General features: G+C 37.2%; 4 protein-coding genes across 5 annotated transcripts; 3 read left to right on the forward strand and 1 right to left on the reverse strand.

The window, feature by feature from the left end:
* Window positions 1–13,968: 13,968 nt before the first annotated feature.
* On the reverse strand, window positions 13,969–23,857 carry hscb (HscB mitochondrial iron-sulfur cluster cochaperone). Of its 2 annotated transcripts, XM_028456898.1 has the most exons (6): window positions 22,826–23,834; window positions 21,872–21,968; window positions 17,098–17,187; window positions 16,077–16,221; window positions 14,329–14,376; window positions 13,969–14,166 (listed from the first exon to the last, which is right to left on the reverse strand). In XM_028456898.1, the coding sequence occupies exons 1-6, from the start codon at window positions 23,173–23,175 to the stop codon at window positions 14,072–14,074; spliced, it is 825 nt and encodes a 274-aa protein (XP_028312699.1). In that variant the 5' UTR covers window positions 23,176–23,834; the 3' UTR covers window positions 13,969–14,071. The 2 variants fall into 2 exon arrangements, with proteins under 2 accessions (XP_028312699.1, XP_028312701.1); XM_028456900.1 differs by lacking the exon at window positions 17,098–17,187 and having other exon boundaries at window positions 22,826–23,857.
* On the forward strand, window positions 23,265–36,939 carry lrrc8ab (leucine rich repeat containing 8 VRAC subunit Ab). Its single transcript, XM_028456897.1, has 4 exons — window positions 23,265–23,400; window positions 26,961–27,075; window positions 29,618–31,736; window positions 33,426–36,939. Exons 3-4 carry the CDS (start codon window positions 29,625–29,627, stop codon window positions 33,699–33,701), a joined length of 2,388 nt encoding a protein of 795 aa, XP_028312698.1. The 5' UTR covers window positions 23,265–23,400; window positions 26,961–27,075; window positions 29,618–29,624; the 3' UTR covers window positions 33,702–36,939.
* A 3,562-nt stretch (window positions 36,940–40,501) lies between these two features.
* Window positions 40,502–45,908, forward strand: ppil3 (peptidylprolyl isomerase (cyclophilin)-like 3). Its single transcript, XM_028457945.1, has 6 exons — window positions 40,502–40,552; window positions 40,774–40,848; window positions 43,131–43,224; window positions 44,926–44,993; window positions 45,075–45,193; window positions 45,561–45,908. The coding sequence occupies exons 1-6, from the start codon at window positions 40,550–40,552 to the stop codon at window positions 45,685–45,687; spliced, it is 486 nt and encodes a 161-aa protein (XP_028313746.1). The 5' UTR covers window positions 40,502–40,549; the 3' UTR covers window positions 45,688–45,908.
* A 566-nt stretch (window positions 45,909–46,474) lies between these two features.
* On the forward strand, window positions 46,475–50,917 carry LOC114469962 (3-oxoacyl-[acyl-carrier-protein] reductase FabG). Its single transcript, XM_028457903.1, has 8 exons — window positions 46,475–46,570; window positions 46,660–46,830; window positions 47,875–48,053; window positions 48,775–48,868; window positions 48,971–49,040; window positions 50,447–50,483; window positions 50,564–50,627; window positions 50,707–50,917. The coding sequence occupies exons 1-8, from the start codon at window positions 46,547–46,549 to the stop codon at window positions 50,863–50,865; spliced, it is 798 nt and encodes a 265-aa protein (XP_028313704.1). The 5' UTR covers window positions 46,475–46,546; the 3' UTR covers window positions 50,866–50,917.
* The last annotated feature ends 10,031 nt before the right edge of the window (window positions 50,918–60,948 follow it).

Consider the following 60,948-nt stretch of genomic DNA (forward strand, 5'->3'; position numbering starts at 1 on the left):
TAATCATGGTTGTTGGTTTGTTTGCTAAAGGGAAATCCCCTCTGCTGCAACTCTTCCTCGTGTTTGCACTCATTAGTTGGTGCATTACCGCCACCCAGTGGTAGACATGAAAATGTGAAAAAATAAAAATATTAAAAAACAAAAGCAGAATCGATTCATTAAAATCGGCTTCCAAAAATCACAATAAATCGTAAAATATTTTTTCCCCCACCCATAATATTTACTGTCTCATAATTAGAGAGACTCTTGTATTTTCAGTTTATGTTCTAATCAAGATCATTTATATCATCATTTTTATTATGATTATCATTTTTAGCTAGAAATAAATTTCAGAAAACCCCATATTTTTAATGCTTTTTTTATTAATTTTCCACTTTCTCTCTCTCAAGTACCCCCTATAGTGCCATCGCGTACCCCCATTTAAGAAATACTGGGCTAGAGTTACGGGGCCGACTGAATTATGATACGCTATAAAACGTGAGACGCCCGCCTGCTTGGGGGAAAATAACTGTGATCTAATTATTGTTTCATCAATTGTATCCCTACTTTACTCGTTAATTGGGAAAAGTAATCAGATTACAGTAATGTGTTACTGCCCATCACTGGGCAACATGTCTTTTCCCTTTGATGATGAGGTGCTGAGGCCCAGAGGTCAATGGCAGGAATTTTCACAAAAGTCTAAACTGGAGCCAGAGACACAATTGAATTATGTGGTCACTATCCTGTCAAATGCAATAAAACCAAACCCAAGGTTTTGCTTTTTTTTTTTTTGGTCCATTCACCACGCATCCAATATCTGTTGCAGGCAATAATATGGTTATGTTTTCATAACATGGAGAGACAGGTGCACGTTTTCACCTCCACATCGTCTTCTTGAATATTCCTATATTTTTTTGCAAATCTGACCTAAAAAAAAAAACATGTAATTCACATTCAGCACAGCAGCAGCAAGAATTCCACTGATAATCCATATGCACAGCTGAGAAATATTCATCTGCAGCAAATTGGTAGGCAGAGCAAAAACATTATCACCTTTTGATCTTTGCCTGTTAGCCTAAATACCCCTATCAGTCTTCATATCAGTCCTGTGGTGAGAAGCGAGATCAATCAAATCCATTAACTGGCTTTTGTGTTTTATCGTGCTTTAAAGTTGCAGCAGGGGCTTGCGTTGTCATAGAAACAGCTGCGGGAGAAAAAGGTTAGATTGTTGTTGAACTTGCTAGGATGCAGGGAGTAAAGAAAGTCATTATAATGTGAGATATTTGCAGCACAGATATTGTATAGGGGTGCTTTTCACTGGTTGCTGTTCAGTTAAAAACCAGGGATTCAAGAATTAAAGTAAATTCCACTTCATAAATTATGCGCATGGACAATATTGTGGAAATAAATCATATTGGCACAGGTGTGGGGATTTGGCAAATTACTTCAGAGATTCTTTTTTTGTTTTCAATTACAGAGTTGGTTTGTACCAGCAGCACGAAGCAATTATCTTGGTTTTGTCCTCCTTTTAAAATAAAAAAAGAAACCTGTCCAGCCCATCTGTATAGCAAAAAACAACAAGCATGTGTGTGATGTCCTTACATTAACATTCACAGCAGCTGGGTAAGCTTACACTAAGCGGCTCCGATACTGCTTACGACCTCTAAAAATGTACGGCTGTTTGTTACAAGCATTTGCGCTTAAGTTCAATTTTGTAAAGATGTGACAGCAAGAAACATGTGATGCGTGGAGCCATTACACGCAGAGAAACCACAATATTCCCCAATGTGTTTATCCATCCAAGCAGGACACGGTCTACATGAATGTATAAGCTGTGTGTGTCTGTGTGTGTGTGCGTGGTTTAATCAGCTGGAGACTATCATATTTGTATCAGATAAAGACAGTGTACTGTAGGCCTCATGGGATCATTTACTCAAAAACAAGATGTAAAAGGTTGAAATTGCAGCTTGGAAATTGATTTTGATCTCCATCGGTTAAGGTTTCATGCAATGCATTGTGGGATGTGGAGTCCCGTAGACCAGTGTTTCTCAAATGGGGTACGCGATGGCAATGCAGGGGGTACTTGAGAGAGAGAGAAAAAAAAACAAATAAAGTGTCAGTCTTTATCCCACCCCAGATGTGAGATGTCCAAAAATGATAAAAACTATATAAATACATCTATTTAGGAGCCACTATATCTGTGTTTTTCAACCTTGGGGTCAGGACCTTATGTGGGTCTGAAAAATGTATTTTTGAATTTTTTAAATATCATTCTTTTCTTAAACAACTGTATTTCTATACTTTAACTTTGTGAAATATAAATCTATAGTCCAACAAAAATGCAGTAAAAAATAAATAAATAAATAAATAAATAAATACATAAAGAATCTGAGCTCAAACATGATCAAGAACTAATTTGAGGGGGAAAAAAAATGTTTTTAGGGTTGCCAGAAATTTCTTTGCAAATTGAGATTCTTTAAAATGTGAGTTATCACTCGTTCATTCCATCGATGTGCTCTAAAGTTGTTTTTAAATAGTTTTCTAAGCAAAATGTTGTAGTCAGACAAAGGGGGTACTTAGATCCAAAGAAAAGAGAAAGTGGGGTAAGTTTAAGAACCACTGCTGTAAACGGAATGCGTAAAAAGTGGTTTTAATTCATTCTTACTGTGATTTTTTTGTGTTTCTTTTCCAGTCAAAAAGGACAGTGATTCATTGACACCTTTCTTGTTGTAATTTCTTACCAGTATTCCCTGTGATATCAAGTAACTGCATAACATTCAATTTTGACCAGATTGAGATCTTTCCAAATCAGCACAAAAACAACGCCATTGTTTTGCCACAACTTTCAGTGCATGAAAACACCAGAAATGTGCTGGGAAGTCACTTTGGCAACGTTTTTATTGGGCAAACAAAATAAATCACTCTAAGAATGAAGATAAAAAAAGAAATGCTATTGAGTTCAATTCAAAAGAAGAAAATAACCATACAAAACACACTTTTATGTAATAAATGTATTTACTCACAAGTTAAAGATGTAAGTAGAAGGCATTATGCTGCAGAAAATAAATCCCCTTCAAAATAAAAGCACAAAAGTTGTCAGCCTGAAGCTGCTAAAGAATATTGAGATTTATGACTTCAAAACTGGTTTTTTTTTTTTTAAATAGATTTTATCGGCTTACATGCACATGAACCTGTATGCCAATGCAATTCCATCATGCACTTTTGATACTGTGATGTACTTCATCACTTAAATCCTTGCTCTTGACATTTGGTAGTTCACTTTTTTTTCTTGATTCAAAATGTATATCTTTTGTATTTTATGCATTTTCAAAATTCTTTCTGCTCATACTTACATATATATATATATATATATATGTGTGTGTGTGTGTGTGTGTCGGCCAAGGGACTGAAGAAAGAAATGAGAAATTAAAACAATCTGCACATTTAGATGCTTGTTATATGTATTGTCTCCATTGTAAATAACTAAAATCTGAAATCTCAGTACATTTTCCATCATACAGGCAGGAGCGTGCAGCCCTTTAAGACTTTTCTGAGCAACTTTTCTTAATCAAATGCATTACTTTATTTTCTCCTGGTATTCGGATTTCCTCCCACAGTTCCATAAAACATATTATCATTTAGTTTATGTTATACAAGCAATTTATTTGTGTACGAGAGGCTGTATTAACTTTATCACCAAGTGGATCCCAGATGTAAGTGGGAGGATTCTTGAGCACCTGCTTTCTTTCTAATGCCCCAAGTTTCTTTTTTATTTTGGTAAAAATGACACACCCTTCTAATGTATCTACTAAAAGTGAGACGATACATCACAATAATAAAACGCCACAACATTCAGTGCCCAAAGGTCTTCATTGCTGCATGCTAATATTCTTGAAAAACAACATGTCCATATCTTAAATCTGGGCTGTGTTCTAGTTTGATGTTTTTAAAGAACTTTACATGCAAAGTTCATGCACGGAGAGAAATGACAGACAGTCCCTCTTAACTTGCACATCTGCACATGTCACACTGGGACAAAGCTGTTTAACGTGAAATAGACACTCATATAAATATAAATATTGTTTTTGTTGGATTATTTTTAAACATCTTTATCCGACTCTCACTGTTTTGCACAACCACACACTGGCCGCCCTACGATACGATACAGTAATCCCGATAATTCCTGATACTAAACAATACAATGTACATTGCAATATCAATAATATTACTTTTAAAAATACTAAATGGTATGGAATACAATTTATTATTATTTTTTTTATTTTTTTTAACTTGCAGGAAGTAAATGGTAACTAACCGTAATTCAAGTACCAATATAAAAAACAAGTGGTATGTTTATCAAACTGTCAATTTAAATTTTTTTTAAAGGTCTGATGTGGTTCACTGACACCTAGTGACCGGGCGTTTACGTGCTATGCATATGTTAGCACAATTAAATGTTTTTTTAGTTAAAAAACATGATTTAAAAAAAATAAATTTGGATATTTTTTGGATCGATACGATAATCGCGTAGTGAAATATTGCGATATCGCCCAATCGATGTCTTCCTACACCCTTGATTGAAAGCGTTTCATTCATTAATGTGACTTAAAAACAGGTAAATATTTTTAAAAACTAAGTCAAAATTTGTTTTCGAAATAATTAACAATAGTTACTTTCTGGGACCAGGTTCGGTAACCCCTGGTCTAGGCTTTGTCTTAGAGTGGGTCAGAGATCCAGATTGGAGGTTGGAGTGAGGTGGTGTTTTTATATTTTCTTAGTAGTTGGGGTATGGTTACAATTGACTACAGTAATTTTTCCTTGAAATTGACGGCTACAATGTACCAATTTAAATAATTAGGAGTTAATGCGTATGCAAAGTGTTTCATTCTGCTCCACTGAACGCCGCAGGAAATCATTCCTGCCTTTGACGATCAAACTGTATAATGCATCACTGTAACTTGTAACGTGTTACTCGTCAGCTTCGATTATAAAAATCTGTAGTAATAACTTTATTATTATTACTATTGTCTATATCTGTGGTTTTAATAGTCTTTTATTGTTATTATCATTGTCTTATCTATCTTATTCTCATTTATCCTCTACCACGGTGATGTGTGCACTGGTATTTTGGTCCTTATTGGTTAAAGGTTAACAGTCTTTTACTTAATTATGTACATTTTTCTTTCTCCATTTCTTATGTCTTGTTTGGTGTTTGTTCCTTTGATTATTATTACTATTATCTTATCTTACCTTTTACTACGGTAATGTGTGCTCTGGTTTTTGGTCTTTATTTGATTAACGATTACTTAACCATGTACGTTTCCTTCTTTGGTTTTTGTTATTTTATTCTTTTATTTGAAGTATTTTTTGAGCAGCTGTAACAAGCAATTTCTCTCTGGGATAATAAAGTATTTCTGATTCTGATCTGATTCTGATTAACCGCTTAAACAATTGATTGGGGATTAAAGTTGACTTGGGTAGTAATAAGTTTTATATAGTCTTTAAATACACATCTGCAAACATCCAGTCTAGATGCTGTGAAGGCACAGGCCTCCTCCTCTTCCTCTTTCTGCTGAGAAGAGCATGGATTCTCCCTAGAAATCTCTCAGCAGGGCTGACATCAAAAAAGCTCAACGTCTGCCGCAGCAAGGCTCGCACCTCTGGGAATTCTCCCCGCAAACACGTAGCTGAGAACAAAGGCCTTTTTTGTCAAAGTGTGTTTCGATTTGACTCATAATTGCATCCGATAAGAAAAGAAAAGGCAATCTGGAGCGCTTCATATATAACAGCCGTAGTTTAAGTGGATTTGGATTTGTTTCATGTATCACATCCGTAGTTTTAAGGATTGGCCACTTATGTTGGAGATAAGCAGAAATGGAGACGCGCTCAAAGCAACGTATTTCTGAGTGTGTTACGATCGGATGCGTGAATGTATTCTATGAAAAGCCAAACAAAAATATCAGAAATGGAGAAAAAAGAGGAGCTATGGCTTAGGAATCTAAAATATTTTCATTGTACGGTACATTGCTTTTTAGGAGTCTCACGCAGAGCAGCTAAAGTAATCACCTGATCTGTAATAATTGTAATTTATTACATGAAAACCTACAGTTTAAAAAGATTTCCTTTAGGATTTGATAAAAATGAAACATGAAACATTTATTTTTTCTAAAGAAGACTTCCAAAACAAATGCGCAGACTGGCCATTAAAGACTATGATGATGTGTTGATTTTTTTTTTTTTTTATTTTGCATTGAAGAGGAAACTGATATGATTTGTAGGAAAACCGCATGGTGTTACACACATTTGTGAGGTAAACTTCCAAAGAGACTGGCATAGATTTTCATCTCACAGCAGGACTAATGAACCAATGAGTAAACATTAAAACCAACAGTTCAGTGGATTCAGGAGTACAGGTTAAATGTATCTTAAAGCCATACGCAACCAATCGCATCAATGCATTTTAGATGATCCATCTAAAGCTGAATAGTGCAACTGTGTCACTAATTTGTGTCGCACATGTCTTTGGAGTCGTTTTCTATCATCAGCTTTCACATATGTTGTCACATCATAATTACTCTAGTTTTTCTGGTCCGATGAGACTCTATGGTCTGATTTACTTGTTAGACTTCAAACTCAAAAATAAATGCAGATAACCCTTGTACTCAATGCCTTAGTCAGTCCCTCCAGGATTTCGCAATGTTGCGATCACAACTATTAACGCAAAATCAAGAAAACTCCGCGGAATCAGTGCGGCAATGCAATTTTTCCAAAAGCCAGCAACATTCCCGCAAACTTCGCTGAAAAAAACCCATAAATATGCGGCCGCTTATCGTTATTTTTGGCATTTTAGAGCTTGTAGTTGCTACGGAAGTAGCGGAGGATGTACTATGGGTTTTGCGCAATACGTAGACGCCGCATCGACTGCTGCCGCCCACTAGAGCGTACGTATATTATGTCTATGCTTTGCGCTGTTTACAAGGAACCTACGAAAAAGAAAATGCCTACATCGCATCCTGTTTTGAACTCGTGCTGGGAGAAAGCATTCAGTGGAGTCATGTGCGATAGAAATACCTCGCATTTGCTTACAAAAATATCGGCTAAGGGCCGTGCAAAACAGTGCCCAACGTTGCTTCATAAGAGTGGAGGTAAACTTATCGAGCAAAAGCAGAAGTTGTCTATGGACAAGCATTTTGCTTCTGCAAAGCATGTCAAGAGAATGCAAGCCAGTGCACAACCCCATGTGAGGAGAACAAACAGGAAGCACACAATATCATTACATACAGTATGTTCTTTAATGCTTTGTATTTTTTATTTATTTTGTTATGCCTAAAGAAATGTCTTCATGACAGGTTCATGTTATGCACTTTAAGATTCCTTAAGTTCAGTATTGTTTACTGACTTGCACTCATTTTGATTAAAAACTGTTGCACCTTTTGCATTCAGGGTCTGCTCGGTGTATAAAAAAGTGTTTGCACGTTTGGCAAAATTGTGCGAGTGTTTGCTTTCCAACAATAAAGCATATTTTTTCTAGAATATGTCTGGTCAATATGTATTTGTAATTGGTAGAAACAATGAACTTAATTGTGAGTAAAGTATGTTTTAGGGCTGAAAAAAATTGCAACTTTTTACCGCAACTTTTTAAAAAATGGCCCGTGAAATCAGGCATTTCAGCCGCAACAATCACAAAAAATGTCCGCGAAATCCTGGAGGGACTGAGTAGTAGAGTTAAATATAGCTGCAAATTTATTCTTTTTGTATCTAATTAACTAGGGGTGTCCCGATCCGATATTGATATTGGATATCGGTCCGATATCAGCCAGAAAACGAATATCGGATTTTATTGAACTGCATATAAAACCTTTGATATGATATATATAGTTTTTTTTAATTTATTTTTTCAATATATTCTATTTCATTTTTTTATGTATTTTATTCATTCATAGAATAATCTTATTCTAAAAAGTAATTATATGTAACTCATTGGTTTATAATAATTAAGCCTTTTCTAACGTTCCACACTACAAAATAAGTAATAAAAGTATGTATGATTTGTGCTGATATCGTATCGTATCGATATTGGCATCGACCAATACTCAAGGCTGTAATATCAGTATCGTATCGGAAGTGAAAAAGTTGTACCGGGACATCCCTAAAATTAACCGTCTTTAAATGTTTTCACTGTGACAAGTGTTTAAAAGTGTCACAGATTTGGTGTCGGAGCTAAAAATGCAAAGGATTTTCTTACAATACTACATTATAATGAGTATATTGTACAAATATGCTACATGTTTTAAGAGTATTGGTAGTTAAAAGATGTTAGGTAGTGGCTAGTAAAATAGGAACATGAGGTGTTTCTGTGAAATGTAATGAAAATGAAATAATTGCATAAATTAGGAGAAATAAAATGTTGCATGATGAAACTTAAAACCGTGAACATTTAGTATTTAATAAGTGCTTTTCAAATTGGTGACCCGGCCTTTGGACTATGTAGTCAGTACCTTTTAAAGTGCTCACAGAACGATTAGTGACAAGTGACAACTGCTTTAACCTCATAAAACAAATGGAGTTATGTGAATGGAGCACTTCTTTAATCACAAGGTTAGAGTTTGTCAAAAATGTCAACCTCCAAGTGTCTTTAAAGTGCTTTTTTTTATTGCATATGCAGCTTCAAAATCACCTCTTATTCCTACTAGTAAAGTTGACTTATAATAGGCTTTCAGTTGCGTGAGCTGTCTTTGTCATTTGGGTTGAGTGTACGAACTAAAACCACTTTTTTCAGCTGAGTATCATATGATTAGATATGAAGTATTGTAGTTTATTGATCCTAGTTACACTCTTCACATTTTAGTTGAAGTATTTAAGCATTTTTAGTAAAATACATACGAATCACAAACTAACGCACTATATACTACACACTCTGAGTATATACTGTCTACTATATACTATTAGTATGATTAGAATGGTGACCGTTCCCACTGAAATATACTTCCAACTTTTCCAACATGCATTTCCAACCTACAGTAAAACAACAAAAACCTGAATCACATTGAAACATTGAAAACATTGAAAGTGCTGAAAGCATTTTAAGTGAGAAAGTGACCCAGTAGAATATCAACATGTGGTCATTTGATCCATAAAAGAGTTTTTCGAAGACCCTCCATTGTGCTACTGACAAATCTTCCAGTTTACTTCAAAACAAGAGCCCTACTTAGAAAACCGTTAAAAAACAAATGAAAGACAAGAAGAGATGCTTTTATTTTGAAACTCATGTACTGAGTTTGCATCATACTGAGATTGTATACCGGAAAATGAATTTTTCCTAAAAAAATCATTCATTTTAGTTTATTTTTGTTTTCAAAGTGAACGGACACGTGTTTTATTTGTTTATTGGATTATGTTAGGGTTAGGTTTAGGTTAGGGTTATAATCTCAGTACAGAGGTAAACTCAGTACGAGACACCGGTACCAGGACAATTTTACCTTCCGCTTACAATGCATCATGGGACAGTTGAGTATGACTAGTGTGCCCACTGTGAATACTTGGGAAAAGTCCAGATATATAGTATACATCCAGGTATTCCTCTCATACTAAATATTTGCATACTGTCTAATGTGAACGCACTACATACTCATTTTGACGTCAGACTTAGTATGAGTAGTACGTTAGTTTGTGATTTCAAACACAGCCAATGCCTTCAGTGAGCATTGATTGACAGCTCCATGTAAAACTGCGCAGCACTGTGGGGGCAGGGCTGCTGTGACTGGGCGTGTCTTATACTCTAGGAGCAATGCCCATAATCAAGGGGCGTGTCCCAATAGTCGCTCCTATCTCCTTTGCTATCCACTTTTCCTTGACCGCAGGAAGTGTTTAAGTGGCGGCCTTGAAAAGGACCGTTCCAATTCTCTAAAAGCTAAGGAAAGGAGGCTCAATACTTCCTTTATATCCTCCTTTAGCCTCGGAAACACTGATGCATTCTTTACCCAAGGAGACCAGATAATGCTGCCCCACAATTCCTTGCAGTGACAACATTTAAAGGGGCCCGCTCATCTGAGAGTTCACAGAAACTCACGATTACTGAAAAGGGATGTAGATCATGTATGTAGGAGCCATAATGTAGGATATTTGTGTATGTGACACTGTGACGAGAGGCGGGGTCACGTGACAGGTAGTAGAGGGCGGCTATTTCAAAAGGCGTGTATTTACGGCTGTCAGGGGGAGAGAGGAGAGCTGGGTAGCCATATTTTTTTGTTGACCACTTTGCTTCGTTCACCTTGATTGGTCACGATCACAGGCTGTTACATGTCGGAAAGTGTACACGAACCCATTCAGTGTGTGAAAGCCGTTATTTTATTAAATCACCAAAACCCCATTTCAAGACACGGTGTGCTTCATCGCCACGGCGACAGCGCGTCTGACAGGTACAGAATCCATTCCTTTCCTCTCAAGTCACAAGGCTGCTTTGCAGTAGCAACAATGTACAGTATGTTACCAATGCAATAATATGCCTTGAATAATTTCAAAAAAAATCTAAAACCCATATCCGAACTATGAATGTTATGCGGATGTTGTAAAACGAACACAGTAATGTAAACTTTTTTTTGCAAAATTCTCAATGTGACGTTCTTTTAGTTTCACTTTTGTTCCTGGTAGCTTATTTTCTTTTAATTCTAATTAAAACTAGTGGTATTTGAGATTATATCAGGGGTTAAAGGCACAGGAGAGTTCTATAAATGCTCTTTTAGTAGTTCATTTTGGAAAATTTGTAGTTTTTTCACTGCAGCAGACATCACTATCCTCCACCTTCGTTGGATTATTAGTGGCAGTGCATCTGATTGTCAAAACAGTGTGATGGATCGCCTAACACCTTTCCTTAACCCTGAGACGTCATCCATGGGGTTAAGGAAAAGTGGATAGGAAAGGAAATGGGAGGGACGCATGCACCCAAGGCCTTTTTTTAATATCCCCATGTGGCAGATCAGCAAAAACCTGGTGGGTGTACTTACACTTTCACTTGTTCAGAAAACGACTGTTTTTTAATGAATGTGCTCGTGCTTCATTTATTGGTGATGACTAAAACACAACTGACTGGTAGAGCCTAAAACAGTGGATGAGGGATGGTAAAGCAAGCCCTACAGCAGTACATTATATTATTATTATTATAAGGATATCTGTGGGATGACAGGACTGACACCAGGCAGCTGAGTCACACAGCAACCAAGCAGAAGGGCGAGCCTCAATAAAGACTATCATGACTCATCCGTTCTTGATGTTAACTTACAGTATGTCAGTAAACCTTCCATTATATAGTTTTTCTATCCAATGCTATAAAAGCTTCCAGCATTTGTGCTCACTCATTATTAAGCCATAGATTCCATTATGGGATTTTCTCTTCCCTGTCGGTTCCCGGTTCCATCCAATGACCCACTGGCAAAATCTGTCCTAATTGGTTTATGAGATCATTATACGTATAACATGGGTTATAGAAACACATCAGTCTTGTTTATGTTCAGGCTGCTTGAGGAGGATTAATGTTGCAATTATGATGGCCACCATTGAAAGACTTCACTGGGGAAGTCACATGGTTAATCCGTGACTCCGTTGCCCCAGTTTCCATAACCGTCATTTATGTTTTTGAATCATTTTTGTCATTTTTTGGTCTGTTTTTGGAGTAAATTTTGCGTGTTTTGGGGTCATTTTTGTGTTTCTTTTTAGTCATTTTGTGTGTTTTTCCGTCTGTTTGTGTTTTTCTTGAGTCATTTGGGTTTTTATGGATACATTTATGTGCCATTATGGGTCATTTTTGTGTATCTTTTTAGTCATTTTGTGTGTTTTCTTTCAGTTTGTGTTTTTCACTATTGTTTTGTGTTTTTATTGAGTCATTTGTGTATTTTTGGAGTCAGTTTGTGTTTTTTGTCTCTTCTTTTATGCATTTATTTATTGAGCCATTTGTATGTTTTTACAGTGTGTTTGTGTGTCACGTTTGCCAAAGACGTTTGGAACGTGGTAGCCTGCCCTACATCTCATATCCTCTCAAATATATTCTCCCTGAATGTCACATGACCCAAACTGGAGAAAAAAAAAAGCCACTAATGGGTCACAGAGAACTCTGTATGACATTTCAATTAACCCCGCGCATCATGAGCAGAGAGCAGGAGTAAATACACAGTCAGGCATGCATGATGCCAAGTTAATTCATTTCCCAGGTTGCATCATGTTCACTTGAACTCACTTTTATTTTATTTTATTTTATTTTTGCCAGGCTTTCCCATCCAACTTCATTTCCCAGCTCAGCAGCAGCAATAGAGTGAGTTATTCTTTCCTTTCAAACCTTACGTTTCTTTCAAACTTCCAGTCCCAGAAGGCAGCTGTGGCCTGGTGGTCGATCACGTTTTCTCACCAAATTAAAAACACCATAAATGTAATCTGACAACGACATGAATAATAAATAGGCCTGTTAGTTTTCTTGTGCTAGAAGAAGGTTTAATTCGCTGTCTATCAAAGTGAATTAGGAAATCTGCTTCTCCAGAGGTAAAAGAAGCCCAGAGAACCTCCGACATGTGACACTGTTGTTCTGCACCTCATAAACAACCAGTCAGAATGTGTTACAGTGGAACGCTCCAGTGGGTTGCAGCAGTGCAGAGTGAAAAAACGAAAACACTGACACACACACATATAGGCGTAAGACGTGTGTGTGTGTGTGTAGCAAATACATTTAGAAGGATATATGATCTGATGGCAGGATAAGATTAAGTGACTCCTGTTATAATTCAGCAGAGTAATCAGATTCCAGGATCAGAAACCTTGATGTAAGTCGAGCTCCAATTTGCAAAGTAATTACAGATTTTTTTTTTCTTCTTCTATGGTAACATCAGAAAGGAAATGGAAAATGTTCCTTTTCTGTTATGTTTCTGCTTCCACCTCAGACATACACATGACGGTGATCGCAGATCTTTGGCTCATCAAGTCGTCATGTTTTAGTATTGACTTTTTCATTATTACAGCATTAACGCTACAAATGGAGCAAGGAGCATTGAATTATTAGGTTGCCAGGCTCAATTATGGTTCGTTTTGGTCTTGCATCCTGTTTGTACCAACATGCATTAGTCCTTCTACACAGAGGCTGCTAAGGTGTTTTGTCTCCATCTAAAGGAAACCAAAGGAACTGAGAATCCATATAAAAGACACAGTACAGTACAGCAGGGGTGTCAAACTCATTTTAGTTCAGGGGCCAAATACGAACCAGTTAGATCTGAAGTAGGCCAGAGATTTTAGGTAGAAAAACTAGAAATGTCATCATTAAGATATTTTAGTTTGACCTTCCACTTATACTGTATATGTAAAGGAGAGGCACCTACAATATCTAAGCAATAAGAGACAGACATCAGTTCCTATACCAGAGATGGGCCACTCTATCACAGCAGGGGCCACGAAAATGTGATTGTTTCTGATCCGAGGGCCACATGATCAACATTCATGTCAGCATATAGATAGAATAATGAACAATCTGAGCATTAATACAGGGGCTAAAACGTATTTTATCTTTATTTTGTCTTTGTCTGTGGTTTTGATGTGTTGTCAGTTTTTAGTCATTTGTGCGTTTTTGTTATTTTTTCTTTTCTTGATGGAATTTTGTGTATTTTTCTGTCAATTTGTGTGTATTTTTTCTGCGTCACTGTCTGTATTTTTGTTGTTGTTTTCTGTATTTTCCTGTCATTTTGTGTGATTTTGTTAACAGTTTGTGTGTCTTTGGATCTATTCTGTAATGTGTGTTGCTGTGTTTTTGTAGTCATTTTGTTTAAGTGGCTTTTTTGTGTACTTTGTGCATTTGTGTATTATTATTTTGAAGGTTAAAAGACCAATCATTCTTTTAGAGCTGATCGAGGATGTCAGCAGATATCAATAGGCCAGACGAAGATTAAGCAGGCATTTACAGCCTTGCATTCGCTGGATTTTTAAAAATAAAAAAACAGCAAAAAAATTACACGTGTGTGCATATGAGCCATCAGAGAACTCTTTAATTTAAACAACAACAATCAAAAGATAAATACAGATTTCTGTACATATTTTCATAAAGTGGCAGATGAGGATAGCGTTACATGAATTCCGACAGCTTTTCCTTCACTTTCTCCTCAATGTTTGTGTAGTATTTCATCTGAGCGAGCAGTGCTTTGGCAGCTTGAAGCTCTCCTGATCATAACAAGAAAACAAGAAAGAAGTGAAAACGAGTGAAGGCAGAATCCGGATGAGGTGAAACACACGGAGAAGAATAGATGAAACAGTTGTGTGTGTGTGTGTGTGTGTGTGGGGGGGGGGTTGCGGTGTGGGTTTCATGTGCAGCGTACAGCATACCTTTCTGCAGGGCGGTGTCGATCTGCTCCGTCAGCTCCACGAGCCTCGCTGCAGGTGAAGGAGAAGACATGTGACATGTTGCAGATTGCTCGTGTTAACAAGACGTGTCACATTGTGGCTTTTTTTTTTTTTTTCCTCGAAACTCCTCAGCACATTTGTGTCTCAGAGTAACTGCATGAATTGAAGTAAACAAACCTGAATCATAAAATTTTTTTAAAATTTAAAAAATCAAGGGACGTGCTGTGTTCGCCCAATTTGGAAAGGTGAAGTGTGTAGGAGGGAAGACAGGAAACCTTTTAGTAAACAGAGGCGAACTGTGGCGTAATGTAATCTGGTTAACCACTCAGTGTAATTAGGTTGTGTAATTACAGTCTCGTTGTATGAGGCGTCAGTGTGAGGGCCCAGTCTGCTGTCGCTGGCCCTCCACCCACCTACCAATGGTTCGTTTTGCAGCACTGAACCATAAATATGTTGTATGTCTCACTGAGCAGCTCTTCACATAGGGGTGCTTCTGGTGTTACACTGCGGCAATGTTACCATGGCAACAATAGGTGTCTCTAGATCAGCTGAGATCCTGAAGATCTTTCCCCCACACATGTTTTAGGATGTATACGTGCTGCTCTTGGTAGGACACCCACCTGGTAACACTGGGGTGGCATTATGAAGAATGATTTTTGGTTAAAGCATTTTAATCTGTTCCTTTAATAAAGTTATACTTTATTTAATTACTTTTTGACCTACGGGGAACAAGGCTGATGGGGATAATAGGTAAAAGGATGGTGACAATGAGGATCAATGGATATACTGGTACATTATTGATCCACGGAAGCTCAAGATACATAATAATCCAAATATGAGGGAAGGTGCACAACTATGATAAATATGAAATCACGACATGCAGTGTGCACATTATCTCGTTTAAAAATTGCTATAAAAATAAATATTGATAGACCATATTAATCACCTGGTTGCCAAGCTTTTTGTTGCCTCTTGCTGTGTATGTTGCTGCATTTGTTACCTTTCTTTATAATGTGCCTCTAAAACAAAGCAAGTTTTACACTACATTATTAGACTGCACAATATATTTAAATACTATGTGCTTAACCAGATATGGGCAACTTTTATCACAGTGGTGGCCGGAAAATGATGTTTTTTGCAATAATTTTTGTGTATTTTTATTGTCATTTTTGTGTGTTTGTGAAGTCATTTTAGTTTGTTTTTGCAGTTATTTTTGTGTGTTTTTTGGAGTCATTTTTGATTGTTTTTGCAGTTATATTTGTGGATTTTTTTGGGGTCATTTTTGTGTTTTTGATGTAATTTTTGAGCCATTTTTTTGTTTTTGCAGTTATTTTTGAGTGTTTTAAGGGGGCATTTTTGTGCTTTTTTTTATTTATTTGGTGGGTTTTTCTGTCAGTTTGTGTATTTATTGAGTCATTTGTGAGTTTTTTGGAGTCATTTCTGTGTATTTTGGGTTTATGTGTTTTTTGGAGTCGATTTGTGTTTGTTGTCTATCGCTTAGTGTATTTATTGAGACATTTATGGGTTTTGAAGACATTTTGTGCGTTTACTTTGAGGGCCACAAAAAATTAGATTAACAAATAAATTAATCAATAAAAAAATGATAACCCAAACTCAAGTTGTATAAAAGGTGAATACTTTGATGTAATATCACTGCATGTCTGATGTGTACGGGCACAGTCACGCAAAGACTTCATAGTCAACTCGGATCACTCTGCTAAAATTATTACCTTTCATGTCGTGTCCAATTTTACTGGCCTCGTCTGGAGTTTGTGCTTCATGAAGAGCCTCATTGATTTCCATCAGCTCCATTAAAAAGTCTGAGTCGGCTCCAGATTCTGTGCCTTCGTCTATGCCCATGCCTTCCAGCTCCAGCTGAAAATGTGGTGATGGTGATTCATTAATCTTGGCTGCATCTTTATATTTATTTAAAAAGAAGAAGATGCTAAGATCTAGGACAGTGTTTCTCAAACTTGTTAGGCTCAAGTATCCCCGTTTTCTTATTTCTGAATCCTATGCACAATGTTGGAATGAATGAGGATTAACACACATTTTAGACATTTTTTCATCTCCTGACATGTTTCGACTGTCAACTGCCAGTCTTCATCAGAGCGGTTCTGCTGATCGCCTTTGATGGTTCCTTTTAAGTTTCACTTGACTTCCATGTAATAGTTCCAGCAAAATTCATTTTGTCTTCTTCCTAAATAGTATATCAAGTTGAGGTTTTGTTTATTCAGACAAAGTTTTTCAGGTATTTTTTATCTCCTGACATGTTTCGACTGTCAACAGCCAGTCTTCGTTAGAGGAGTTTTGCGGATCGCCTTTGATGGTTCCTCTGAAGTTTCACTTAACTTCCATGTAATAGTTCCAGCGAGATTCCTTTTGTCTTCTTTTTGAATAGAAACTGTATAACAATATTTAGTATTTAATGAACAGATTTAATCCCCCACCTGGTGTGGGACCGGGGCTGACCTTTGTGTTTTCAGTTCATGTTCTAATCAAGATCATTTCATCATCATTATTATGACTATCATTTTAAACCAAAAATACACATTTTAAAATACCCATATTTTTCAAGCTCGTATTTGTTGATTTTACACTCTCTCTCTCTCTCTCTTAAGTATCCCCAGTAGTAACCACTACGTACCCAAAATTTGAGAAACACTGATCTAGGAGACAAACAGCAGGAGGAAAATAAGGAAGAAAAAAACAAAAACTGTTGACTTAATAATTAAAAGATGTCAAACTCACCATATAAAGCCCACGACTCAGCGGCTTGAGCAGAGTTGTGTACGCTTTGTTCACAAGAGCCGACTGGCTTTCTGAGTACTCCTGTTCCCTCTGTAAGACAGGGTGTAGTTAGCCTTAATAATGACAGTGAGGAAAATCTCCACTACAAAGAACTATTTGACAATCAATCCCCCACGATGACAGCATCCACCGTATCTATGGTTACACAACTGTGACTGTGACTCAGAGAAAATACATCCAAGATATTTCACACCTTGTGATGCCCATCTACAGAGGTTCTGATATAAACTCCTCAAGTAGAAGCAATGGCCACGTTTACATGGGAACCTTAATTCCTCTTTAAAGCGGAATAAAAGTTAATTCCTCTTCAACCTGACCTTGTAAACACATAATTCCTAATGCTCATTTAATTCCGAATTCAAGTTACTTCCGAATTAGGTGGCTGGTTTATTCCGTTTTTAATTCCAAATTAAATAATTCCTGTTGTAACTGATTGCAACCCTGTTGTAATCAGTTATTTTCACCACTGCCCATCTATGCACCGACATTACAACAAAGACATAACGTCCATTAAATCCTGGGTGAGGCTTTATGACAGAGCTATTCTTGGCCAGGCAATCCGTGTGGGATCTGATGCCACAGATGTGTAGAGACAAGATGGGGAGGAGAAAAAAAAACCTCTTGGAAAAGATCTGAGGACTTTGAGCAACCATCAGCTCTGTCAGCTTTTCCGTAGAAATCAATAGTCTCTCCAGCACCGGCTCATGGGCACATCGTGTGAAGCCGATTCTGTAACACCAAACATTAAGGTAGGTGCCTGCCTCGTACCCCTGTATAAGTAATGAGTTTTCTATATGTGATGGAGACCCCTGAGGCAGAAGGGATGTCTAATTAAGAAGAAATGGCCAGAGGTGGTAATAAATAAAACAGAATCAGTCTGGCATTGGACAGGTGTGCGAGGAAGAAACCATTTACTCTCACGGTTCCTCGCTCACCTTCTGCTCAATGTGAGTTTCTCTTTCATATCAAGTCATGACAACACTCTGCATTGTTCCGATCTTCCCACCCACCGCCACAGAATAAATTACACTCAAAGCAATGCACCTCTCCACTTTAACATCTCACTCCGGCAATTCCTTAATGATCTACAAGGTTGGAAAAGTGATCGGAAGGAAAGTCCACTGCTATTTAATATGTAGAAGCCTAACTGTCTCATTAGCTTAACCATGCTGTGGGCTGTGTATGGCGGTCTCCCACTAATCTACTCTCACAAAGTGAAAATGAATTTCCAGTGCAAACATCAGTGAGTGACTAACGTCTTAAAAGGCTTATCAAACATCAAAATACAACTTCTCTCCTGCCTTTTCTTCCCTTAATCCTCTAAATGTGCAGTGTGCCTTAAATGAGTGATTTTCAAAGGTTTATTTAAAGTGAAAATTGAAAGGTAAAAGTGAAGAATGTCTAAAAAAGAGAAAAAGAAAGCTACGACTAAACTTTGAGGTAATTCTACTAATCTTGGACTGTTTTTACTAAAGAAACACCCTAAAATAGTCAAATACAGACAAATCGGTAACAATTTACTTGGAGTTTTATACATAAAGACTGTCATTATCCGGTCAATATTATAACATGACACCTGTCATGAGCATGAATAAGATGTCATGAAGGCTGTCATTAAGTGTTGTTCGTTATCCTAACCCTAATCCCTAACCCCACTAGATCCCTCCACCTAACCAAAAAAATGCCAACATAGCTCCAAAGGTGTCATAATTTAGCGAACAACACTTAATGACAGCTTAAAGGGGAAGTATTATGAAAAATTAACTTTATATTTCTTTTGCTACAGTGATAGCAACACAACACTGGATTTCTTTCTCTTTTCTGATTAAGAAATGCGGCACGTGCAACTTTTTTTGTCTCTTCAGTGAGTTACGACTGCTACCACAGCATTTTATTTGTCTTGCCTAAATGAACACATTTATTGTACGGCTCTGTTTACTTAGTGCGTTGACGTTCTATTCGTCTGCCTGCCAACGGAGAATAGATGAAAATTTGTTTCGAGCACCCCCACACTCGCCTCCAAACTTCCACATAAATACTGCCTGGTTTTCTTATTTTGGAGCTTTCAACTGTGCCTTTGCTTTATTGATAAAGAAGCTAAAGTGTTTGATGCTCACTTATCCCACAGATGGTACCTAAAATTCATCACATGTTACTTGCCTTCACACAATAGCCTCAAACTTCTTTAAAAACTGTTGTAAAGTCAATTGTCATTGATTTGTGTCAGATAATTAACTGCTCATTCCAATCAGGCACCGTACCTAAATCCCTGAAAGTAGCTGCTGTGAAACCTCTGTTAAAAAGAGAACACTGGATGTGCCTACACTGGCTAACTATAGACCAACCAGCAACCTTCCATTCATAGCCAAGATCATTGAGAAGGTGGTCTTCAACCAACTGAGTCAATTATTAACATTCCCCAAAATGTTTGATAAATTTCAGTCAGGATTTGGTTCTCATCACAGCACAGAAACTGCGCTGATCAAAGTGATCAATGACATAAGGTTGAACACTGATTCAGGAAAAGTATCTGTTCTCATTCTATTGGATCTAAGTGCTGCATTTGACACTGTAGACCATACATTTTTGTTGCACAGATTGCAAACATGCGTTGGACTAAATGGAAAAGTAATGCAATAGTTTAAGTCATACTTGGAGGATCGAAGTATTTTGTAATCATTGGAAACTTTGAATCTGACAGATTACCAATGTCCTGTGGGGTTCCTCAGGGCTCTGTTCTTTGACCCCTTCTGTTTAGCCTTTATATGCTTCCTTTAGGACAGATTTTACAGAACTGTAAGGTTGATTATCAGAGCTACGCAGATGACACACAACTATATCTATCACTGAACCCAGATGACAATGGTCCCATTCAGATGTTGTGTGACTGCTTAGAAAAAGCAAGTACCGTATTTTTCGGACTATAAGGCGCACTTAAAATCCTTTAATTTTCTCAAAAATCGGCAGTGCGCCTTATATATGAAATTAACTACTGTGCTTCAACATACTGAACAGAAAAAGTGAGTGTATTGTTCTGTATTTTATGTGTTAAACCTGAACAATGTTGAGAATTATTTTTAATGAGTTGAATAAAGTTTGACTTATCTGACTATTTTATTTCGCTTAATGCGTCTTAATAATAATAATAATAATAATAATAATAATAATAATAATAATAATAATAATGACAAACTGGTGCGCCTTATAGTCCGGTGCGCCTTATGTATGAAAATAGACCCAGTCAGACCCATTCATTGATAGTGCGCCTTATAATCCGGTGCGCCTTATAGTCCGAAAAATACGGTAAGTAACTTCCTTTAACTTTGAGGAGGTGTGCATGTAGCAAAGCTATGATGGACAGGGTTGGGTCCATCTCATCTGACATAACACATGAAGATACCATGACTGGCTTCATTACCTGGATAAGTTTATTCATTATCCCATCCAGGGTCCGTTGGTCTGCTGCTGGGTGTCTTATCTTGCTCTAGCTTTATGTCCGGATGGTGACGGACAAGATGAGCAGTAATGTTCGTTGTGTTACACAATGCGCTAATTGTCCGGAGCAGAGTTTAATACAGCTTTGGTCATGTCGAAATCTGTTTGCCGTGGAATTGGAATTGGTTTGTTTGCCAAAGGGAAATCACAGCTGCTGCAACTATTCTTTGTGCTGCAAGTCTTCCTCGTGTTTGCACTCACTTGTTGGTGCATTACCGCCACCCAGTGGTCGCCCACGAAAATGTGAAAAATACGACAACAAAAAATCGATACTGGGAAGCAGAACCGTTTATTAAAATTGGCACCCAAAAAATTGCGATAAATCGTAAAATCGATTTCTTTTTTCCACCTTAAACATGCACTGACCTCTGTGTTTGCACACATCTTTAAAACTTCCCATTTCTGTCGGTTTGTTTCTGTGAGAAAAATGTTTCACTACCAAAACATTTCAGCCATAAATAGCCCAAAAGTGAATTTTCACCAAATTTTGGTGCATCACTAGAATCAGTTTTTACCATATAAAATACTTTGTGCTGCATTTGTTGGTTTAACAAGTATCACATATGTGATTAAGGGAATCCCGGTCGAATATTTATATAAGATATTGGTCCAATATAAGTAAAAAACAAGTATTGGATTATATACTGTAGGCCTACATCTAAAATCTATGACCAAAGCACTTCAATACATATTTAGTTTTTATTGGATTTTTTTAGGTTATTTTTTTGAGGGCCTTCTGATTTTATTTCATTTTTTATTATATTCAGTTGTAGAACATTGTTATGTTTAATATTAAAATGTATCTAACCCCTTGGTTAATAATAAATGGGCCAGTTTTTCTCATAACAACAATACAACATGAGCTATACAAGTATTTATGATCTGTACTGGTATTATTTTACTATCATTATCGGTATCAACCAGTTCTAAAGACAGCGACGTGGGCCACTCCTATAAATAATTTCCATTGGTAGCATGTATGATATGGGATGGACTATCTTACTCAAGCCTAAATTTGGTGGTTTCTTTTATCAAATCGATCGCTGTTTAATTCACCCACAGCTCCTCCCACAGAAGCACTCACTCCAATGGCTTAAGGGGAGAAAGGGCCAGGTCTAATTTTTCATGTTACAGTGCAGCTAATAGAGAAAAGTGTCCTCAGACTGACCTGACCATCATTTTCATCTGATTTCTATTCCCCGGACATCTGCTGACCTACCGCAGATTTCTGGCTGAAGTTGTCCGGATGAAGAGAACGCTGGAGCTGCAGATATCTCCTCTGAAGCTTCTGCACGTCCACAGTGAATGAGTGGTCACTACAGAGAAAAATCAAAACATGGCTGTACTTTTACACTTAAAAAAAAAAGTCCAGATATGAGTTAAAAAAAAAATGCAAGAATGCAGCATGTCCCTCCCCTGACTATTACATTAGTCAACCCTATTAACCAGAGAACACGACCGCTGGGGGATTTTTCACCAGAACAAATGTATTTACACATTATTTACATGAATGTTTTAGAAGGTGTGGATGTTTCCCTACCCCAAAGCCCACTTTTTCCTACAGGCAAATGTGCATTTTCACCCTTTTTCAAATTAGCTTTCAATTAATTATTTATTCATTTTAGGATTGGTATTTTTCATGTATTTATTGTTATCTTTTGTTGTTTTCATAGTTTTAGGATTGTTATTTTTATAGTATTAGATTGTTATTTTTTATTTAATTTTTATCATTTTAGGATTGTTATCTTTCAGTTTTTATGTAGTTTTTATAGTTTTAGGATTGCTATCTTTTATGTTGTTTTCAGAATTTCAGGATTGTTATCTTTTGTTATTTTTTTTTATAATTTTAACGTTACATTAATTTAGCAAACGACACTTAATGACACCTTATTCATGCTAATGACAGATAATTATAATGTAATGTCAGCCTTAGGTCTACAACTTCTAACAAAGTGTTACCAATGAAACAAACATACAAAAACATATTTTTTGCCTTATTATTTGCTCAGTCATGACCCACCCATCTGCAACACATTTGGGTCCTGTCCCGCAGGTTGAGAATCATAGGTCTACCGGTATAATAATCATTTATATTTAGGTGTCATATTGTGTTCATGTTTTCTGTGAGATAAATGCCTTTAAAAGTCCAGAATGAGAGAAACGAGGTGCTCACCAGTCCATGATCTTGAAGAAGGTCGTTCCATCGTCAGAAGGTTGGACTACTTTACAAGACCTGCAGAAGAATGTGAGCTCTTTGTCAAGTACCTGTTTACAGTTCCAACAGTTCACTTTAACCTGACATGTGGAGCAGTTTCTGAACACTTGGTTAAAGCAGAAACACAGTTCACTTTGCTTCCCCGGAGCTGTAAAGTCCACAGTGCTGTTCTGTAATGTGTTGGTGGTAAAGCAGTGAGATGAACTTAAAACGGGCTTACAAACAGAAAGCCGGCTCGCCTTTGGCCAGTGGGAATGTGGAGCAGCCCGAGACAGGCAAACTATCCGCAAATATTTCACTGAAAACATTTCTGAGTTATCCGTGTATTATCCACTTCTACTGGAAACACTTCTGCTTCCCCCACTGTCCGGTGGTTCCCACGCAGCGACACCCTTCGGCCTGGCGGTGGAACTGCAGCTACCTGGAAGTGGGACGTACAACAGCGCGCTAGCTCGGCTGCTGGCCACACAAACTGTTAGCAACTCATGTGGAAATATAAGTATGACTTACAACAACACTCCTCGCGAAGTCAGGTAAACCATATACCATTTAACACCTAACCTGAACGTTTTCTCTAATGAAAGCCGTCCATTAAAGAGAGTGATGGGTAGCAGCTAGCAGCCTAGCTCAGTATGCTAACGTGTAACGAGGGCTCTTCTTGTTTGCTCATAAGTGAAACAAAGCAGGTAATAGTCATATTCAGGTAGGTGTTCTGCGTTTAATTGATTGAAATGGAGTTAAAGGCACTTTATAATAACTTTACGTTGGTACGCTGCTGTTGACATCTCGTAGTTGGGTTGCAACATAAATGAAAATGTGCTACGTCAGCGGTTTAACTGGAGACAGTCTGGACCTCAGGATAATTTTAGCCGAGATGCCAAAAACACCGAGCTTTCTCAACATTGTCCACACCTGTTCCTCACTTTTCAAGTCCCTTTAACATGGCCACACAGCACTTCAGTTAGTCTGTGAAGGTGTGCTGTGGTATCATGAGAAAAAACTCAAACAGTCGCTTCTTAAGTCCAGGATGTTATGAGGTGAAGCATGAATCAGACTTGTTTTTATTAAAAGAAAAAATGTGACGACACACATTCAGAAAGTCTGACTGAACAGGCCAGGATCTGGTTTAGTGAGACTATTGTTGTCACGGAATACAATAAGTATGTTTTGTTTTGCATGTTTCACTTTTGCAAGTCAAGCACATTTATTTATTGAGCTTATTAAACACAACAGTTGTTGGACAAAGTGTTTTACAACAAAAACAACAAACAAGAATAACAGTAATACATATGATTCATGAAATAATACACAGATCTAATACAACCCAGTAAAACCTGCAATGACAGAGATATCATAACTTAACTCGAACTACATGTGCAATCGCAAACACTATCTATGTGCAGTAATTCACAACTAAGTAGTAACTAGGGCTGGGTGATCAAAATTCATATCTCAATATTTTTTTTTTTCTCTAAATGGCAATATACAATATAAATCCCGGTATTTTTAACTCAAAGTCAATAAATAAAGACAATTCTAGCTCCAATTTGTTGATGAAAAATGCCACACAGGCACGTTTATTAAACAGCTGCACAATATGTGCCACTTCAGTCTTTTTTCTCCTTTAAGGGACAGCACGTGTGAGTGAGTTCTGTAATGTGGCTTGTTTAGAGGAAATTCATCTGAGCTTTCCACGCTGTTCTGAAAAGTAGTAAAAACAGCACCTTCAAAAACTTGTATTTTAATACAAAATAATAATAAAAAAAAAAATATATATATATATATATATATATATATATATATATATATATAGGCTATATTGTAATTTTCAATATCACCAAAATAGAAAACTTGATATATCTTGCCCAGGTCTACCAAGTACAATCCACTTTATGTACTATATTTATCTTTTCAGTATTTGTTTATCTCACCAACAGGTCAGTTTGACATTTTTACTGTATAATGTATTATCATGTTAATATACGTATATAGTGTGCTGAGTATTGTAGTATTATATATTTATATTTGTTTTTCAATATTTTATTTAATTGTGTTTAATGTCATTCCTATCTATTTATCTATATATATATATATATATATATATATATATATATATATATATATATATATATATATATATATATATATATATATATATAATCTATCTATCTCAGTGAGAGATTAGGGATAAGGAGAACAGATATGTTTTAGAGGGGATTTAAAAAATGTCACTTGATGGTGGTAATCTAATGGCAAACTGGGAAGGCTTTGTCATAATGGGAGCATTGGAGTAAAGCATTGAGTCAATTTATTGATGGGAGTGATTTTAAAAAGGTCTGTTTCATCTGCTTTTCAGGCGATTAACCACATAAATTCAAAGAGGCTGATGGGACAACAAATATATTCTGTTGGGATGTTGCTTGGACTGGGCAATATATCAAGTTTTCTATTTTGGCGATATAGAAAATTGCAATATTGCCTTTATCGATTCGTGTTTTTCTAGCTTATTTTATATTATAATACTTGTTTTAGCGGGTTAGGGTGTCGTAATTTAAGAAAGTAGGAACAATTAGTTTAAACTGGCAAATAAAGGGCATGACAAATTGTGAATGTGGTTAAATTGGCCTAAAGTATGGAATATTGTGAAAAGAGGTTGGGTGACATTGATGGGTCAATGTGTGCAACATTAGGTGGTAAAAGTGGTGGAAAGGGTGTATACTGTAAGTGCTGAAAATGACTTAAAAGTGGAAAAAATGTGCAGAAAAGGCCAAGTTTGGACCTCCAGAGCATCTCGTCTGGTTTTGTTAAAAGAAAAAAAAAGAAAACAAAAACAGCACTTTTTGTAAATTATCATAAGTTATAGATAAAATATGATGGAGGTAAAGTACTAACCTAATTTGAGTAATATTACATCGTAATAATATTAAATCATAATTATTTTCCAAAACCTGAAAAATTCTGGCAAATTATCCAACAGAATAATGGCAAATTTCGAGAAAATTAGTTGTAAGTCGAGGAATTTTGACTCTAATAGTCTTGAATAGATCTTAGCGGTTCACAACTAAGTCATGGAATTTTGGTAGAATATAGGGATGCACCGAATATGTTCGGCCGAGTATTGCAAAAAAAGCAACATTTGGCCTTCGGTTTAGTGAGTTAAAAGCAAGGGCGAATAGTAACGTGTGACGCAATCAAACAACGTGCAGTGATTTTGAGTCGGAAAAGTGTGTGCGCATTGCACACAAACACAGCCAGACTATTTCCTTACCGCTCTCTGTCGTCCGCCACCGCATGAAAGTTGGAAACCGTCCACTTCCTCAACAGAGTCTGTTAGCGCTGTGAGCCACGAATCCGTAAACATCCCCATCATTTCCTCCTCACACCACACCGGGTCTCGCTACTAGACTGGTGTAGCATTAGCACGGAGTGCTAACAGCTGATGTGTGTAAACAATGGGTCTGTGACTCAAAGCAGTGACTCTCAACACGATCGGCAGCAGAAAAAGTAGTCTCTGAATGAGGCTAAAAGGATGTATATCATTGTATCAAAACCATTATAAAGTGTTCTTTTTTCATCATACCTTCCCTTTAATGCACTTTTTTTGGATGCATGTTTTGTTTTATTTGAAGGGCTAATATAAATGAAAAACTTTGTTGTGCTTTTTGTGAAAAGCAAAGATGACTGGAATATTTGAAAAAAGTCATAATATTCAATAAACATTTACTTTCTTTTAAAAACATGTCTAAAAATGTATTCTAGGCTATTTATGCACATTTAAAAAATGGTGAAAAACTTAACCGCATTCGATATTCGTCATTCGGCCAAGCGTTTATATTTTATTCGGCTTCGGCCTCAAATTGTAATTTCGATGCATCCGTAGTAGAATATTTTGGAAAAGTTTTAAAAAATCATTGTGAAAAAAGTGTGGGAACCCTGATATTGGGGATTTTGTAATTTTCTATACTGCCAAAATAGAAAACACAATTTCTCTTAAATCTCGATATGTCGCATAGCCCTAATGTCTCTCACTCACCCACTTTCTCAACAACCTTTGCTTTTTAGACACCAGATTCACCCCTTTATGTCTCTTTAGGTCACTGTGGCGATGAGAAAAGTAATGGTTTGTGAAGAGTTTTGGACATGTGGGCAATGGCTGGTCCACCACAGTCATCATCAAGCACCGGAGCACAGATAACACCTCCAAACTGGTGAGTATTTTACATGTTAGGAAAGGACAAGTTGTTGCTTCAGCATTAGTGCTTTCAGGCTGCTGCACAGGACCGTTGATGTGACACTTTGTCTGAAGTATGGCCAGAATATATACTTTCCGTTTGGACAAAGATCAGACTTGGCGTCTTGAGTCCTGGTTTTTACAATTTCCCTAACAAAGTACAAGTTGTGATGTCTGCCAACTCTTTGTGTGTGTGTGTGTGTGTGTGTGTGTGTGTGTGTGTGTGTGTGTGTGTGTGTGTGTGTGTGTGTGTGTGTGTGTGTGTGTGTGTGTGTGTGTGTGTGTGTGTGTGTGTGTGTGTGTGTGTGTGTGTGTGTGTGTGTGTGTGTGTGTGTGTGTGTGTGTGTGTGTGTGTTCAGAGGGTGCAAAAGGTGAGGGTAGAGTATTCCAGAGAGACACTGGCTGGAGACAGCAGCGTCTGTAAGGTAAACAGGATCTCTTCCTGAAGGTCAAGGGAGGTGCTTCACAAGGCCCCCGCTGACAATACTCTGGGTATTATTAACGGAAATGTCTAAGAATAGGGAACAGGGGACTGAGGAGGCTCCGCTAGCCGCTGGGTTTGGGTTAAACAAGCCAAAACGGAACATCATCTTTAGAGGAGTGACTTCTCCAGCCCTCACGCTGGGCGCAGAATGCTCGTTCAAGGCGAGAGGTTAACTTCATCTGACTCTGAGTCTGATGTACAGCAGACGTTAAGAAAAAAAAGTTTTCGATGTGGATTCTCATCACTGATCATGCATGATGTGGATGTGCCAGACAAATTGTAAGTAATAAATGTTTTTAATGACTCAACAAGTCTAGCTCTAGTGTCCTGGTTGAGTATTTATGTAGACTTTGCTATGCTAACAGTTTGATGACGCAACTATACTCAATGCTACAAAATGTTTAGTGTACGAAAGACTGCATGAGTTTAAGAGGAGTAACTTATCAACAGAATAATGCTGTTATGCAGTTGTGGAAAAAATGATCAGACACTTTTTATTTATTCTATTTTATTCTATTTTACATGTATACATTTCAGACATGTTTTACTATTCTTATGTCTGTATATATATTCATATATAAGTATATAGATTGGTACTATGTGTACATTGGTTACAATTTTAATAATGTTCTATATATATAAATTAGTTAATAATAAAAAAATGCATTCCATTCTATATATTTTTTTATTTTACTTTATTTTTGTATGTGTTTGCTTGGTGTTATAGTTTGACATGTCTAGAAAAAAAAAGTCAAAAATTCCTTTACTCCACGATCACAAATTTGACTAAAATTTCATTTGTAGACTATTTAAAGAAATGCCATTTAGTGGTAAACCTTGTTTTCAATAAAATGTTGCCAAATATATTAATAATGTTCTTAATATTATAGCATATAAACGTGTTTTTCAATGAACTACCAAAACAATGTTTCATAACAAAAAAAAATATTTTACATATATCCCATGAAGCTTTTAGTATTTTTTTTAGTACATTTAAGATGATTTATATTGTATTGCAACCAAAACAATCAAGTTGATATTAAAAATCTGCACAATGGGTAAGAATTATTGTTTGATGCATTTGGGATTTTATGAGTTTTTAAATACCTGTATAAGGTTTGATTCACTTGTCTTTTTAATGCGAAGGAAATGTTTGTTGGAATGCTGGTTTTAATGAAAAGTGGTTTGTAGTCTTAACCTGAAGTTTAACATCTATTCTATAAGCATAATTGTTTCTTTATAGGTTAGACTGTTTATAAGGTGCTAAAGAATGCATTGTTTCATACTATTTATTTACTATGTTGGTGGTAGCGTTGTCCCCTTGAAATGACTACACTTGATCTTCTATTTGGCAGCTTTTATTCTTCCTCTTTGGTAGTTATCTCACAAATATATCTCTTTTCCTCCAAGTAAATAATTTGTTTTTAGCATCTCAGCAGATGTTAATATTAGACAGAATTGTGTGCAGTGGTTTGTTTTATTTTACTACTTGTCCATGTTTACAGATTACACTAGTGCAAAGACATTGCTCTCTTTATATTCTTATTAATCATGTTTGCATCTGCATATGTACATTTTTCAATGCAAACATCTGTTTTTCTTTTCCATTGTTTCCGACCCTAAAATACTCAGTATGAGTCACACTGAGAATCTATTAAAAAGCAGACAAAAATGTGAATATTTTATCAAACTTTTGGTTATTTAGTCTTTCTATTCAAAATGCATTATATATTACAACATGACAGCCCTTTGAAAGCTGGATTAATCGTGCCATTTCAACATGGATCCATAACGTTTGCCCGTTTTTATTAAAAACAGTCATTATTTAGTTAAGCAGGAATCATTTGTCACAATCTCATTAATTATCCATGGCAGCTCACAGATCAGCCATCTGCAAGGACCAGCTGTGCAACAGTGTTTGCCTTTAGTATGGACTTAAAAAGTCTCTTCCAGATAGTTTTTCTTATTTGCACTCTGTTTGTTGTTGCACAGATTGTTAATCATGTCTTCAATGTTGTGTTTTCGCCTTGTACAGATAAGCCATGATCCCCATCACAGAGCTGCGGTACTTTGTGGACACACAGCCAGCATACCGCATTCTGAAACCATGGTGGGACGTGTTCACCGACTACATCTCAATAGTCATGCTCATGATTTCAGTGTTTGGTGGCACACTGCAAGTCACCCAAGACAAGATGATCTGCCTGCCCTGCAAGTGGGTGGTGAACGAGACTTGTAAGAAGAGCTTTAGCCCCAATCTTTCTGCGGCCCTGTTCTTTGAGCCAAAAGGAATCCAGTACGACCTGGACCGCCACCAATACAATTACGTCGACGCCGTGTGTTATGAAAATCGCTTGCACTGGTTTGCAAAGTATTTCCCCTACTTAGTATTACTTCACACTCTTATTTTCTTAGCCTGTAGCAACTTTTGGTTCAAGTTTCCTCGCACTAGCTCCAAACTTGAGCACTTTGTGTCCATCTTGCTGAAATGCTTTGATTCTCCGTGGACAACTCGGGCCTTGTCCGAAACGGTGGTGGAGGAGAGCGATCCAAAGCCAATGAAGATGAACGGCTCAATGGACCCCAAGGCATCGGTAATTAGCGAAGATGTTGAAGCAAGCGTCCCGATGCTCCAGCGGACAAAGACTCGCTTTGAGCAAGGGATCGTAGACAGAACGGAAACAGGAGTTTTAGACAAAAAAGAGGGCGAACAGGCAAAAGCTCTGTTTGAAAAAGTGAAGAAATTCCGTATACACGTGGAGGAAGGCGACATTGTATACAGACTGTACATTCGTCAGACTATTATCAAGGTCATCAAGTTTATTTTGATAATCTGCTACACGGGATATTATGTGCATGATATTCAGTTTAGCGTGGACTGCTCCGTTAATATTGAAAGCCTTACAGGTTACAGCGTTTACCGTTGTGCTCACCCGTTAGCCACACTTTTTAAGATCTTAGCTTGTTTCTACATCAGCTTGGTGGTGGTGTATGGTTTAATCTGCATGTATACGCTTTGTTGGATGCTTCGTCGCTCACTAAAGAAGTACTCCTTTGAGTCAATACGGGAAGAGAGCAGTTACAGTGACATACCCGATGTGAAGAACGACTTTGCCTTCATGTTGCACATGATCGATCAGTATGACCCTCTGTACTCAAAGCGCTTTGCCGTGTTCCTCTCTGAAGTCAGCGAGAATAAGCTGAGGCAGCTCAACCTCAACAATGAGTGGACGCTGGACAAGCTCCGGCAAAGGATAACGAAGAACTCTCAGGAAAAGCTGGAGTTGCACCTTTTCATGTTGAGCGGGATCCCAGACACTGTTTTTGATTTGATGGAGTTAGAGGTTCTCAAACTGGAACTAATCCCAGATGTTACAATTCCTCCAATCATCGCACAGCTGGACAACCTTCGGGAGATGTGGCTTTACCATACACCAGCCAAAATTGAAGCCCCAGCGTTAGCTTTTTTGCGGGAGAACTTGAGGTCTCTCCACATTAAGTTCACTGACATTAAGGAAATCCCGTTGTGGATCTACAGTTTAAAGAATCTGAATGAGCTTCACCTGACGGGGAACCTCAGTGCTGAGAACAACCGTTACATAGTCATCGACGGACTACGGGAGCTCAAGCGGCTAAAAGTCCTTCGTCTGAAGAGCAACCTCACCAAGCTACCTCAAGTGGTGACCGATGTGGGCTTGCACCTACAGAAGCTTTCAATTAACAACGAAGGAACTAAACTCATGGTGCTGAACAGCCTGAAGAAGATGGTCAACCTGACAGAACTGGAGCTAATTCGCTGCGATCTGGAACGCATACCGCACTCCATTTTTAGCCTGCACAACCTGCAGGAAATCGATCTCAAGGACAACAACCTAAAGACCATCGAGGAGATCATCAGCTTCCAGCATCTCCACAGACTGGTCTGCCTTAAGCTGTGGTATAACCAGATTGCCTATATTCCTATTCAGATAGGCACCCTAACCAACATGGAGAAACTGTATCTAAATAGAAACAAGATTGGGAAGATCCCCAGCCAGCTGTTTTACTGTCGCAAGCTGCGATTTTTGGACTTAAGCCATAACAACCTAACGTATATTCCAGCGGACATCGGCCTTCTCCAGAACCTTCAGTACCTGGCAGTGACAGCCAACAGGGTGAGTGCTTCACTAGTCTATGAATTCAAAACACTCAAAGCCGGGTTCCCGCCAGCGCTGTTGAGCGTAGGAGCCCCCAACGTCGTAATTTTGCTCCTCAATGGAGTGATGTCGACCCCTACGGTGCGTTTTCAGCAGCGTAGGGGGGTTTTTCTTTAGTTTTTTTTCTTTTTTTTAATCATTACCATTGTAATAATTATTACACTTGAGCACAAAAATGACTCCCAAGTAGGCCTGGGTGATAAAACGATAACGATGCATATCGCGATAGAGATATAATCACTATCAATAGAAAATGTGTGCAATAGAATGTATGACAATTTCACTTAATCCTTTAGGAAAAAGCCAGAAAATAAAATAAACACAATTCAGCAGCAGTGGTTTATATTAAACAGTAAAAACACAAGTGGAGTTATTTTTGCTTTTCATGTGCTTTTTTTTTAAATTATAAAACAATTTTATTATAAATTAGGAAATAAATGTCATAATATTTTCTAAATTTAATTCCCTGCTATTCGTTTCATGTCAAAGATGTTTGTTCAACCTCAGGTGTGCACTGATTTATTATATACAAAATTTGTCGCATTTATTTAATGTTTATATTATGTACATTGAACAGTTTCCTTTTTAGTTTTTTCCATAGTTTTGTTGACTTTTTTCAATCTTAAAGATTACATAAAAAAATAAAAGTATTTGAATTTGGCCTTTTTTCCTCTGATCTTTATTTTGATGAGGTTTGAAAAAGAAAAAAAAGGATTAATACTTATCGATATCGACTGATATGAAACACTTATTGTGATATCATTTTCAGGCATATCGCCCAGCCCTACTCCCAGGCTTGCATGGGTTTTTTTTTTTTTTTTTTTTTTTACTCTGTTTTTGATTTCCATAACAGTCCCAAAATTACTGTTTGTATAAAATATTTCTTGCCTATTTATTTATATATATATATATATATATATATATATATATATATATATATATATATATATATATATATATACAGTATATTCCAGGCATGAGGAACTTTCTTACTACATTCATCATGACCCCTCACTAATTGATTTGATATTTAATTTTATTTTGAACATTTTGAGCAGTGTATTTACCACAATGAAAATGACATTAGCAATTATTTTTTCCGAAGTTATTGCCCTTGTTCCATTTTTTTGACTCTGTTCGAGGTACCTTCTAAGGGGACGGCTTTTCTTAGAAACCATTTAAGATGGTTAGTATTTTTAGATTCTCATGTGATAAGATTTTCTTATGTATATATGAATATATAAGTTCTTAGATTTAGGATATTTAGGAAAAGGTTGTGAGTGATAATGAGAACCATTCTGGCGGGAGATGCTGATGACTGTCTTCTTGTTTTTGTGTTTTTTTTAAATCAAACAAAGCAAAGTGAGAATAAATGGTTATAAAATCCTACACATGTTCAAAAAGGAGTAGGAGGAAGTATAAACTTATATGATTTTACCCCTTGCAGTAACAAATAACTCTTGACTTTAAAGTAAAGCCTTAAAAAACAACTTTAGCTTTACTTCACTAAATTTGTCCCCCTAAGAGTTATAAATTTAAAAATGTTCCCCCTGTGCTGTGAAAAATTCCTGGTGCGAACTCTGCAAAGCCTCACTTATTTATTGTGTCATAAGTAAAATATTGTCCTTTCAATCTCTTCCTTTTCAGATTGAGAGCTTGCCTAACGAACTGTTCCAGTGTAAGAAGCTGCGCACGTTGAACCTGGGAAATAACTGCCTGCAATCTGTGCCGTCACGCTTTGGAGAGCTGACGGTGCTGACTCAGCTGGAGCTGAGAGGAAACCGACTGGAGTGTCTGCCGGTAGAGCTGGGAGAGTGTCGGCAGCTGAAGAGAACTGGCCTGGTGGTGGAGGAAGACCTGTTCAACACGCTGCCCACCGAGGTGAAGGAGCAGATGTGGAAAGCTGACAAAGAACAAGCCTGAGTACCAACCACCATCGCCTGGACTGGAGACGATGACCCAGGTGTCCCACGCAGCTCACTGACATAGACGAAGCTTCTCCTTTGATGTAATGCCATATACGGTTGGGTATTAAGAACCATTGTCTGCTTAGACATGGCTCTGGTTGCTTCATCTTTTTTTTCTAATTTATGGGATTTTTTTATCTATCTGAACTCCTGCACAAGGATGAACTGAAGCTTTTACAGTTCATCCTAATAGTCATGCTTTTCAACTATAAGCTAGCGGTGCCATGGTTCCCAATCTCAATCATGTGTTACATGATATTCTTCTTACTCGTTTCAAAAGTTTGACTCACAATGTAGCACAGGATTGAACTCGGTATTCAAAAGGAACAAATGTTTCCTCATCGTTTAATTTTTTTATCTGCGTATAGATAATTTAAAACTGATATCCACAATTTACAAGAGATTGAGTTCTTTTTACACATGTCAAAACAATAGTATGCAATCAATTGGAGAAGGCGAATATGAAACTGACACTTGATCTTTTTCAGCATCTTAAGCTAGTCAGGTTTAGGGTCGTGGCGTTTTTTTTTTTTGTTTTTGTTTTTATTCTCTGTTGCCAAACAATCTTTAGACCTTTAAACATGTTTCTCTGTTGTGATATTGGCTCTGAATTTAAAGATTGTGAATCCAATAATCCCAAACAGGAGGCTGAAACTGGAGGATAGGCTAACAAGTCCAGGGTTCAAAGTGTTAGCCTTTTTTAGATAGCAAAAAAATACTGACACTGTAAGTTCTTTTCTTGGTTTTTTTCTCATTTTTAAATGCTTGAGTTGAAAAAGTGACTTTGATGACAAAAGCCGACACCTTTTTACCTCAAAGTTTGCGGCATTGTATAATTTATTTTCATAAAATAACACAATAAGCTTGACAGGAATAGAATTAATCATGCTCTCCTTTTAAAGGTTATGTTTTTTGGACCTGTATGATCCCTAGTCCACATAATCTGATACATCAGTGTTCCACCTCGCCTTACTCCCAGTCCATGAAAGCATTCATGGTTGTACAACTGTAATAAAGGCAATAGAAGCATCAATTGATCAAGACAAATTTGATAAAATCTTGATTTTGTAATCTCTGAAATGCAAACTGAATAATAAGACTCTTGGACTTGCAGTTCAGTAGCAACTTCCCAAATATTTTTTCCACAGCAATGCATTCAATTTGATAATTGCACTAAACAAAAATAAAGAACAAATGAGGAAAGAAATGCCAGCGAGATTTGGATTGCACTAATTTTATCGAAAAAACTGGCAAATTTAAAGAAAATGAACTTGCACCATCCGACACTAAAACCAGCCTCTGACGATCACACGGGCTCTGTTTAAATCCATGCATCGCGCATGTGAGTTACTAGGGCTGACTTTCTCTTTCAGAGCCTCCCAACGTTTGTTTGATGTTATGAATGAAATGTAGACTGATTTTGATTGGATATAACTTCCTTTTCTGTGGTGGAATTTAAAGACATTTTGAGAAATTAGCACAAAGGGCAAGAGACGTAATATAAAGCAATGTGTTCAAGTCTTTTTCAGTTACTCCCCTATCAGAGCTTGAAACCTGAGATGTATATGCAATTTAGTTGGACTTAAAAACTTGCATGGGATTGAAAAATATCAAAGTGTGTGTGCAATATAAAAAAAGACCTAGCTTATTATGTCTGCTGTTAGATGTTTGGGCTTTTATTTATAGATGACTGGTTTTCCTCCAAGTCTTACAACATCCAGTTGTGTAGTGTTTGTGTTAAACTATTCCAGCCCACATTTCTTTTAAGAATTGGGACATTTACTCTGTCTCATGTCACTGCACACTGTGGATTTTTTACCAGTTGACATGAGAAATATGTCAGACTTGTGATCTCTGGAAGGAAGGATTAAGAGCTTTCAGTTGACTCGTAGCCTGTCTCTGTGACACCGGCTGCTTTATCTCTGTTTTTTTATGTGTGAGCTAAACTAGTGCAGCTTTAACTCTCCCTTTGCAACCACAAAGCAAAGGGAAAACTTGTGATTTTAAAATGACCCAGAGTCACTTATTTCATTCTTAGAGCAGCTGAGTTTCAATTTAATGATTTCTAATCTGCAATTTTTAATTTTGGGAATGAAAGGGAATATTTTTATTGTTGGGTTTTTTTTTTTTTCCTGCACATTTTGTCTAGCGTAATATATTTGTTTTTCTAATACCATGTACACTTCTTGCAAAAGCGGGCTTGTCTAGGCAAGTTTAGGAAAGGGTTAGATCACATGTTAAACTCAAGGCCCCGGGGCCAAAAAGTAGACGGGCTTCTCTAAACAGGTCAGATACAATTTTTAAATCAGAGTGAACACTTTGAACATCATCACCATCTTGCATCAGATCGTTTATAATTTTAATTATTCCTTCAATTTTTTTAACTTTGCGTGCATGTGTTCGTGCGTGTCATACTATCGTTCCAGCGTCTACAGCCATGAAGAAAGTCGCCTACTTACAAACAGCAGCAGTGCTTGCAGAACGAAGGAAGGGATTTCTTTCAAACAGGTTCTTTTAGTGTAAAACCAGCCGATCTGCCAGTAGATTGGCTCAAAAAAAAAAAGAAAAACCTTTGATGATAATGTTACAGTTGTTCCTTTATTTTAATTTTTGAAACAACACAATGTGCACATATATCCTTTGGTATGTCGTATGCCTTGGCATATTGGTGGGCCGCCATGGCCAAAAATACCTGGGCCATTTTTTAGTTGTAGTCCAGCTCTAGGGTTTGGCTTTGTTCCCACATGGTGCTAGTGCTGGTGAAGCAGCTGGTGTTGCAGCCATGTCACGATTGGCTCCTCCCTCTCGGACTCTGTCAGTGTTTTCCTTGGCACAGGGCGTGTTCTTTCCATTCCTCTCATCCTCTTCCTGAAGTCGCCGCAGACTTCTGTGCAGCTTTCTTTTGTTTCATAGCCAACATGTCTGGGCTGGGTGAGACGGTCAGAGGGCTGGAGAGGGTCACATCTGGCACGACGACGACAACATCAGCAACAAACAGGTGGTGCTGGAGGTCCGGCCAGGATAAGCGGTGCAGCGGGTCTTTGGTCAGCAAAACTTTCAGGAAACTCATGCAGTTGTCGCTCATGGTTTGGGGTCATGTGACCTCTCTCGGTATGATCAGGCTGGACAGTTGGAAGAGGGTGTCAGTGTTGAACGGGGGCTGATACAGGATGCAGGCCAGGGACCACAGGTCGTAGAGCGGTGTTCCTTTGAGGGAGGTCAGCACCATGGTGGAAACACTCATGGCTCACGCAAACCAAAAGTCACATAACTTTACCGTGTTGTCTTTTCCCAACATGTTATTTTCAGGCTTAATGTTTGATGAATAATGCGATGGGAGTGTAAATAATATAGAGCAGAGACCAGCTGGAAGGCGATGTTCTGAACCAGTTCCTTTAGAAAAGCACCCATTCTGCTCCAGAATGTGGAACAACTCCTCTTTTACAAATTCAGTTACAATCACCACGTCAGATTGAGTCTGAAAGCTGTCGTAGAGTTTCACCATATTGGGGTGCTGAAGATCTCTAATGATGTCGATCTTTCTTCAGATTCTGCAGCTCTATCTGAGATTGACCTCGCTTTGAAATGAACTTCAGAGCTACCACCTGTGAGGTGATCATATTCTGGCCTCTGTAAACCCGTCCAAACAAGACCTTCTCCCAGTTCATCTCAACGCTTGTTTCCTATATCGGAGCCGGAAATCGCACACTTAGCGCATTGCTCTGCGGGCTCCAGTAGCTCTGACTCCACTCCACGTCCGATGTACGCACCCAATGTGCGTCTAAAGGTGTGTGCCACAATGCATTCAAGGTGCGTCCACGTTCTGTCGAAGTATGCACAGGTTGGGTCCAAATGTGTTCAATGCGGTCAACAATGGGTTTTTGTCTCCATGGCTCAACCCACTCTATTGTGCCACCATGTCTCCCATCCACCTGCAGAAGTCACCTGTGCTTAATTGCTAGTGAACACCCAGTGACACTCCCAGCACCAATAAACCAATCCCAACAAAGGTAAAACAAGCGGGCATCCACCTATATTATGTCTCCTACAACGATTACAACAGCAAAATAATTTTTTCAATTATAATTACCCCATAATTGTATATAACTGTCACAATAATTACAGTTTTAAGTGACCCCAACGCTGGTAAAAGTGAACATGATGCAATCTGGGAAATGAATTACCTCAGCATCAACTATTTATATAAATAGTATAATATATAAATGCCAATAACAATTACCAAGTCAATTATCTGAACTCAATTACAATTACACAAGGAACAGATTTTTTTCAATTACAATTACAGTTATAATGATGTCGTAATTATAATTAATTATCAAATACGCAATTTCAATTATATATGACCCCAACCCTGGCTGATGTTGTTTAAAAGTGTATATTTACTTCAAGTTAGTCCTAATTATTAATTATTCACAATGACTTAGAAAAGTTTAATTTTTCACTTCTTTTAGGGAATTGTTGAACTTTCTTTCTTTCTTTTTTTTTTTTTTGTTTTGCCCAAGACTGAGTTTACTGAACTTGTGCTTCTGCTGTAGTAAGCAATAAAACTGTGGCATTAGGAAAAAAAAAAAAAAAGAATGCACATCTCTGACGCAGCACAAAACACATAATAGGGCTTGTCTGGGATAAGGAGGGTCTGATTAGGCTGAAGAAACGTACATTACAAAAGAAAAAGAATACAGTATAGGTCAATTTCACGAATGGATTCACCTTTTATTTATTTCCTCAATATTAGTTTAAAACTGCTATATTGTGCAATGATGCCTTTTTACTTAGATCTACAGCGAGTAGAGCTAAGCAAGCGTAGATCTTATATAGACACACTGGTTTGTTTGTTTGTTTGTTTGAGGTCGATGAGAAAAGATTTTTGCACTATAGATCCGCTCATGCAAGATCAGCTTAAGTACTGATTTATACACGTTAATGGAATTAAGTCTGATGTTGAAATTAAGAATCAAGTGTATCACTGCTCTGAGATTATTATTATTATTATATTTTGGTTTTTATTGTTTTCTGATGAATCCAATACTTTGAGCATTTGAAACCATCAGCAATAAAAATAAAATATGAAAAAAACCTCTGACGAAGACAATCAAAACTTTTTCTAATTATTAATAAGACTGTGTTCAATTCAAATGTAGAGTCGGGTGACGTGTCATTTGTGGTTTGCGAGTAAATATGTACGTGTGAATAGATTGTTTCTTGTCTCTGTTCGTGATAGACGTACTGTAATTGTATAACTCTGTTTAATGAGGTTATTAGGCCCAAGTGCCACGAGCTGGTTATTATTATTATTGTAATAAAATTGAAACTCTCAGGAAACCATCCAGTACTCACTTCGTTTCTAAGTTAATTGAGTATTTTATTTTTTCTTAAACTTTGTGTTTTCTATTACTAAGACAATTTTTTATGGATTTATACTAATTTTTTTTTTTTTTTATTTTTTTTTTTTATCGAACTCCACTTAGTTTCTCCTCATTAACCATTTTGTTTGAAATGAGCTGTATCATGTCTTCGTCTCTTCTCTGTCAGACACCTAAAGTGTGTGTTAGTTTAAACATTGTACGTCTATTCTGATGTATGTTTATTCCTTTTTCATGTTTGGATTCCTAGGTACAAAGTCTTCGTCAGTGTTCGGCCCTCTGTACTTGCTCACCTAAGTCATGTAAACATTTGAGAGATTTTATTGCCAAGTCAAAGCCATCAGAACAACATTAAAGTAAAACATTCTCTGTAACTGTGTCTCTCTCATCCACTGGGGAAGAATAAACTTCATTTTTGACAAGTGTGTCTTAGTTTTTATTTTGCAATTGAACACAAACCTAGTTTTTTGTTTATTGCACTGGATAGTAATGCATTTATTTTTTGTTTTTACCTTTCCCATCTGCAATTTAATCTGTATCTAATCTTTTCCTCACAAAGCAACAATTTTAAGATAAATCAAGTCTTACACCCGGAATGGGCAAAGTGTTTTTTTTATACAAGCCTCCATATTTTTAGTGCATGTAAATCATTTTTTAAATAAAATCTAGTTGGAGAAATTAGCAGAAACAGTTCCTAAACTGAGTTAGCATAAGCTATATCAAGCTCGCAGTGAAATGCTAACAGGAACACAGTATTTGTCTGATATATCTAGTGTAGGAAAACAAAAATTACACTACTGTAATATATATTTTTTCTTAAAGACACAATTGTCAAAATCTGCAACAGTTTTTCCAAATAATGATTTAAATTTGTGATTCTCTAAATGATTTGGCTGAGCTGCAGAAATTCACATCAATAATAAGCCATCCAGATGTTTCAAACTATATAATAGATGACTGCATCAGCCAGAGAAAATTATGTCTTATATCTGGAATCCAGATACATCAAAAAGAAAATAAAACAATGTCATACCGCAAATACTGTTACATATATAAATTGATTTTTGTATAAAATGAAAGTGTACATTTATTTTACCTGTGCCTGAAAATGCCTTTTTCCCAAAGAACCCCTCCATTATATGACAAATTCATCAAACAATATTTAAAGTATTTTTATTTTTAAGTTAATCAGTTTCTTGATTATTTCTGCTGTTTTTGTTTGATATAGGATCATTTTTTTCTAACTCAAGGGAAGTTATGGCTCAAACACTGACTTCTGACGTCACATGTTGAGAAATTATATTAATACCAGCAAGATTTTTTTTAAACTTTCGGTTCTTAGCGGAACTTTTTATTCGTCTTTTTGCTTCCAGTCGGAATGTTTTCTGTGTAACACCTTCGCGCTGAGGCAACGTTTAAAATGGTAAATGAGAGTTTTACAGCGTTATACACTTGGAATGAATAAATACACGTGTCTTTTGTGCTAATGTTGATTATGTGGCAACACGATCTCGTATATTATATGTGTGTAAATGTAATGTTAAGTATCTGAATATAATAACATTCTGTGTATGGTAACAGCACAAAGTGACCGCGTTAGATGATAATAATAATAATAATGTGTGAATCTTTGTTTTCTTTTAGGCTGTAACTCTGCACACAGACCTGGGAGACATTAAAATAGAGTTATTCTGTGAACGCGCACCAAAATCATGTGAGGTAAAACTTTGAACAATTTTTTTTTTTTAGCTTTCACATCTTGTAATATTTGCACTGTTGCATATTTTTTTCCAACTACCAACACCATATTCATTTAATTTGAAATAATACCATGAATGAGATTTTTTTTTAAAGCAGAAACACATTTTAAATGTGCCTTTAATGTTTCTGAGGGTCACAATGTGTTTCTGAATAAATCCTGGCTTGAGGTTTTTATATCCTTGTTTAATTTGCAAATACTTTCATTAGGAAATAAATCTGATTCTAATATTAATGATTATGACTACTTCTGAACTTACAAACATTGATCATTTGCATTATTCAAATTATAATACAAACCATGTGAGTCCTCCTAAATTGGATATATTTAATTACATACTATAATAATAAAAGTGATGTAAGGTCTTATTGAAAAGAAAAGTCAAATAATTCAGTAGCTGAGACAGATGTGAAATGAATTTAATTAAATCGAGACATCAATGTACGAGGAAGTTCAAAATGACAGAGAAAACATGAAACATTGTGTCCATAACCAAATATTTTAGATGTGGATATGTCAGTTTTTTTCTAATTCACAAAATGAATGAAACTCCACAGTTGTTGCTCCCTCCAGGAAATACATGGGACCCAAGTTGCTTCCACAGCTTTATTACATTCTTCACCAATCCGCTAATCTCCAACGCCAAATTCACCTTCAAACTCTTACACAGAACAACGCTTAATTCACTTAAGTCATAAACAGTAAATATATGTAACAGAACGGACGTAAATGTGAATCAAACACACGTACCTCGTTGGCTGCATCAAACCAAGAGAGAGAGAATCTTGCACAAAACGATGTAACGTCCCAGGTGTTTCAGGTACTTGACAAACCTTTTAACTTGCATAAAAAACATACTTCTCATGTGTTCTTCAACATAGATAAATCCATATTCATGAAATCAAATGTCTTAAACAATATGTATGAACAAAACAAATAAGATAATCACAACATAAATGACATGTATGGCAGTTAAAACAGTATTTGCACAGGCTTGCTTTTTTCCCCCATGTTTTTTTTTTATCACGCCTGCACTCATTTTTATCACAATATAAACACAGTTGAGAATAAGAATGCTTCTAAAATCCTTTAATTTATTACAAACAATTAGGGGTGTGTATTGCCTGGCATCTGGCGATACGATTCATATCCCGATACATAGGTCACGATACAATGCATCTCGTCATGAAGGTATAAGGCGGTATCAGGTATCAGTCATATATATATATATATATATATATATATATATTTTTTTTTTTTTTTTTTTTTTTAATCGCAATAATCTGTAAATGTGTACACCTTCATGAGAATATTATGTATGAAATATATTTTATTGGCATATTTTACACTCAAAACATTGGCTTTAAAATGCCATGTGCCAACAACCTAAAATAAAAAAAATAACATACAATCTGTGGCTTTTAAACCAACTTTGACTTTAGTGCAACTTAACTGAGGTATATGCCTAGAACAACAAATAAATGTAGAAAGTTAGTACTTTCTTTTTATATTTTATTGAAAAAACACAAGCTGGTCAACATGCGCAGGTTTCAGTGCACTTCTTTGTGCATTTACAATGTCCCCTGCAGTGGAAAAGACTTTCCTGGTTAAATAAAAATTAAAAAAAACAAAAAAAAAATATTAAAAAAAAAAAAATCGATATGGATGCATTTTGAATCGATCCGAGAATCGCGAGATGTAATGTTGCGATATATCGCCGAATTCATTTTTTTCAACACCCCTACAAACAATCTGACAGATTACAATACATTATAGATTTTTGTAGGAAAAATTCAAACAAAGACAATAATAATAATACATTTTTTATAGCGCTTTTTTGGACACTCAAAGTCACTTTACAGAATTAAGGCATTATTCTTTCACTCCACACTTAGTGGTGGTAAGCTACTATTGTTGCCACAGCTGCCCTGGAAGCGAGGCTGCCATAGTGCACCATCGGCCCCTCCGACCACCACCAACGCTCACTCACACACTACATTCATACTAGGCAATGTGGGTGAAGTGCCTTGCCCAAGGACACAATGAAAGATACCATTAGGGTGACTGTCACCCCAGGACAGATAAAGCTTTGTCATTGTCTTAATTATTATGTTTTTACAGAATAAATGTGACGTCTTCTATCTGTACACAGGCTTAAACAGCTGTATAAACATGGTCAGGGGCCAGATGTGTCCTGTTTGTCTTCATCATTCATCATTATTTAAATCTTGGTGTTTTGCAGAACTTTCTGGCTCTGTGTGCCAGTGGATTCTACTGTGGTAGTGTCTTCCATCGCAACATTAAGGGCTTCATGGTTCAGACAGGTGATCCCACAGGTAAAAAAACAAAAAAAGGTTGATGGTTTTTCATTTAGTGTCATAAAACATGTGGATTCTACTCACACTACTATATTTCACTTCATATTGTTTATCGAGTTCCCCGTAAGCTTCCACCATAGTGGTTGCTAGTCTTCCTGGGGTCCCTAGTTAAAAGCAACAAAATATTTTCAATAAATATACAATAGCAAAAATAGAATAAAATACAACTAGAACTGCAAGCAGTTATGAAAGGGGGCCAAGCCTTCCCGCGCGACTCTGCATCGAGGGTTTGCAGAGCCCATGGAAGTACGTCACGAAGGATGACGGACTTGGGCCAAAGTGTCATTTGCAGTGTTGTAATAGTAATGGGCGTGGTCCAGACAAGGTGATTCAGCGCTATTCAGGGGTGGGCGTGGCCTATGTCAGAAGATGCAACTGTATTTAGTGAACATGTGGATATAAAGTTTATGAAGATGTGATTTAAAATGTGAAAGTTACAGGCCAAAATGCGTTTGCACCCATCATAGCGCCACCTAGTGGTGCACTTTTTGGAACAGGTGGTCTGTGTGCTCTTATATATATATATATATCCTGTACATTTTACAGCCCTTAACATAATACTTCAGCTGGAATAAATGTTTCTTGTTTATGTTGTAATAAGCCACGCCCACTTTGACCAATCGTGATTAACTTCGAGATATGGCCCAAGGTCATACCCACTAAGTTTGGTAAAAAATTGATCTTGCCATTTAAGAGATAAATTTCCCATATTTGCAGTGCCCCCTAGTGGCATAAATTATTCAAATTTGGCTCATACTCCCACAGTCACATGCCAACGAAGGATCTCAGATTTGGTGTTGTTAGAATTTATTTTGACCGAGATATGCAACACCGCGTTTTGATAGCGAGCAAGAAAATCTTATTTGTTAATCATTTCCGTATATTTTGAGCGAACACAATTCTTTACTCAACTTTAGATCAGGTCCAACAGAAGACACTACGTGCCAAGTCTCACACCCAAGGAGGAGTTTGAAAAAGTAGGTTTTCCAGTTTTTGCGATTTTGCGCTGACAAAACTCAAGGCATAAATGGGTGTGGCCTAGCCCAGGTGATTCAGTGCTATTCAGGGAATCTGTGGATATTAAGTTTTTGTATGTGTGACATACTGTGTGGGAGTTATGGGCCAAAACGCGTTGACCTTGGTTATAGCTCCACCTGCTGGCGGACATATGTGAGTTTTTGCATCAGAGGTACGTGGAGGGGTCTGGACCCACCCTCCAAAGGGCACCGCCCTCCCTTGCACGGTTTAGCCTGCAGCACCACTGTAACTGAGAGAAATATAATATTAATAAAAATCCAAGTGATTACATTAGGGTTTCCCAGCAACGCAGGGCCTGGGGAATGCGTATGTAAGCATACGGCTTGCCCCCTAATATTAAAAACAATCATTGAACAATATATGTCTCGATCTCACATGTACAACAGGATTTTTAGGGGTTTTTTTTATATACATGCACATATTGTTGAGTTCCTCAGTGTTTTAGGCAGTTCATTCCATAGTTAAGATGATCTAAATAAGACAGACTTTTGTCAAATGATGAATAACTTGTTCATTTAAACTGAAACTCATTGTTGTTATCTTGTTATGTCATGGATTTGCTTACACTTCACACAAAGTTGTTACACATCACATGACGTCTCTGTTGCTGTTGTTTTCCAGGAACGGGAAAAGGAGGAACAAGTATATGGGGTCGCAAATTTGAAGATGAGTTCAGTGAACATTTAAAAGTGAGTGTTTATGGGTGATTTTCTTCATTGATTAGTGTTTAATTAATGTCAGTACTGGTAATTAATTCATTGCGTGTGCAGCATAATGTCAGAGGCGTGGTTTCCATGGCAAACAACGGTCCAAACACCAACGGCTCACAGTTCTTCTTCACCTACGCCAAACAGCCTCATCTGGACATGAAGTACACGGTGTTTGGAAAGTACGTCAACACAAGGGAAGCTGGGAACTTTAAAGTGACACAATGTTGAAACTCGGGGTGATAAAGGTGTTTTGTGTCCGTAATGAGTTTTGAAGCTGTGTTTGGGTTTATTACAAGGGTCAACATGGTCATGAAATTCCTGGAAATGTTTTGGAATTTGAGAAAAATAATTTTCTAGTCTTGAAAAGTCATGGAGTATTTCAACTGTTTTTTTTTTGAAAAGTTTCGGGAATATAACCTATTTTATTTTAATGTTTAAAATATACGCAACTAAAATGAACAATCACAGGTATCAACAAGGTTGAGTGACGAATCGATGCTTGCTCCTTAATGTGAGCGGTCTGCTCTGTTGATCTTCATCCCACAGGATCATTGATGGCTTGGAGACGCTGGACGAACTGGAGAAGCTTCCAGTGAATGAAAAGACGTTCCGACCACTGACGGAAACCAGGATAAAAGATGTGACGATCCACGCAAACCCCTTTGCAGGATAGAAATGGATTTGTGTAGAAGCAAAGATCTGGATTGTTAAAATGGAAACTGAACGTGTTTTATACCTGATTGTTCCTCTTAATAAATCTGCTTTCAGTTGCTTTTTCCTGCTGTTTGTCTGAAAAACAATCAAACTGAACAACAGTGCTAATAGTTTTGTACTTGACTGGTTATGGAAATAAATCATTGATGTTTTGTATTAATAAAACTGATATGTTCTGTGTTTTATGTTTTTTTTTTTTTTTTTTTTTAAAAAAGCAATTTAATAGCTTGTTTGAAGGCGTAACTTTTGAACTACTTTTTTTTTTTTTAATTATTACTATTAAAACAAGGCACACCCAGATATTCACAGAGAAAAACAAAAAACATAAATAAGAAAATAATGTACAGATAAGAGAAATAATCCTTCCAAGGAAAGGCAGATTCACTTATGGTGATGAGGCACCATAAGTGAACACACATACGAACACATACGTAATCTTTTTTTTTTTAAAACATAAATCTATATATTTTCCTGTGCAACATGCTTGGAAGAAAAAAAAGTTTTTTACTTATTAAATTTTATTTAATGGATGTGGTGTTTTTTCAGTATAATAAAAAAAAAAAAGATTAATCAGAAACATTTTTCTCTGTAATTCAAAAACAGCATTTTTTTAAAAAAAAACAAAAAGAGAAGTCTGGAATTATGTGTTGATAAAAAAAATAATAATAACATTCGTGACCAGAATTTCTCCGTAAAAGTTCAAAATATAACTGGAACTACAAATTGGGGAAGTGCACTTTCTTTATGACGTCATCAGCAGTGGACGCTAACTCGTCCGTGTCACTGACCGTGTTCAGCTTCTCTGTTTACTACTGGTCATGGCTGATGAAGAGCCGTTTAAAGTAAGTTCGTGCTTTTAAACACGTTTTTAAACTCTCAGCACGTGGAGCAGTGTGTGTGACACGTGTGTGTGTGTGTGTGTGTGCTGTAGACTTCTTCTCTGAGGGGGAAAGTCACCCTGATAACTGGGGCCAGCTCAGGCATCGGTGCTGGGACCAGTGTTCTGTTCGCTAAACTGGGAGCTCTGCTGGCTCTGAACGGCCGTGACGTGGAGAACCTGCAAAAAGTGGCCAAAGAATGCACGGACTGTGGTGCTGCACAGGTACACATTAACACATGACCATAAACAGTGTGGGAATATTCTGTCCTGGTCCTGGCACATGGAGGAAATACAGTAGGCAACTGGCGGCTCGGGGGCATTATAGGGCCCTTAGTTTAGTTTTGTGTGGCCCCCAAAGTAACTGGACAAAATGACACCACGAATACACAAAATGACAAGTAAAGTATATACAATGACTACATAAATGCACAAAATGACAACAAAGACACACAACAGCAACAAAAACACACAAAATGACTTTAAAACAACAAAATGACAACAAAGACATGAGAATTGACTCCATGAATGCACAAAATGACCACAAAACACAGAAATCAGCAACATAAACATACAATATTCACACAAAATGACAAGAAAGATACACAACGGCAACAACAAAAAACAAAATAACAACCTAATATATTCAAAATGACAACGGAAACACAAGTGGCTGCAAAAACACAAAAATAGACAACAAAAACACGTCAAATGACTAAAATAGAATGACAACAAAATGTGCTCAAAAGATGGGAAAACATGCAAAACAACAAAAACTCACAATTTCTTCCTTCCTGTATTAATTCTTAATATTTGATTAATTGCTGCTGAAATCAGCAACAAAACCTTTATTCACATAAACCCACAAACAAAGTTGCATAAAAGCAACAAAAACACAAAATGACAATGAAAACACAAGATGGCTCTAAAACCAGACAACAAAAACACACAAAATGACTTTTATAAAACCCCAAATGACAATAAAAACACACAAAATGACAACAACAAAAAACCACAATGACTGCAAAAATAGACAAGACAGAAATATACATAACAACAAAATATGCTTAAAAGATCAGAAAACATGCAAAACAACAAAACCTCACAAACGCTTTGTTTCTTGCTGTATTCATTCTCCAATTAGTCACTATTGTTGACATGAGTGTATTGATAATGTGGCCCTCGGACCACACAATCATATTTATGTGGGCCATGTGTGTTTTAAAGCAGCTACCTAATCCTAATGTAACGTTGTATATCACTGGTCAGCCGCTGCTGGTGGTCGGTGACCTCACTGATGAGGAAACTGTGAAGAAGACGGTGGAGCAAACCATCGCTCACTTTGGTCGACTGGACGTGTTGGTAAACAGCGCTGGTATCCTGGCTATGGGCAGCATCGAGACCACTGACCTGACCCAGTACGACAAGGTCATGAACGTCAATGTCAGGTATGATTTCAGGTTCTGTTTCCACATCCATTACAGATCACTAAAAATAGTGAAAATTAGCGTTTCTGTGATGATATTTTAGCACAGGGGTGTCTCACTCTTTTTAGTTCAGGGGCCAAAAACAGACCCGTTCAATCTCAAGTTGGCCACAGATTATAGGCAATGAAATTAGCAATTTTATCATTAACGTGTCCTAGTTGGCACTTTCACATATTTAAAGGATGGAAGGCACCAACAGTATTCAAGCAATAAGTGACAGATAATATATCAGTGCCTGCAGGATCTTTAATTTCCTTGATTTTGTGACCAGTTTGTATTCAATTTGTGGAAATTTTGGGGAGTAATTTAAGGAAAATAGTAGGATTTTGGGAAATTTTTAGAGTACTTATAACAAATTGGAATAAAAATAACTGCCATCATGTGATATAGGCATGGAAAAAGTGTGAGCCCTGTGAAAAAATGTGCAGTTAAATTGATTTTGTGTATTTGGAGGTACAAAGTTATCTACGAGTCATGTTTTTGCTTTCATTTTTACTTTCTCCTGTGGGCCGAATCGGAAGCTTTAAAGTGCCGGATTTGGCCCCCGGGCCTTTAGTTTGACACGTGTGATTTAGTAGCTTAATTTGTGGTGTGTGAACCTGAGTTCTCAACTTTTTATTGTAGCATCTTTCCAACTGTAAGGTAATAAATGGTAACATATGAGGGTCTGTGTTAATTTTAGGTCTGTGTACCACATCACTCAACTTTGTGTGCCACATCTCATCAAAACCAAAGGCTCCATTGTCAACGTATCCAGTGTCAATGGACAGAGATCAGTAAGTGTTCCACATCAGGATCACTCATTAAACACTTGACGGTTACATATTCACATGTATTTTACCATTAATGATGTAGTATTGTGATGTTCCTCTGTGTAGTTTCCTGGTGTGTTAGCCTACTGCATGTCCAAATCTGCCATCGACCAGTTCACACGCTGCGTAGCGCTCGGTGAGTGGAGCACTATGTCAGTAGGGTTGGGCATCGTTTGAATTTGAACGATTACAATTCCGATTCTTTTAAGAGACGGGGTCAAAAAAGTTTCCATGTTTTAAATGAGCTCGATAACCAAAGGTTTTCCTGAATGAAATAGTCTCAACCTCTCCTTGAATTTTAATCCGATGAACTTTTTGCTTTTTATGAACTTTACTGGGAATTTCTCACAGGGCTGTTTTCATCTCATATGTAAATATCAAACCTCACGCAAACACTTCCTGTGGATTCTTCTTCTTTGGTTTTTGGCGGCTTCTTCTTCTGTCCGGCCGACTGGGTATTGAAAGTCGGAATCAAAATTTTAACATGTACACGGTTCCGGGAGAATCCACTTTTCCTCAACCCCCGAAGTTTTTAATTGGCAGCCATAATAAGGAGTGTTCCAATTCTTTAAAAGTTAAGGAAAGGAGCCTTAATGCTTCCTTTGTAACCTCCTTTAGCCTAGAAAACACTGATGTATCCTTTACCAAAGGAGACCAGATAATGCTGCCCCACAATTTTTTGCGGCGACAACACTTAAAGGGACCCGCTCATCTGAGCGTTCACGGAAACTCACAAAGACTGAAAAGGGACGCAGATTATGTAAGTCCAATACATTATTATGCATTGAACAGCTTTAAATAATCTAAAACCCATACCTTATGATATGTGAGCCAAATTATTAGATTATAACTAACATAAAACTGAACACTGTCGTTCAAGAACAAGGTTTCAGAGACATTTTTAGCCACATTATGTTTTATTCAACATATTTAATTCATTAGGAATGCTTTGTGCGGTTGTACATGTGTATGCCTACAACGTTATGTAGGCCTATATTTTGCATAAATGTAACTGTTTCATAAAATCATACTTATTTTGGATTAATGTTGATTTCTGAGTGGAATGTGAGTGAGCGACCATTCTCAATGTGATGTTCTTTTAGTTTCACTTTAGTTCCTCGTAGCCCGGTAGCCTCTTTTCCTTTGATTTACATTCAAAGCTTGTGATATTTGAGATCATATTAGCGGTTAGAAGCACAGTGGAAAGTGTTATAAATGTGATTTCCGTAGTCGTTTTTTGGAAATGTGTAGTTTTTTCACCACGGCAGACGGCACTAACCTTCACCGCCGTCGGATTATTACGTCACCTAGTGAAATGCGTCTGACGTGAGACTTTAGGAAGCCTCTAAACACCTTTCCTTAACCCTGTGATGTCATCCAACTGTTGAGAAAAAGTGGATAGGAAAGGATATAGGAGGGACTATTCAGACGCAGCCTTAGTCCCAGGTCCAATCGATGCTCGATGCCCAACCCTAATCTTCAGGCCAGTGGATTTTACATTAAAGTATGAGAACAGTGAGACTAAAGTTCTTTTCCTTTCAGAACTTGCCTCAAAACAAGTCAGAGTGAACTCTGTGTGGTGAGAAACATTTTGGTTCCTCTTCATTTCTACTAAAATGTCATTTTTAAATTCAACGTCCTTTAATTTCCTCCTTTCAGTCCTGGTGTTATCATCACGGAAGTTCACAAACGGGCAGGCCTGGATGAGGAGCAGTACTCTCAGGTAACACATCGCTATACATTTCTGAACTAACACCTGTCATCAGTGAATCCCATTTTCTCTGTTTCTTTTGCTTCTCCAGTTTCTTGCCAAGTGTAAGCAGACACATGCCCTCGGGCGTCCGGGTAATGTGGAGGAAGTGGCTCACAGCATCGCCTTCCTGGCATCGGACGCAGCTAGTTTCATCACTGGAGTCAACCTGCCCATTGACGGCGGGCGACACGCCATGTGCCCAAGATGAAACCATGTCTATTCACACGGAGAATTCTAGTAAAGTGCTTTAAATCTCAAAATAGCCCTTTGTCTTTGTTTCCACTTTTATTGTGACTGCATTTCTTTTTGGAACATTGTCTCATAAGATGATGTTTGTATTTCCATTCATCCAACACACTTGTCCAAAGCCTTTACACTACTTTCTATTTTCTTCACAGTTTCTGTTTTATGTAATCACCTTCACTGTTTCCAGGAAATAAGTAAAACCATTGCTCTTTGCTATAGTAAGTAAGTAAGTAGTTTATTTATAAAGCGCTTTTTGCAGATAAAATCACAAAGTGCTGTACAGAGTTGTGGTAAAAGTACAAGTGCAACACAATAGAATAATAAAACAAGAGTGCATAAATATAAGAACAGCAATATTAAAGGATAAATAAAAATTAAAATCCAGTTAACTAAAAGCTTTTCTGTAAAGTGTAGTCTTCAGCAGTTTTTTAAAAGTGTCCACACAGTTGAGAGACTGGTGCAGGTTATTCCAGGTCTCACCAGGTCTCCTCTGGTTTTAAATTTAGTTTTTAGGGTCTTTAGGAGACCCTGACCTGAAGACCGAAGGCATCGCCCTGATGAGTAGGGGCGCAACAAGTCCGAGATATATTTAGGGGCCTGACCATGTAATGCTCGGAACGTGAGAACTAATATTTTATATTCTATGCGAAACCTAACTGGAAGCTAGTGCAGAGTAGCAAGAATGGGGGTGATGTGGGATGTTCTAGAAGCACCAGTTAAAAGTCTGGCAGCAGCGTTCTGAACGATCTGGAGTCTGTTTAGGGTCGACTTATTAAAACAAGTGAAAACAGAATTACAGTAGTCAATACGAGATGATATAAATGCATGTATGACCAGTTCCAGATCTGATTTTGATAATAGATGCCTCACGTTAGAGATATTTCTCAGGTGGTAAAAACAGTTTTTAGTCAATAGTAGCAGTTAATAATAGGGCTGCGTAATAAACCCAATTCCCAGATTTGACTTAATTCCGATTATTAAAGTTCTGATTCAGTTACAAACCGACTTTTGATTATTCATTTCATTTTTGATTACTGCTGATAATTGATCTTCCATTTAACATCAGTCAGCTGTTGAATTATTTGACTTTTCTTTTAAGTAAGGCAGTGGCTATCCGTACGGTTGCCGTATCAATATACCGGCATTCTATCTGTACGCAGTGCCCCAAGTTGGCCAGTTTAGGTCATGTGATAGGTCAGTCATTGGTCAGTTTAGGTTGTGTGACAAAGACTAAACCTAACCCTAATGCTATAAATTGTTGCGATATTGGGTCATAACCTATGTACGTATACTAACCGTACCAATAGCATGGGGGGGTTGTCCGTACGGCAACTGTACAAATAGACACTTTAAGTAAACGCACCTTCAATATTGTATAATGTAAATTAAATTAGAATTAGGAGAACTCGCCTGGTTTGTATTCCAATTTGAAAAATATATAATCAATCTTTGGAAATTTAGGAAATGATGTCAATAAAATCATTATTACTGGTAATTCATTCTTTTTTTTCACCGTGCCTAGTAGAAATCTAGATTTCAGTCAAATTAAATCTACTTCCATATTAAATATGGATTTTCCTTTAGCATTCCATGTGTCCCATGCAATGTTAAACAAAAGCCTGCAATAGACCTTCCACTAGTCTATAGTCTTTGCTTTTTTGTTTTTTTAAATAAACTCTGATGGGAAAAGTGGCTCCAGAAGATAAATAGAGTAAATGGCTGGTTCTACTAGAATAGAAATCTTCTCATTAGAATGTGCCTCTCTATCTGAAACCTGTTCTGAATTATACAATATAAAGCTTACACATGACAACAGGTTCATAAAAAAGATATCTGCATCCACACAAAACACATTTTAATTACATTGGCACCACAAAGAGTTTTAGATACACGTTCCCAAAAGGCAACGTCATTTTTGGGTAAATCCATGATACAACTTGTCGTGGAAACGCAAACAAAAAAAAAACATTGTTTCATTGGTGTCCAACAAAGCTTTCAGGTTCAGTGAAAGAGCTTGTGCTATTGAAGAAAGCCAATGGTCTTATCGTTGCATTTTATTTTGTGGCGGTAGGGCAGAAAAGCAGAGGTGGCAGAATGCCCCTTTCCTAGCAAACAACAGTATCTGCATCAGTCTGCCCTTGCTGGCAATAACATCCTTCCTTGTAAAAAGAAATTGCCCCAACTTCCACAGAAGCCTGAGAATAAACCAACAGGTCTGACTTACCAGTTGAAGCACGTGCCAGTGACAAGGCTAAATATGTCCACTATGGGGAGGAAGTGAAGGTTAACACTTGATATCTGTGATTAAAGTAAGGAGCTACAAGAAGGCCTTGTGTTGCTCAATTTCAATCTGTTTTCTACTTCTGGTTATCTATAATAGAGATGACACTGTGTGTTAAAAACAACACAATTTTGCTCCAGCACAATTATGAGGAAAGGATCATCAGTAGCCTGTGAACTTTTCAAGATAGTGAATGAGAAAATCTTGACTTTTTCCAAAGCCACTGTCCTGTTTTTATCTGTTAAAAATGTTTTTCCCTTCGAGATGTTAAGATCTAATTTGCAAAGTCTTGCCTAAAAGGTCACACAATCTCTTTCTGTGATGAATGATAATTAGTAATTGCAAATTAGCCAGGTTGCAGCAGTGTATTTGGTAATGTGGTGCCTGTAACCTGACAGAATTACTAGCCTATTATAAAGAACTAAAGACACCAAAATGAGTGCCACTTTGAGCAGTGGCTAACAGTCACAGCTTGCACAAAGCACAAGTTAGCCTTGTTTACTACTAGTACAAAGCACAAGTTAGCCTTGTTTACTACTAGTACAAAGCACAAGTTAGCCTTGTTTACTACTAGCACAAAGCACAAGTTTGCCTTGTTTACTACTAGCACAAAGTACAAGTTAGCCTTGTTTACTACTAGCACAAAGCACAAGTTAGCCTTGTTTACTACTAGCACAAAGCACAAGTTTGCCTTGTTTACTACTAGTACAAAGCACAAGTTAGCCTTGTTTACTACTAGCACAAAGCACAAGTTTGCCTTGTTTACTACTAGCACAAAGCACAAGTTAGCCTTGTTTACTACTAGCACAAAGCACAAATTAGCCTTGTTTATTTACTACTAGCACAAAACACAAGTTAGCCTTGTTTACTACTAGCACAAAACACAAATTAGCCTTGTTTACTAATAGCACAAAACACAAATTAGCCTTGTTTACTACTAGCACAAAACACAAATTAGCCTTGTTTACTACTAGCAAAAAACACAAATTAGCCTTGTTTACTACTAGCACAAAACACAAATTAGCCTTGTTTATTTACTACTAGCACAAAACACAAATTAGCCTTGTTTACTACTAGCACAAAACACAAGTTAGCCTTGTTTATTTACTACTAGCACAAAACACAAGTTAGCCTTGTTTATTTACTACTAGCACACAACATAAGTTAGCCTTGTGTACTACTAGCACACAACACAAGTTAGCCATGTTTACTATTAGCACAAAGCGCAAGTTAGCCTTGTTTACTACTAGCACAAAACACAAGTTAGCCTTGTTTACTACTAGCACAAAACGCATGTTAGCAATAGCATTAACCTAGCAATAGCATTAGCTTTGTTCTAACATTAGCTATCAATAGCTTAGCATTAACAAGTATAAAAATAGTAAATTCAAGCAATTACAATAGGGTCCTTCTGGCCTTCGGAGCCTAAATATATTCTATTCTACAGTGGAGAGAGTCTTCCAGGTAATGAAAATATGTATTAGTGAGTTGCACTTTCTTGTTTTGGAATAAAACAGTGTAGTCGTAATGGAGGAACCTTTTTTTTAGTTTATAGCATCCCTACCTTGTCTGTCATTGAGACATCATATTGCCAAGGCTGTGGTATACTCTATTTTCTACGCTTTTTAATGAAGTTGAGATGTTAGAAACATTCTTGGTCGTGAAGACGATCACTCAAGAAGAACTGGTTTGGAGACTAAATCCAACTGTGAAACATTTAGAGTTAATACAAAAGTCAGCAGTAGGACTGAAGGTCAAGTTGGTGAAAATGTAAAAGTAATAAAGCTACAAACACTCCAATAGTATGAATAGTTAAAAAAAAAAAAAAAACACACACACACACTTCAAGTAGAGAAACGAACTATATTATTTATTAAGTAGCGAACACCTTGGGACTGATGGTTGCTTTGCTCATTAATTTACTTGACATCCTCCTCCAAATGGGACAAAAACTCAATAAATTTTAATTTGTGTGATACACCACAGACATATTTTTGGACTTTGCCTCAAACATGGCTTCAGCTGTTATCAAAGAAAAGGTCATATTCTGTATCAGTGTTTCTGTTCTTTAAGGGAAGTGTAACAAAATGAATCAAACAGACCCAATCTGTGGGTGAGAACACTTTTATTTCCTAAAACCTATTTTTCAACAATATTGTAACAAACTAAATTTAAAGTTATGGCTTTGTCATATTATTTTGGATAATAACTTTTATCTTTAATTAACTTGAATTTTGCAGAGAACAAAATGGTACAAAACACTAAAACTATAATTTGATCCTTACTGGCACCTTTTGACAGGGTGGATTATGCAATTACTCCACTTTCAAAATTTAAAGTCCCTACTGCTATTAATGTAAAGCTTTTGGAGACAATAATTTTAGATAAATACATAGTACCGGCCTCATAGATCAATACGTTGAAGGTATTTTACTGAAGAAACAAATGTAGAAGGTTGAAAATAATGCTCGAAAGTTTGTTTTGATCTACAGTGTAAACACTCGGTTTACTGACATGGCGGAAAAGTAACAAACATTGCATTGTGGGATGTGGAGTCCAGTAGACGGATGCACAGAAGTGTTTTTACTTGATTCTTATCGTGATTTCTTGTGTTGGCTCCAAAAACTCTGCCAAAGTGACTTTTTAACACGTTTCTGGTGTGTTCAAGGACTGAAAGTTGCAAAGATAATGGCGGATGTTTATTTTGGGGGTTTACACCAAAATCCGGCCGAAATCAAATGTCTCGTGAAGGGAAGTGATATCACTGGAAATACTGGGAACAAATTACAACAGAAAAGTGTCAAACCAATCATTGTCTTCCTTATCTGGTAAAGAAACACAACTCACAGTAAGAATGAAGTAAAAACACGTTTATGCATCTGTCTATGGGACTCCACGTCCCACAATGCAATGCGCAAAGCTTTTTCCCATAATGTCAATGAACTGAGTGTTTACAATGAAGATCAAAACAAACTTTCGAGCATCTTCCATATTAATTTCTTTATGTAACATACTTTAATACAAGTTGGTAAACTGATGTCTTTGTTACCTCTGAATGTGTTAAAACTTAATGTGTTTTAGAGAGAAAAATACAAGCTTTACTTATTCACCATTTAACCATTTAAACATGTTGAATAATATGTTTTAAAGCTTCATCTGAATTAACACATAAGCAATGCTCACAAAGTTTCGTCATAGTAACGAAAAGCACATAGTGCAAGTTTTTTCTGCTCTTTGTAACAGATCAATTTTTAGAAATAAGCTATAAGTGAAGTGCTTGTACGTCAATCGCACACTTGGGCTGACCCCGGCATACTCAAATTGCTCAAAAAAATTTTTGACAGGGGCTATCCGTACGGCTGCCATATCAATATACTGACATTCTATCCGTACGCAGCACCCCTATTTGGCCAGTTTAGGTCACGTGATAGGTCAGTCATTGGCCAGTTTAGGTTGCGTGACTGAGACTAAACCTCACCCTAAACCTAACCCTAAAAATTGTTGCAATTTCGGGCTATAACCTAACCCTAACCGTATACCTAACCCTAACCCTAAGACGCTACGTACTTCAGTAACCGTACCAATAGCACCGGGGTTGTCCGTACTGCATCTGTACAAATAGACACTATCTTTTTTTTTATCTAGCTTGCAACGGCAAAATACAATATAGTAGATAAATAAATTGTTATTGTCCATACGGTTTAAATATTAATTTCTCTCTTTATATCAACAACTTTAAAAAATGACTTAAGTCAAGCACCTTTATTATGCATTATAACAATCTGTCCTTGAAAAATCACACCATTAGAAAACTGGACAAAATCCCATTTTTATGTTTTCTATAAATCAAACGCCTAATCACACATAACCATAACCCAAAACAGAACCCCTAATTGTGATATCAGGATTTTGACAATTTTTCTACCAAGGGGTTGGGATTTTGTCTCTAATTTCTCTGCAAGTAAAGAAATCTACTCGAGCTTTAAAAGTGCACCATAGCTCATTCTTGGTCTTTGAAAACCCTGTTAGATCAAAGAAAATCAAATCAATATTCCTTGAAGACAGTCTTGCACTCCTAATATGCAGTGCAGCAGATATATTACAGTCTATGATGGCATTTTGTTCTGCCACTTCTGCAGACAGTCTTTATCTACTTGATTTTGAACAGCTATTGAATGGGCCTCTTGCTTCATTGCAAAGCTTTCCCTTCTGAAATCGCGTTCCCACACAGAAAATCCTATTTACACACAGCCGGGACTCCGTGCATGAATGTTGGCAGTGCTGCAACTGAGGTTGTGAACTGTGCTTGTGTACGACTGGAGTGCTTAACAATCCTCTTAAAAAACGCTTGAAATGAGCAAGCAGCCAACATTCATCACCCTGACAGGATTTCCACTGCAGCTAAGTGTCACAGCAAGTGTAACAACAAATAGTGTAACACAATAGGAAATGAATAGTGCTGCGGGCAAAGGAGGCTGAGTGGTGTGGCTTTGCTGTCTCCATACTAAGTATCTTATTCTGTGCTCACAGTACAGACCGAGAAAGATCCATCAAAGGCATGGGAAACGCACCGTCTCCCACCGACTTCCTTTGTCACCCCGGGGTCCCTGATGGAGAGAAAATAGACAGCGGATCACTCAGTCACTGCCAAAAAAGCAAAAGGAAGGCACATAAAGCTTGGCAGAAAGGGATGAGATATGGAGTACGTACAGGATGACCGCCGGGGGTCGACGGGGCCCAGAGCTCCTGCCGTACCTTGGAAGCAGGAGCATGTACTGATTGAGGACACGTGTGATTGAGCATCCAGAGAGCAGCTGGTTATTTTTCATCCCACTTGAATAGGGCGGTAAAGTACCAAATAGGCTGACTATGAGAGGAATATTCAAAGAGTCACCAAGTTGTCTTCATCGCACCATCATACCAGATGGTGATTTAGAGCCCTGTCATCCCTTTGCACCCATTCATACTGGGAATGCTTTCTCTGCCCTACAGAATACCAATAACCTGCATCTAATCAAACAGAATATGGAGGTCATCCTTGTGTTTGACTGTCTTTACTGCATGAGAAATGATATATAATCAATTTTATTTAGATTCAAATTAATGTAGCAGTTTACTTCTTTGGCTCAAAAATCGATCAGAACAACTTTTAGTAATTGGAGCCAAAGCTACAAAAAGATGCAATTGCAGAGATATTTGCACCTTTATTGCTTCTCACCAACAGTTAGAGACTAGATTCAACTAAAGGGGATTAAGACAATTTAAACTTTAAATGTAAAAATGCTTCAATGTCTTGATCGTAAAATTAGTGCCATATATATCTGTGGGAAAAACAGTTTTTAGTCATAACTAAACAGGGTAAAAGTCTCTTTGGGTATGTTTGAAATGGCACACTAACATACTATACGCTACAAACTCAATGAGTATATACTGTCTACTATATATTATAAGTGTGTGTCGCATCCATGTTCATGGTTTGGTTTTTCCGGTTTTATTTTGACACTTCCTGTTTTAGTTTCTGTTCAGCCTGCCCCATCCGTTTCCCCTGGGTTCCCAGCTGCCACTAGTCAGTCGTTAGACTGACTATTTAGTTCAGCTCCAGTTTCTGTTTATCAGATTGTCTGTGTTCGATCCTAAACAGTAATCCAGTGTTTTCCTAGTGACTTGTTCCGACTCTGCCTGTTTTTGACCTCCTGTATGTTTATCTCAGCCTGCTCCTTTTGTACCTCTGCTTGTGCCAACCGATCTCCCGTGTACCGACCTGTTTTAGAATAAAACTGTGATTCTGGGTCCGCATTTGAGTCCTATTCTGTCTGGTCCAGCGTTACAGTATGATTAGGATGATGGCCGTTGCCACTGAAGTATACTTTCCAGGATTTCGTACCTAAAACGGCAAAAAACGGAGGCACACTGAGGCTACATATCTCCAGTGATTCTCCAACATTGAAAGTACTGAAAGTATTTTAAGTGAGAAAGTGACCAAGTAGAATATCAACATGTGGTCATTTGATCCATAAAACTCACATAAACACATTTCATTCTGATATTTCAGAGGTTTTCGGAGACCCACCATTGTGCTACTGACAAAACTTCCAGTTAACTTCAAAACAAGAGCCTTATTTACAAAAAAAACTAATAGAAGGGATGTTTTTTTTGGAAAGGGGATGTTTGATTTTTAGTTAGAAGCTGGTCCCAGGCTTATTTTATGCTCTGCTCGCAATGCATCATGGGGCAGTTGAGTATGACTAGTGTGCCCACCGTGCATACTTCAATAATGTTCCGATACATGTGGGTATTTCTCACGTACTCAGCCTTTTCATACTATCTAATGTGATCATAATTTTGACGTCAAACTTAGTATGAGTAGTACTTACGTTAGTACTTTGGTACTTTACCAGCTTTCCCAGAGTACACTCATTTTTTTGCAGCGGCAAACTCAAATCACACAAATCAGCAAACGTTTACCATCTAACTCTTATGATATTTAAGTATCCAGGTAAATCAGACACTTGAGCTGAATTTCTTTTATTCTGGTCCAAGACCAACTGTCCCATGATCTTGTACTGGGCCACGGTTTAGTGGTTGGGGACCACATACATCTTTCTTCTTCTCAGCTTGCATATAACAGAACAATCCTTGAATGTCCTCACATCTGGTTGAGTTGGATAATATGCACAGTGTGTCAGAAGGGATCTTAGCTGAGGGCTTTATCCCATGTAGCTTTGTGGATACATAGAAATGCTGACTGATGTTTGCAGAGCGTGCGGCACCCCATTGTTTTACAGACACTGGGAATGTTGACACAGTCAGCACAAACAGTCTCTCTAATGTTAACCCCTGCAATGAAGCTTCTAGGTGGAAACATGGATTGTCCTCTATATGGTTCCCAATCTTTTTTGTCCTGTGTACCCCCTTTGCATTTTTGCTAAATCATTTGTACCCCCTCTTCATATCATTGGTACCCTCTCCATAATTTCATATTCTTTTTCATTTGTTTCAGTGTGCTTCCCTAAACCCTTAACTGTCTCCAACATTGGTTCCCAAAGGCTTAATCTACAATTTTAACACAGTGAATGAAATTTAAAGTTTATTTAATACATATCATGCAAATTGAATGTGATTACAGTAATTCAATACAGTCTCCTTCGTAAAATGTAGCTAATTATTCTCTCCTATTGTCAGAATTGTGATAAAATGGCCTTATGGCCATAAAATAATCCTGTTTCAATAAATTACAAGAAACTATAGTAATTTATTAAGCAATAGTACTGTTAATAATTCCGGTAAGTTCAATTTGTCTTCTTTTTGAATAATATGACTTATTATGCGGATGTCCTGGACAAAACTGTGTCCAAGCATTGGACACATCAAAGTGATCAGCAGACACCTCTGAGGAAGACTGGCAGTTGACATGTCAGGAGATAGAAGTAAAACTGTGAACCCCTGAAAAATATTGTTGAGTTTCATCTACACAATGATTCATGTTTTCACTGTCATTTTTACTTTCTCCTGAGGGCCGAATTGGATGGTCCAAAGGGCCGGATTTGGCCCCCGGATCTTGAGTTTGACACATGTCCTACACTGTGATCAGTTGAATGTTGACAGCGGAGCAGCCGTCAGATTCACCTGCTCGCTTTAGGGTGTAGGTGTCAATTTTTCAAGCTGTCACTCTAACATCATGTGGATGGTCGGTCGTGTAAATGGACTTTCCTGTCAGGCAATAGACATGTGGCCTGTCTACTGGAGTCACAGTGACATCATTAA

The sequence above is a fragment of the Gouania willdenowi genome, chromosome 9 (assembly GCF_900634775.1).
Source record: "Gouania willdenowi chromosome 9, fGouWil2.1, whole genome shotgun sequence".
In the NCBI taxonomy this organism is placed as follows: Eukaryota; Metazoa; Chordata; class Actinopteri; order Blenniiformes; family Gobiesocidae; genus Gouania; species Gouania willdenowi.

Excerpts from the sequence above, each read along its gene's own strand:
- ppil3 (XM_028457945.1), top strand. Across the intron at positions 40,849-43,130 it reads GCGCACCAAAATCATGTGAG|AACTTTCTGGCTCTGTGTGC; the intron begins GTAAAACTTTGA and ends GGTGTTTTGCAG. Across the intron at positions 45,194-45,560 it reads AAGTACACGGTGTTTGGAAA|GATCATTGATGGCTTGGAGA; the intron begins GTACGTCAACAC and ends TTCATCCCACAG.
- lrrc8ab (XM_028456897.1), top strand. The coding sequence starts at position 29,625 with ATGATCCCCATCACAGAGCTGCGGTACTTTGTGGACACACAGCCAGCA. Across the intron at positions 31,737-33,425 it reads TGGCAGTGACAGCCAACAGG|ATTGAGAGCTTGCCTAACGA; the intron begins GTGAGTGCTTCA and ends CTTCCTTTTCAG.
- LOC114469962 (XM_028457903.1), top strand. The coding sequence starts at position 46,547 with ATGGCTGATGAAGAGCCGTTTAAA. Across the intron at positions 48,054-48,774 it reads GTCATGAACGTCAATGTCAG|GTCTGTGTACCACATCACTC; the intron begins GTATGATTTCAG and ends TGTTAATTTTAG. Across the intron at positions 50,628-50,706 it reads ATGAGGAGCAGTACTCTCAG|TTTCTTGCCAAGTGTAAGCA; the intron begins GTAACACATCGC and ends TTGCTTCTCCAG.
- hscb (XM_028456898.1), bottom strand. The coding sequence starts at position 23,175 with ATGTTTTCAGTGAAATATTTGCGGATAGTTTGCCTGTCTCGGGCTGCT. Across the intron at positions 17,188-21,871 it reads ACTTCAGCCAGAAATCTGCG|AGGGAACAGGAGTACTCAGA; the intron begins GTAGGTCAGCAG and ends CCTGTCTTACAG. Across the intron at positions 14,377-16,076 it reads AATTGGACACGACATGAAAG|CGAGGCTCGTGGAGCTGACG; the intron begins GTAATAATTTTA and ends CTTCACCTGCAG.